At 35.2% G+C, this 60,948-nt stretch overlaps 2 protein-coding genes across 2 annotated transcripts; one reads left to right on the forward strand and one right to left on the reverse strand.

The window, feature by feature from the left end:
- Nucleotides 1-12,953: 12,953 nt before the first annotated feature.
- LOC144443102 (uncharacterized) lies at nt 12,954-24,423 on the reverse strand. The gene is made up of 13 exons (XM_078132475.1): nt 24,354-24,423; nt 23,074-23,133; nt 21,658-22,403; nt 20,901-20,963; nt 20,016-20,257; nt 19,478-19,559; nt 18,879-19,082; nt 18,027-18,121; nt 17,179-17,395; nt 16,726-16,797; nt 16,106-16,204; nt 15,357-15,666; nt 12,954-14,122 (listed from the first exon to the last, which is right to left on the reverse strand). Exons 1-13 carry the CDS (start codon nt 24,421-24,423, stop codon nt 12,954-12,956), a joined length of 3,429 nt encoding a protein of 1,142 aa, XP_077988601.1.
- A 179-nt stretch (nt 24,424-24,602) lies between these two features.
- Nucleotides 24,603-58,322, forward strand: LOC144443733 (endophilin-A3-like). The gene is made up of 10 exons (XM_078133274.1): nt 24,603-24,804; nt 36,297-36,365; nt 38,596-38,668; nt 39,500-39,643; nt 41,141-41,274; nt 42,219-42,285; nt 52,147-52,247; nt 52,906-53,009; nt 53,541-53,656; nt 54,199-58,322. The coding sequence occupies exons 1-10, from the start codon at nt 24,760-24,762 to the stop codon at nt 54,393-54,395; spliced, it is 1,050 nt and encodes a 349-aa protein (XP_077989400.1). The 5' UTR covers nt 24,603-24,759; the 3' UTR covers nt 54,396-58,322.
- The last annotated feature ends 2,626 nt before the right edge of the window (nt 58,323-60,948 follow it).

Genomic DNA, 60,948 nt, shown 5'->3' on the forward strand with positions numbered 1-60,948 from the left:
GCTATCAGACTGATGACAACTCACAACTGATATTATAATATAGATCCCAATTAGATCAGGCAAAGTTTTATGGCATCTACATGTATGTTTACACTCTAGTCAATGACTATTTACTTACTTTGTACTGCTAACATTGTCTACACTCTAGTCAATGACTATATACTTACTTTGTACTGCTAACATTGTTTACACTCTAGTCAATGACTATTTACTTACTTTGCACTGCTAACATTGTTTACATTGTAGTCAATCACTATTTACTTACTTTGTACTGCTAACATTGTTTACACTCTAGTCAATGACTATTTACTTACTTTGCACTGCTAACATTGTTTACACTCTAGTCAATGACTATATACTTACTTTGTACTGCTAACATTGTTTACACTCTAGTCAATGACTATTTACTTACTTTGCACTGCTGACATTGTTTACACTCTAGTCAATGACTATTTACTTACTTTGCACTGCTAACATTGTTTACACTCGAGTCAATGGCTATTTACTTACTTTGCACTGCTAACATTGTTTACACTCTAGTCGATGACTATTTATTTACTTTGCACTGCTAACATTGTTTACACTCTAGTCAATGACTATTTACTTCACTTTGTACTGCTAACATTGTTTACACTCTAGTCAATGACTATTTATTTACTTTGTACTGCTAACATTGTTTACACTCTAGTCAATGACTATTTATTTACTTTGTACTGCTAACATTGTTTACACTCTAGTCAATGGCTATTTACTTACTTTGCACTGCTAACATTATTTACACTCTAGTCAATGACTATTTATTTACTTTGCACTGCTAACATTGTTTACACTCTAGTCAATGACTATTTACTTCACTTTGCACTGCTAACATTGTTTACACTCTAGTCAATGACTATTTACTTCACTTTGTACTGCTAACAGTCTTTACACTCTAGTCAATGACTATTTACTTACTTTGCACTGCTAACATTGTTCACACTCAATGGCTATTTACTTACTTTGCACTGCTAGCATTGTTTACACTCTAGTCAATGGCTGTTTACTTACTTTACACTGAAAAGATTGTGTACACTCCAGTCATTGACTATTTACTTACTTTGCACTGCATTGCTTACAGATTGATCACGTTAATACTGGGCTGATGATTACAGTTAATGAAACAATATAGTTTTACACCTGATATGGATGCTGTGAATGATTTTGTCAAATCACCCAAACGTTTTACTTGAATATTATGGGTTGCATCATCAGGGTTGCATAGCGGTCAACCCATCCAACTCTATCCCCATCCTAAAAAAATAAAGTGCATGATCAACATACCCTTCTTTTGCTTCCAACTTGAAGTTCGTTCGCTCAAGGTCACGTTTAACGACGACATGTTTACGTTCAGCCTGTAGAGGATGATATTGTACTGTTAAAAGCACTGACAGGAAACAAGACATGCTACTTGACATGTAAATAACCATGGCACACCTAGACCTACTATGTAGTAAACATCTAAGCCCACTATGTAGTGACCACCTAGGCCTACTATGTAGTAAACATCTAGGCCTACCATGTAGTAGACATCTAGGCCTACTATGTAGTAGACATCTAGGCCTACTATGTAGTAGACATCTAGGCCTACTATGTAGTGGACACCTAGGCCTACTATGTAGTAGACATCTAGGCCTACCATGTAGTAGACATCTAGGCCTACCATGTAGTAGACATCTAGGCCTTCTATGTAGTAGACATCTAGGCCTACTATGTAGTAGACATCTAGGCCTACTATGTAGTAGACATCTAGCCCTACTATGTAGTAGACACCTAGGCCTACTATGTAGTAGACACCTAGGCCTACTATGTAGTGAACACCTAGGCCTACTATGTAGTAGACACCTAGCCCTACTATGTAGTAGACACCTAGGCCTACTATGTAGTAGACATCTAGGCCTACTATGTAGTAAACACCTAGGCCTACTATGTAGTGGACACCTAGGCCTACTATGTAGTGGACACCTAGGCCTACGATGTAGTAGACATCTAGGCCTACCATGTAGTAGACATCTAGGCCTACTATGTAGTAGACACCTAGGCCTACTATGTAGTGAACACCTAGCCCTACTATGTAGTAGACATCTAGGCCTACTATGTAGTAGACATCTAGGCCTACTATGTAGTAGACATCTAGTCCTACTATGTAGTAGACATCTAGGCCTACTATGTAGTGGACACCTAGGCCTACGATGTAGTAGACATCTAGGCCTACCATGTAGTAGACATCTAGGCCTACTATGTAGTAGACATCTAGGCCTACCATGTAGTGCACACCTAGCCCTACTATGTAGTAGACACCTAGGCCTACTATGTAGTAGACACCTAGGCCTACTATGTAGTGAACACCTAGCCCTACTATGTAGTAGACATCTAGGCCTACTATGTAGTAGACATCTAGGCCTACTATGTAGTAGACATCTAGTCCTACTATGTAGTAGACACCTAGGCCTACTATGTAGTAGACACCTAGGCCTACTATGTAGTAAACACCTAGGCCTACTATGTAGTAGACATCTAGGCCTACTATGTAGTAGACATCTAGGCCTACTATGTAGTAGACATCTAGCCCTACCATGTAGTGAACACCTAGGCCTACTATGTAGTAGACATCTAGGCCTACCATGTAGTAAACACCTAGGCCTACTATGTAGTAAACATCTAGGCCTACCATGTAGTAGACACCTAGGCCTACTATGTAGTAAACATCTAGGCCTACTATGTAGTGGACATCTAGGCCTACTATGTAGTAGACATCTAGGCCTACTATGTAGTAAGTAACAATTTCGTGTAATTCAATTCAAATTTGTTCTAATTGTTATCATTATGACAAACAGAACATAGCTGATGATGGTCAACTATAGTTGCCTAGTTGGCTAGACGCTACTAATCTTAGCATTTACAAAATATAGGAATGGTGTATTTGAGTTCACATTAAACAATGACTATGTTTAAATACAGTATGCCTATGATTAAAACGTCCTTGCTATTTAGCAGTTGTTCTATATTATTACATTTTGTTTCAGAACGAGTTTGCTGCCAAGTGTAGACAATGAAGTTCAATGTGAAATGTGCCTCGAAAATAAACTGTTGACGTTTTTGCTGTAACTTTGTTCAAGAAAATTATTTCTCAGTGAAAATCAAGAACAGAAATCAAAAGGTCAACATACATATTTCAAATGTTATCAAATGAAGCCATTTTAGAATCCAATATGGCTGCCGAATACAATATGGCCACCGAATACAGTGTTAACATTATGGGAGAATAAATGATTGACGATTTTCTTTTTAAATGAGACAAGAAGCTCTTTTTTTAAATATAATGTTTAAAGGACCAGAAGCGCTAAAAGCTAGCTTTTATAGTAGAGAGATTTAAGAACTTCGATTTTCATTGACATTCGATTTCGTTCCCGAGGCACATTCTATCATAAACGTTCATTTTTACATAAAATAAAATAGAATGTGGTATCTTATTTATCATACTTCTGTCAACTTCGTTTGTGTCTCGTCCAGATGCCGCTTGGCTTCCTTCACATGTTCTTCGAGCTCTGCCAACTAGAAAACAATAATGTGAAAAATTCCAAAAATATGACAATGAAAAAACTGTACTTCGTAAAGTAGTCTGCTATCAAAAAGATAGGGAGATGGGAGAGGAAGAGAGGAGAGGGGAGGACAAGACAAGACAAGTCAAGTCAAGTCAGAAGAAGAAGGGAAGAAAATTGAGGTGAAGACCGGAGAGGAATCGAGAAGAAAAGACAGGGGAAAAGATAAGACCGTAATAATGTCACAGATGACATATTCATTATTTTAGTATCAATATTTTAACTCCATCGCATGTCCCACTTTGACTGAAAGGTCAACAGACTCTCTCAAGGATATCGGATTCAGACCACAAGATTCCAAGCGCACTCGAGTACATGACAAGACAGTCTGCATTTCATAAATAACTAGGATTCATAGTGATCATTTATCAATGTTTTGAGAATAGTCTTTAGGGCATGGTAACACCTCTTGAAGACTTTAATGATATGGTTTGCATTAATTATTTGGCCATACACATGCGTTATGTAAATTTAGACTTTAATGACCTTAAAGACACACTTGGAACTAGCAGGCAGGCACTTCACCTTCGGGGGAGTCAATGAACGGGGCATATGCGAAGTGCTTGCCATGGTTCTCGTGTAGACTTTCGGCTTGAACATAAACTGTGTGCGGTCTGGACTAAATCCCTAAAGTTCAAGTAGTGATCCCGGTACAGAAGTTGAGTCGGTACATACGACGTAAGATGTGAGAGTGATTCGAGTGTAGTTACTTGGTCTGTCAGCTGAGTGCGAAGATCAAAAAAGTAACAATAAAGCAATACTAGCGATGCAGATATATACTGTTATGGAAAATTGTGACATAGACTGTTTGTGTTAACTCACCCTTTCATCACCTGCAGTTTCAGATTCTTCAAGTTGTCGTCTCTTGCTGAAAGACGCAAAATGCAGTAGTCAGAATTCTATCAGAAACTATCGATATGCTATCATAACTGCAATAGTCGGTCTTATTTGGTATGTGACGACAAATACAACGTAACATGTACACAATGTCACAAAGTAAATATTCATTTTCTTGTTACCAAATCAATAACTCGTTTGCTGACAAAATCTGCATTACTTACTGACCTGTATATTTGATTGAGAGTAAATAAAGAGAACATCAAAAGAAACAATGTAATTACTAACGTTTCGATACTAGAATCAGTATCTCCGACTTCTGTAAGCTTCGTCTCTATATTGTCTATTCTTTGGTTGACACCATGTAGGTCAAGTTGGAGGAGTTTTATCCGTCTTTCGATTGACGACTGTTCACTTTCAGCCTAGAATGTAACAGTAAAATTTTACCGTAACAATTTTTTTCAAAATCACATTGGGATAAACTGTCAAATATCATATGTTAACCAGAGTCCGAGCAGAATTCGCGAAGGGTTGGGGGAGAGCAAATGAGGTGGATGGACAAATTTCAAGACAGGGGTCTTGGAAATTGCAATGTTGGGGGGGGGGGGGGGCGCTAGAATTTTTTTGGCTCTTGATTTGTGACGCGCTGAACCAAATTAAACCGCTGGTATGGTCTGTTCCTATACCATGTACATTTGTGAAATGTCTTACGGCTTAGCTGTAATGATGAAAATTTCATTCTAGACATTTAAGTAGCAGGTGACAGCAATGTGGATGTGTGTTTGTTTCTGTGGGTGTTAAAATGAAAACAAGCGCCACATCCATGATTTTATAGAGGTATTGTTTTACTCTGTTTTTTTTTAAATTTTAGCTAGAGTCATGACATTGTATATTTTTTATATGAGTCTTTGATCGCATGTTTAAATGTTGGCACTGGCGCTATAAAACTAAAACGTTATGATTTTTTTTATTCTTTATATATTTCATAGTTTGACGTTTGGGTCAAGTTTTCTGTTTGTACAGTTTCGAGTGTCCTGCTGTGTTATATTAGTTTGGCGCCATCGTATGTAAACCATGTGATCAAGTGGCCATATGAGTACTAGTGAGAGTTAGGTATTTATTTTGGATATTTATTTGACAAAACAAATCTACTGCATATTCAACAATATATTACACCTACAGCCCAATGCCCAATACTACTACCTCCACAGGTGTCAAAATGAAATAAACATCCGATACTACCTCCATGGGTATCAACACGAAATGTACATTCGTTACTACCTCCACCGGTATCAACACGAAATGTACATCCGTTACTACCTCCATGGGTATCAACACGAAATGTACATCCATTACTACCCCGGCCCCACGGGTATCAACAAGAAATGTACATTCGTTACTACCCCCACGGGTATCAACACGAAATGTACATTCGTTACTACCTCCACGGGTATCAACACGAAATGTACATTCGTTACTACCCCCACGGGTATCAACAAGAAATGTACATTCGTTACTACCCCCACGGGTATCAACACGAAATGTACATTCGTTACTACCCCCACCGGTATCAACACGAAAACTACACCCGTTACTACCTTCACGGGTATCAACAAGAAATGTACATTCGTTACTACCTCCACCGGTATCAACACGAAATGTACATCCATTACTACCCCCACGGGTATCAACAAGAAATGTACATTCGTTACTAACTTCACGGGTATCAACAAGAAATGTACATCCGTTACTACCTCCACGGGTATCAACACGAAATGTACATTCGTTACTACCCCCACCGGTATCAACACGAAATGTACATCCGTTACTACCTCCACGGGTATCAACACGAAATGTACATTCGTTACTACCCCCACCGGTATCAACACGAAATGTACACCCGTTACTACCTCCACGGGTATCAACGCGAAATGTACATTCGTTACTACCTCCACGGGTATCAACAAGAAATGTACACTCGTTACTACCTTCGCGGGTATCAACAAGAAATGTACATTCGTTACTACCTTCACGGGTATCAACACGAAATGTACATCCGTTACTACCTCCACCGGTATCAACACGTCGAAATGTACATCCATTACTACCCCCACGGGTATCAACAAGAAATGTACATTCGTTACTACCTTCACGGGTATCAACAAGAAATGCACATTCGTTACTACCCCCACGGGTATCAACACGAAATGTACATTCGTTACTACCCCCACGGGTATCAACAAGAAATGTACATCCGTTACTACCTCCACCGGTATCAACACGAAACGTACATTCGTTACTACCTCCACGGGTATCAACACGATACTACCTCCACCGGTATCAACACGAAATGTACATTCGTTACTACCTCCACGGGTATCAACACGATACTACCTCCACCGGTATCAACACGAAATGTACATCCGTTACTACCTCCATGGGTATCAACACGAAATGTACATTCGTTACTACCCCCACCGGTATCAACACGAAATGTACATCCGTTACTACCTCCACCGGTATCAACATGGAATAAACATCAGTTACTACCTCCACACAAAATGTACATCCGTTAAGTACTATACCTCCACCGGTATCAACATGGAACATCAGTTACTACCCCCACCGGTATCAACACGCAAGGTATATCCGTTACTACCTCCACGGGTATCAACACGCAAAGTATATCCGTTACTATCTCCACACAAAATGTACATCCGTCAAGTACTACATGTACCTCCACAGGTATCAACATGAAATGTTAACCCATTTCTATTTATGTTCACGTATCCCCCTCCACAGTAGATTTTTTTTTTTTTTTTTACAAATTACAGTTGTTCAGGAGTCATTTCATGGAGCATAAATAAAAATTATCTTGTTATTTTCCAATGTACCCCCCCCCCCCACTTCAAGTGGTGTTTTCCAAAATGCCCCCCTCCTCCAAAAACACCACCTCCATTGTTTGTTTGTTTCTCACTACAAGATTACCAATAATTCGTACCACACCATAGTATGTAGTCTCGGTTACCCAAACTCTCACCACTGGAGGCGCTTCTACGCGACAACCCAGACGAGAATGTATCCACGCCTGTATTGAGCTTATCTACCTCTATGTTCATTTTGGGGTATGTAGAAAATGACTACGAATTTGTATCTTTGGGATTCCTCAAAATCAACACGACACGACGTATATTTGACATTATTATACACGGCTCTTGGAATTTCAATCCTAACTTAAAAGTTTTTAAAAAGACGAACAAATCAAAGATGGGTTTACCAAAAAAATGTATACACATACACAGATTAAATGATTGCATTTTGTATCAAACCGAACTTCGTTCAGAAGCTTAGCAGCAAAATCACGTATTTTATGTTAATTGGAAACGAAAGCATTTCACACTAGAAATGAAAATTAGGGGGAGAGTCACATTTTACAGTGACTTATTTTCTAACTTTACATTATTTTGTGATTTTTGCATGATCCCACCACTGCCACCAGTTCAAATCCTACTGCTACCACATCGCACCATTGCCACCAACTGTTAGTTGTGGTGTGAGGAGAAGAGGGTCTCACAGTATAGTAGTAAAGGGGAACAGCGTGGTAAGATATTGGGGATAACCAGGTGGAGTGGAGATGTTGACCTCGGTCCTGGGATTGTCAGCTGTGAGCTCCAGAACAGCCAATTAGATCCCAACACAGGCTAAATAAACCCAGGCCTTTACTAGCACTCCGTTTGTTGACTTTAAAGTCAGTCACATCTCAGACCACTATAAAAATAATTACTCAGCCAGGTCAGTTGTGCTAAAAAAATCGACAACTTACTTTTTCAGTTCTGCTTATCGCTTCTCTCAGGTTGATCTTGGCATCCTGTTCTCGCTCGTCCGCCTGATCTATTTGTTCTGATAAAGCAGCCAGCTTTGATTTAAGTTTACCGAGTTTAGCCATGCTGTAAAAATCTATAGAGAAATTAAGTCTACTGTAAAAGTACCAGTCTTCTCAAGGGTGATGGAAGCAATGGACGCCCACACTGTGTGTATGTATTGTAGCATATGCCTGAATGTTATCTAACAAGTCATTGACCAAAAACACAATAAAGACAAAGAAAACAAGCGAAATGGACCTATTAGAATTTTAAATTCAAAAGTGTGAAATGCTTTCGTTTCCAATTAACATAACAATACGTGATTTTGCTGCGAAGCTTCTGAACGAAGTTCTGTTTGATACAAAATGCAATCATTTAATCTGTGTATGTGTTTACATTTTTTTTGATAAACCCATCTTTGATTTGTTCGTCTTTTTAAAAACTTTTAAGTTAGGATTGAAATTCCAAAAGCCGTGTATGATACTGTCAAATATACGTCGTGTCGTGTTGATTTTGTTTGATTCTGTATTGTCATGTGTATTTGGTGTCTGTATATTTCATCCGATTTTATAGCTCTTTTTTGTACCGCTGCAAAGGTGAAATAAATAAACACAAGAAACACTCTGCCCTCACCGGCCTGCTTTATGACAGGGATTGACTGGCATACATGGCTCTAAACTATAATCAAATCAAGAAATTGCTGATGCATTAAACGAGTTCTTTGTGTCAGTTTTTACTGTTGAGGACGTGTCACAAATTCCCAAACCAGTATCCTTCTTTAATGGTCCAGAGCTAGATAAACTACACTCCATAAACATTACTGAGGAAATGGTCTACAAAAAAACTATCGCAACTGTCACCAGCTAAAGCTGCCGGCCCTGACAGATTATCCCCCAAAATTCTACGTACAGCTGCAAAACAACTAGCTAAACCATTGACTCTAATTTTTATAGAATCTCTCAAGTCTAGCAACGTTCCTGATGATTGGAGGAAAGCCAATGTTACCCCAGTCTTTAAAAAGGGCAGCAAGTCTTAACCTGGCAGCTATAGACCAATCAGTCTTACAGCAGTTTGTGGTAAACTTCTCGAATCTGTCATCAGAGACAATATTGTACACCATTTAGATAAATTTGATATAATTCAAGGATCACAACATGGCTTTCGACATGGGAAATCATGCCTTACTAATCTGCTTGAGTTCATAGATGATATAACCCCATGTATACCGACGATGGAGTTCCCGTGGACGTTATCTACCTAGACTTTGCAAAAGCATTTGATAAAGTTCCTCATGTCAGACTTATAAACAAAATGGAAAAGCATGGAATAACGGGTTCAGTTCTTCGCTGGGTCCAGGCATGCATGGTTATCCAATCGTCAGCAACGGGTAGTAATAAATGGTTCATCATCAACGTGGAAACCGGTCACCAGTAGAGTACCTCAAGGGTCTGTGCTTGGTCCCGTGCTATTCCTGATATATATAAATGATATTGATTGTGGAATGCTGTCTAAAGTTAAGAAATTTGCTGATAACACCAAACTATATCGCCCAGTTTATGATGGAAATGACACCAACACATTACAAACAGATTTGGACAAATTGTACAAGTGGTCACAAGATTGGCAAATGAGTTTTAATATCAAGAAATGTAAATCAATGCATATTGGGACAAATAACCCATCAAACGTCTATCAGATGAACAGCATACCACAACAACATACTGAAGAAGAGAACGATCTTGGTGTAATACTCCACTCAAATCTGAAACCTTCTACTCCTTGCATCCAGTCAGCGAAAAAAGCAAACAACATGTTGGGAATTATCAAAAGAACTATAACACACAAATCAAAAGACATCACCTGTACAAGCAATTAGTGAGACCTAGACTAGAATACTGTATACATGCATGGTCACCATGGCTACAAAAAGATATTGCCACATTGGAAAAGGTACAACGACGGGCGACCCGACTTGTTCCGAAGCTAAGAAAATTGCCATATAACCAGAGACTTCATCATTTTGGTTTAACAACACTAGAGCAAAGAAGGACTCGCGGTGATATATGATCCAGACATACAAGTTTCTAAATGGTCTGGATTCCTGCAATGTCTCATTTCAAATGTCATCAACGTCTACACGAGGTCATAACTTAAAGCTTGCAAAGCCATTCGTCAGACTAAATACAGGGAAATGTTTCTTCACTCCCAGGATCATAGACAAATGGAACAGTCTACCATCACATGTGGTGAATGCAACATCAGTCAACGTTTTCAAAAATCTGCTCTGCCTTAGTATTATCCATGGTATTATTCTTGAACAAAAGGGATTTCTATTATCCATCTTGGGTACCTTATCCCTGAACTGAACTGAACTGAACTGACTGGTGTGTGGGGGGCACTCTGTCACAGCATATCTTACAGGCGAAGTAATAATACTGGCAATTAACACCTCTAACGTTAATGTTAATATTACCAACAACATGCAGGCAAAGTTCACTTCTGTTAACCATAGACCCTCCATTGCTTGAAATATCCATTCACTGTTTCTACTTATGTAAAATGCTCCAATGAGAGTGGTTACATAAGCTGATTCACAACAGGATCTTTCACACTACATCCCTCATGAATCCGAACATGTAGATACAAGTCACTACTGTAAGGGGTTTATTTGCATCTTTATTTCATACATTTGGTTTGTACTTGATAGTTGATGATTTTACAGACCAAAAGGAGACATTTGTACAAGAAAGAGACTATGTTAATGAACAATCACAGTGGACGTTCCACTACTATTATCACAAGAGAACCCAGGAACTTTGTTACAACCAACCAACCAACCAACCAACCAAATAAAGAAAACATACACAAACAAAATATGCATGAGCAAATAACAATGTCATTTTATATGCATGACTGTACATGTATCTACAGATCTGTATACCATTAAAACAATCAACTGTTTCTGTAGATATTGTCATAGTGGTACTTTTGAGTATATACAGAAACATAGTACAAAGGCCTGTATATACATGTATAGCATATATACATAAAGGTATGCATATATTCATGTGCTTAAAATGGTACCCATGCATATTGTGTTTGTGTGTTTCTTTTAATTTGTTTGTACCAAGGTTCCTGGGCTCCCAGTGATATTTCTGATTCTGGGAGACACGTCAAATGTGGCTATAGAAGCACATATTACTGGGTTATATAACATGGGTTTGTTTAAAATGTGGATCTTTATGGCTATGGTTTATCTTTTTACAATTATGGATTGTACTGAACTACTAGAATGTCTGCAGTTATTAACAAAACCATAAATTGACTATGTAACTATACATCACACCGATTTAAACAGTGCTGGATTACTGTCCCTCTAAATCATTCATCATTTGTACATACACCTGGACTAACAACTCATCTAGCTATACTGTCTATAAATAAAAACACACCTAGACAGACACAAAAACCTATTCTATGTACTGTGTATATAATTTTTTCTTAAAACTAAAACCCCAAAGTAATCAAATCATTTTTCTGTATATTGTATTTATAGAGAAAATACTATAAGTAATAATAAGTTCATAAAGTTTGCTTTTGATAATGTACAGAAGGAAAAAAGGGGAATGTTGAAATCTGACTGAGGGTTTCATGCAGTTCAATCGATTCCATTTTTGTAATAATCTCTGACCGGGGTTTTATACTTTGCTGTAGTCAAATTTCATTTGTATGGGCAGATGGCCTGAAATAAAGATAATAATATTATTAAAATCACTGATATGAGTTTTAATCTTTTATGCCATCAATAATTGCATGTCATTTTCATCATCGGTTCTTAACAAAAACATAGTGACTATGGCCAAATATGTCTTTTTTTTTAATGTCTAAATGAGATTTCATATCTCATGTAAGGATAGTTTCCCAGAAACACTCAGTATTCAACATAAATTTAGCTGACTGGACAAGTTTTTTTTTTTTTCAATATCTGGACTTTAGGAGCTGTGAGCACAATAGATTTCAGAAAGGAATTCAATAACAATTCAAAGCAAAAAACAGAGAAACCACTCCTACTCTTTCTCAAAACACCTTTGCTATAATCAATAACATAAAAGTTATATCTAAACTATTTCCTATGGAATTTCCACATTTTGTGTTCTTTAAACCTATACCTAATATAAATAAATTGTAATTTTTTACCAGGCAGATAGAAAAGATAAGACCATGGTGGCAATATGCAATATTGGTCAATTTAAGTTAACATTTGGTTTTAGCCTAAAAACTGTCAGTACACAAAGTACAAGTTTTTTAAGTATGGATATATTAGGGTAGTAGTTAGTAGTGTAAAAACCCAGGTGAATACACTATGTGATCGGCTGCATGAAACAAGTACTTCAAAAGTAAATACAATTCATCACGACTGCTATTGTTTCTATAGTACTAGTAAATATATCTAGTGCACAATGGGAGGTGTATTTGTAGTCATTTTTCTGTATTGTTCTGGTATTTGATAACTCATTATATAATGGTGGAAACTTGGTGTACCTGGCTTGTGCATTAGTTACTTAAAATCCATAAAGGGAAAGTATTATGTTACATTAGATTTATTATTTGTATTTCAGTCTGTTTGCATTGGTTGGATGTCTTCATCAAGGGTTATACTGATATGATCTGTAGCTTTGGATGATTCTCCTATACTTTCCTGTGTAGCTATGTGTATACTTGAAGTAGATACCGATTCAACAGTTGGTTTCGAAACTGGAGGTGATTTGACGGCAAACATGTTGTCACTAGGGGGTTTAATGGGTTTAACTGAGATCAAATTACCAGGTTTAAACATTGATAGTAATGTCTGTTGTCCATGTTGGCTCTTCATTGGAGTAGAATTCTCTTGTTTAGTTGATGATGGTGGAGACGTCGCCGTTTTATTTTCTTGTTTCGTTAAAGTTGGCGGAGGAGTTGCTGTTTTATCTGCTAGTTTGGTGTAGGAAGTTGGTGGAGGAGTTGCCGCGTTACTTTCTGTAGATGTCGGTAAAGTGTTTCCACATTCCATAATAACACAATCATCACTATCGCTATCACTATCAGCTGTGTATCCATCAACTTCAGTACTCTGTGGACCACAAACTTTAGATGGTGTCTTGATTGGGGCTGATTTTGGTGTCTGGTTTTGGAAAGCCGCTAAGATCGGTTTGACAGGAGTACATGTTGTTGTTACAATACTGTCAGTCTTCAAGGATTTGGCTTTCTCAAATAGGGCTGCTGGTGATACAGGTCTGGTGAACTGCGTAATACTGGGTGTCGCTCTTTCACTTATTTTTCCAACATCTGTATCTTTATTTGTGGCTTCACTCACAGTTTTTGTTGTTTTGGAAATATAAGCCCATTGATTTGGGACAGGGAGATCACTCATTTTGTATTCCTCTAGTATCTGTTGATGTACATACCAACAGGTTTTCTTGAATGCTGACCGTTTTTCTCTGACTGCAATGGCATTGATTTTGAGATCAACCTGTCGTTTTGAAATGACATATTCCCCACTATCTTCAATGAGAGGTGTAGTAGGTCTGCTACCAGTTACTGACGTATTTGATCTGTTGCCTGTACTGTTTTCTTGTAAGTCGCCTTGAGGTTCAGCTTTATTTGGACTATTACTTGTCTTTGTTGTATCAGTTTCTGCACCGACTGGCTTGTTCAATTTCTGTTTCCAGAATTCACGGAATTCTTTTATGAGTGTTTTGATTCCACTGATGTTACCATGGACTAAACGGATCAAATCCGGCAAGGCTATAAGTAAAAAACAACAACACATTTACAATTATTTGTTAAAGCGAATACTAAATACACTTGTTCTCAACTACTTTTGGAGCACATTCATTTTCTTTTGGCATGAATGTCTGTCTTTTTATCTATTGTAAAGAATATGGGGAGATGAAATATGGAAATCTTAAATAGTAAACTAATGCCCTATCATTTACATACTGCATGTATCAACATCTGTAATCACACAAAAGAATTAGGTACATTTTGTATTTACAGCAGTAGTTTGATGTTTCAATATAAGGTATTCTGGGTTAGTCTATAGTCAGTGAGGTTCCTCACACCAACCACACTCAAAATGCACGAGTTTCCCTATCGTCAAATTTAGAAATCCCTATTGCTTATGATGTTTTTTGTTTGAAATTGAGTGGTTTTGCACTTCTCCGTGCCTACTAATATGTGATTGGATAACGGTAGTCAAGCTCTTCCAACTATACCTTAGCGTATATTTAAAGGGGAATGCCACTCCAGGAGAGAAAGGTATTTTCATAAACTTTGGGTTTTGGAGTCATTTCATCATTAACATCACATAAATATCTTGCCATTGCCAAGAAACACCTTACTAACACATTTTTCTACCGTCATTGTTCTTGCAGTGGTCCAGTTTTACCTCATGGGTATCAACATACATTCATATGTATTAGGTGAACTATGAATATTCATGACTTATCTGAAGGTAATAAACGTTTATGTTCACTGTTCATCTGATACAAATGCTTGTGTCTGCTGATACCCATGAAACAACAATGGACCACTGCAAGAACAATGCATGCAAGTGTACTGAGTCCTGCTGGCTGCTCCGATTCACTGGTATGGGCACGTTGTTATGCACCTTTTACCCCTTTATGTTACCAGGGTTCCCCAACTTTAGCAAAAACACTGTGTATATAGATGGCATTTTTCAACCATGTGAGGTGAAAACCCAGATGGTAGATGGCAGGACAAACTAATGACAAGATTTGAAACGCTTGGCACCTTCTGTAGGAAAATTTGCAAAGCATCTTTGAGAGTACATGACAGTGATATTGCAAAGAAAAAGGAAACCAAGATACTGGAAAGGGGGAAATATGGCAAAGTATCATAGTTCTGGATACATTTTGATAGAAAGATTTGCATAGATTTTCCCTAAATTACCTCCCTAAGAAAAAACTGTCCACACAGTGAGAACAGATTCAGAAACTATTACTTCTGGCCAACTTACCTTCCAATGGCACAGGTTTCTTAATACTAGAATTACTTCTCTGTGGTATTGTGTCACCTGAGTTGCCATCTAGACAACCATCCTCTGGGTTTTTCACTGTAAAACTTGTTGCTATGGGAACCGATACAAAGGACATGACTCTGTATTTCTGCAAGGTTTTCATCATCACTGTCTGTTTGTCAGTAAGTTCATCACCAGCCCATACACATCCTAAGACTGATGGCTGCATGGGTTGACACTGACGTTTTAATTCAGCTTCCCAGGCCTGTGCTTTGGCAGATCTTTTAGCTTTGAAAGAATCTAAGTCCTCCTGTTGAAGGGAAAAGTGATTCACATCATAATTACTATCACATGAAATAACTTGGACTGATAAAGCTCATCTTTATATTTCACTTTGTAGAGGTGTGTCACTGTCCTGGGGCTAAATCTAACACTCCATTTTAGACAAATTTGAGTACAAAAATACATACTCCATTTTAGACTACTAATCTTGTGAGACCTGATCGCATTATGGGATGGATTTGCCATGAATACAAGAGATGATTGACTGGGGTCTGATGTGAAATAAAATACTCGAATATATTGTTTAAAATTTTTGGGTAGGATTGGTACCATTTTAGATCATGGCTAGATGAACCAATTCTAGACCAACACCACTGTTGGTCATACACTATGTCATGGTATAACTTTGACTATGAAGTTCAATGTCAGTAATACACTATGTAATGGCTTTGACTATGAGTACATACTTCTTGTTCACATCCCTCATCTTCTGATAAATATCCATGTGGAACAAAGAATCCATCTTCATCACTATCTGAGTCAGACTCATTATTCTCATCCTCACCCTGCAAATAAAACATCATAAAAAAAAAAAATCACAATTTTTGACATGACACGTCACACGTTTAAAAAATTCGAAAATGAAATCTGGAGCTCTTTCCACCATGAACTGATTTTCAAGTTTTTTGTTTTGTTTTTTATTATTGAAAACCATCTATTCTGAGTTTTACAGCTAGTTTAGAATTGCATTCTCAGCAACTAGTTCAAATAGTTTCTTCTGCTAGTTTGTGTTTGATGATGAAATACTTAGGAAGTCTCAAAATTCTTTAAACACGTGTTATCAACTTTATCATATACAACAATCGCCATTTATGTAGCATTTTTAGCTACCCTTTGATCTATTCTGGGGTGCCCCTTGAATGATGTGTCCTCTGAAAATGGCTGTAAAATAGGTAATTAGAAAGTTGCTTTTTTTGGGTTCCACTGTAGTTACTAATTTCTGGAGTGTGTCTACCAGATGATGAGTTAGCTGAGAATGGTTGTTATGTTGATTGACTATAATTTAAAAAGATAAAGATGTCTATACCTCAGAGTTAGATAAACTCTCTCCTGGTTCTTCCCATTCTTCATCGCTATCAAACTCATAATCTACCATATCCTGTTGAAAAAAAAATGTATTGTGTATTATAGATATCGATTTTAAGCTGCTCATGTGGCAACAGGAACATTTTTTTTGAAACTATGTGTTTAGATATGACATATTGAAAAAAAATCAAAACCAAATTACTGAGCGAACGGATATCGATGAGTGCACCACTTGCCATATTTGGGCAAAGTCTACCAGGGCGTGATACAGAAAATTATTGTGTGGGTTCAATACTTGTGCTCTCCATTTAATTAGATAGCAGAGATATTGGGTGTATGATAATTATAAGTTACAATCTAGGTCATAGCCTCATCGAAGTCAGTTTCATTGGTATTGTTTTTCTGTCAATATCACATCAATTTCATAATTTCAAATATTGTTTTGTAATCTCACCTCATCTTTGCGATATGGGTTCCTTGCGTTGACCTTGAGTGATTTCTTCATACATGTCCCCCAATAAGCTGGTCTGTAATTTTCATGGAATTGTAGAAGTTTGGCTCTCCCTTTGAAGTCATTCTCATTTGATTTCTTACTCTTCTTTGGTGCTGGTACGTCAGATTCTTCTTCCAAGATTTCTATGTCATTTGCTTGCATACATTCTGCATTGTCACTGTAATAGTATCAAAATAAGAATGGTACATATATAACATTCAAAACTAGAATTTTATTTTATGTTTCATCCACTTTGTCTTTTCTCTATTCCTCTATTTTTTCTGTTACATTGTAAGTAGTGTCCTTGACACACATTTGTATTCAAGCTAGGGAGTTGGGGTTAGGCTTACTTGGGGTAGGAATAGGACTAGACCCCCTAACATAAGACTGATTTGTATTATGTCATAAGTGGCCATTGTGGTATACTTGCTCACTTACAATTGTAAAATATTGTAAATAAAATCTTGCTCTTTTGCTTACAACAGTGAGGAATGGTAGGCACACTCGCTTTGTTGATTGTCAAAATTGCAATAAGGGGCAGGGGATGTTTTTTGAGCCTGAACAAAGTAATTATGTTTGCAACAGATCAATATAGCATGATTTTACGCTCTGCTTACAGATAACAAGTGTAAAATTCCGGCATGGCAAGTCATCAACACATAACTGCCATATCACTAAAACCAAAGAGTGTACAGATCAAAAATAAAGATGTGAACATTCAAATAATGCATTTTATATTCATTCATGACTTCTTTTCAAATTCATCTTCAAGATCATCATCTGAAGAGCAGCAATATATGACAACTCACCTTGATTGTTTTTCAGGTTGCATGGTAGTTTTACCAGTTTTGCCTGGTTGAATCTTTCCACTGCGTAGCTCTGTGATGTACAATGTCTTTGCATCCTGAAAGTAAAAACAAAATAAAGAATCAGTACTTTAGATTACACACAACTTTCTAACTCAGTGGTGTTCTCCAACAATTGCCTTTCATGTCAATTCTGCATGACATGAATGTAATGATACCTACCCACTATGCACATGACCCAAAATGTTCATTATCTTGGTTGATCAAATGACTTACATACCATGATACGTAATAACAAGCAGTTCAAAATTTTTAGCACTGAGCTTTCTATCTGTCTTAATGATCCTCATCAGAATGACAAATTCCATAACTACAGCTGACCATTAGGTGACGTTATTGTTATTACACTATGCACAAGTTTGACCTAATGCCAAATCTGCTTGTCATTCTGAGTATTCTCTCTTTCTATAATGAAAATCTAGCTCCAAAAACTTCATTTTATGCAAAATGGTATAAAATTGGCCATAAAATTGAAGAGCGTCCCTTCCTGGTTTCTAAGTGGCAACTACAGGTGTTACTAGTCTGACTTTGAGTCCTCTTGTGAGGAAATTCTTAGATGAGCAGTACTAACTGGTACTATTAGTAATGAACTCAAAGACATGCTACAAACTATCAGTCACAGTATGGACCTAAAAGTGTGCAATTTAAAAAGGCCTCTGCAGACATCCACAGAGGAAACAGCTTCACCCTTTTAAGCACTTATTCATACACCAATCAAACTATCAAGCCCTACTTGTAGTACAGCAGGTAAAACAAGACACAAATTTTGATTTTGTTGTGGTGGACCCTGATTACCTGAGTGTCGAGGTATTGATCCAGGTTGTATATTAATTCATCTATGGACTTCTCTACACGGTATTTGGGAGCTAACACCATGTCTTGCTGGATCTGAAATGGCATAAATGGACCCCTAATTGTTTCTTCCTTTCCTTTGCCATTTGATTCCACTTTCTTGAAGAACCCCTTGAACACATTCTGCTGCTTCTCTTGTTTCTTTTGCTAAAGAAAATACACCAACAAAAAGAAGAAAAAGATATTGAGCTCCCTGCGTAGTTTATCCATCCCTGTAGCAAAGCATTGTTTTAAACTTGTTTTGATTACATTTCGAAGCCAATTAATTAGCTAGGTTAAAATGGAAGGTTGTGGCCCAGACTCCACAGGAAGAAGACACCACGTCTTGCTAACAGTAATGAAAATTTATGTATGAGAGATATTTAGAGCCAAATCTATCCAATTTAGCATTCTTCCTCCTACCAAGAGAAATGGATGACATGCAGGCATTTGTCAAGAATATTTTCTGGTTGACTACAGGAAAATATTGTGCAAGTATATGTAAAGGAACATAACTCTTTGTCATATTTAAGTAGAGTATTCAGTATTCTCTCTCATCTTACCTTCTCTTCTTCAACTTTCCGTTTTTCATCTTCAAGTTTCTTTTTCTCCTCATCCTTCTTTTTTTTCTCTTCATTCTTTGCTCTGAAATAAAAGAAAAGTTTACAGACTTCTGACAAACCCAATCTTTTAAATAAATAGCCTTCCCTAAGTAGCTTCAATCAACACAAGTAGTACCAGAATTCACTCAGATGATGATGCAATGCCCAACATGTCCAGTTCTGTTGTGAAACATTGGGCAATATGACACTATCCCATCCCTTGCTTGTACTTAGTATACAATGACTCTGACCACACCCAGGCACTTTAGCACGTTGCTTCTCTTGAATGAACTGCACTCCCTTCGATAAGGAAAGCTATCAATATCTTTCAATTGTGCTGGAATAGTTGGGTGGCAGTCAAGCTCTCTCAAAACACAGCTAACTATTCAAGTGTGAGTCAGGGACCTGACTACATGCAAGTTAGAAGTGAAAGACATCTATTCTTTTGCCACATAAAAAATTAATCAGCAGCTAATAAAATAGATGAAACCTTCCTTACTCTATCAGCTCCATCTTCTGTTTCTTTTCCTCCTCTTTTAGTCGTAACTTTTCCAGTCTCTCCTTCTCTTCCTTTTCTTTCTTCTCTCTTTTTTCTTGTTCTTTCTTTTGCTTCTCTTCTTCTTTCTGCTTTCTTTGCTCCTCACGCTCCTTTTCCTTCTCGGCCTTTGCTTCCTCTTTTTGACGCAGTTTTTCAGCTTTTTCCTTCTCTTTCTGTGTTTGTTTTTCTCGTTTTTCTTTTTCCTAAGATGACAAAACAGTGGAGATATTTTTTGTGTCAATGTAGTAAATACAGCTATTACAATATCAAGTTCTCCATTTACAAAGGATATTACAATCAGTTTGTGTACCTGCTTGTTTTGTGAAGATATAACAACACAAGTAACATGACTCATGGCACAAAATGATGTCTATGTAACACATGACACAAGGCACAAAATGATGACGTACTGTGTAACACATGACACGACACAAAACGACGTCTATGTAACACATGACACACGACACAAAACGAAGTCTCGTTCTTGTAAGCTCTGCTTCATATCTTTAATATGAAAATCAAACCAATAAATGAATCTTGCTAGGAACTTTTTATGTTGCAATGACACCAACTTTTTACAGCAATAGCAGTGTTCTCATTGTTTGAATTATTGAGGGAAACCCACTACACTGTACTGGCTTTAGGAGAAATCTGACTGGTGTATAACAAGGATGCGTAAGTTGTTGGCCATATGTTATACTCTTTCCTTTCCAAACACATTCAGATATCATCTACATGTACATGTTCCTCCATTTGTGTCTTGCCTTATATTTACAAAATGTTGCCTTTGCTGTTTCAAAAGATGAATGTATTAATCAACACATGTGGCTATCTTTACATACTTACCCTTTCTTCTCGTTTCTTTGCCCTCTCAGCTTCTTTTGCTAAGGTCTTAGCTGATTTGGGAGTCTGTCAGTTGCGAGTAATTGAATGAGAAAATTATTGTATAGTTGATATGAAATATTCACAAAATTAACAAGTCCAACAGCACAAGTTATCTAGTCCTCCAAGAATCAATTGCAGTAGCTCTGAATTTGACACCTGACAAGTTTTCACTGATTTTATGTTAAAAACTTGCAAACAAGTCAAAAGTTTTAGGTTACAATAGTGGAATTGAAGTTTATACAAATGAAAACTCCATAACCAGATCAAAATAATATCAATGTCCACATTATCTTGTCTTCGATAACATTTTTTCAGGGATAGTGAAGAACCAGTCCCCACAATCACAAATTATGTACCCTACCCTATGTCACCCATATTTTGGATAATAGCAAGGACCAACCTGCCAAGGAAGTAACGGACGGACAGGCCTTATCAAGTAGAACAACCTTCTTGATCATTGTTTGCTATGGTGCTACATGTAGGTAAGCATGTTATCCAATATTTCGTTTGCAGTACAGTTCAGAATTACAGATCAAGTAATACATTCTTTATTATCAGCTGACCGTTTTCAATAAATGGAAGATGATTACAATTAAAAACTAACGTGGAATACTTGATTTCTTGGGGAACAATTTTCACTGAAAACAAGTTAGCTTGAGAATAACACCTACAATGAATTTTGGAGCTCAAATATTGCAAAACAGACTTGTGTACTGACCTTTTTCAGCAAACCTGTCTTTTGGTTTGGTGTTACCACAGATGTACCCTGGTTTTCCTGACTTTTCTCTGGGCTTTGTGTTGTCTCTAATGACACTGAGCTGTCCTGATCTGAATTCTCTTCTGAATCTCCTTCAATGCTTGTGTCACCATCTTCATCCGAGTGTTGTCTTGCTCTCCTAACTACAGCCTCAATAGCATCATCATAGTTACTAGAGACAACGTCAACACTTTTAGCTTTCATTTTTTCATCACCAGACTTACTGATTAATTCCTGAGACTGTGGGAGACATTTTGCCATTCCTGTAGTACTGGCATTTGTCTTTGAACTAGTTTCAGAATTAGAGATTGCTGTGTTATTGCCATCATCTGTAAGATCAATCAAATCAGCTTCTGATGTGCTGACCAGAGGTTGCTGTGCCTTTTGTACAAAGTAATCTAGAGTAATCTTTTTTGACTTGTTAGTTATATTACAAGACAGTTCTGCTGCACTGAGTGCCCTATCAGTCTCTGAACTTGAAGACACTTCATTCTCACCATAATCTGCATCCTTCTGGTACTTGAAGGCTGCTAGTTTTGCATTAAAAGTACTTTTCTCTGCAACAATACAAACTGAGGAATCTTTACTGATCTTTGGAGTTTTTGGAGACTGACATATTTTTTCATTTTCTGACAGTTTTCTTTTCTTGCTTTGTTGATTTGTTGGCAAAGGAGAACTTGCATCTAGTGGTTTGAAAGGAAGGCGTGCTGAAAGAACGAGAATATGTCATGTCAGTTGGTAGTATTCAATTCAAACTTTTTTTACTATAATAATAGTATATTGGCAGGATACCTTTACGCCCTGACTAAATACCTTCTCATATGCCTCATCTTATTATTAGACAAGGTACATGCAATGCTTCATGCAATTACAATGTAGTTGCAGTAACGACAAGTCCACATCACCCATCGAAAATAATGACAGAAGTTTGATGTGCAGTAAATGCTGCACTTCTGCTGTGTTGAATCTTATTCAAAATAACAGCAATTCAATGCATGTCTTGTGCAGTTATGACAACCGCAAAAGTATGGCAGCAACGACCAGATTGTGCACATTTATCCTTAGTTCTGTGTATCTACAACAATGTTGTACAGTCCACCATATGATTTGACCCCTTGTCATATGCCAGTAGACCCCTGTAAGTTGTTCATTTTTGTATTAAGTTCGATAGATTACACTCAACGTCTATTCCGCATCTTATTTAATATTGTATGTGTCGACTTCACTGCAATAAGATTAAGCACATGAGAAGTTCAGTGTTCATTCTGGGCCTCAGCTGTGGAAAACCTTAATAATAAATTTGGAGGGAAAGCACTTTCAACAAGCAATGTCATTTTCATCATACATGTATTAGTTTTATTCCAGGATGCTCCTTACCTTGTTTCATTCTTTTCAGGGGAGGTGAACACAGTTTGTCAATAACACACTTTGTGTCATCTGAAAGCAAAAAAAAATGAGTTACGAGTTAGAATCCACTGGACTTGGAGATGTACATGATAGACCCCAAAACAACACATTACAAATATAATGTAGAATAGATAAAAGTGTTATCAGCAGAGATATCCTTGGACTAGGCAAGATGGAGATTTTATCTCTACCTTGTCGAATAATTTGGCTCCTGGCCAAAAACAAAGGTCTACATCACACAAAATTGATTGAAGTGGTAATTCCTGAGTGAAAGCACTTTATAATACGTTGTAAAAGTTGAACCTTGTTATCCTGATTTCATATTGTATCCCTCCATCTATTTTTCGTAAGATAGTTTTAAAAAACCCACAATATTGTAGGATAAGGAATAATTGGTAGTGAGGAATGGGTCAAGTTAAAGATGACATGCCACAGTGCATGAGTCTATGACATACAATCTTTGGATTCTGAGGCCCATTACTTAAGAATGCTAACATTTTCCCTCGCTTTTCTTTAGAATCACACAGGTACATTGACCTTGGACAATTCTAATAATAGTAATGTTTGCAATTATTTAGGAGTATTAACGTAGTACATAAATATTATGACTCGTTAGAACACCTAGCAAATGAAATCGCAGGAAATACTGCTAAAAGTTCCAACTATTACGCGGAAAATGTGACTTTAAATGAAAGTAGAATTTGTGAAAGACGAGAATATTGACACAAGCTGTGCTTCATTCAACTATGTTAGTATGTATGTAAATGATGCCTACACATCGACATTGCCACATTTTCTAATCTTGTAAAGTCTTTTCATAAAATCAAACAGCATATTTCGGTTAGATAGGGTCTGTGTAAAGTACGATTTTTGTTCACTTACATTTCTTCGGTTGTCCCTCCCGAATGACGCGTTACTCTAAGAAATCATTTTGACTACAGAACAGACACATGATGTGGAAAACACTCGTGTTTACAATAAAAATTGAGTGGATCCAAATGACAAAAATGAATATGTGAGCCAATTGCGCCACTACTGAGAAGTATAATCGAATTGCAACAAATATAGTGTGAATGATGGTAGAGTAGGTGTTGCTAATTCGGAACAAATCATCATACACGCAACCTGCTTATCCCATGTCACCGGTATCCATTTAGTACGGGTGTACAACCTTTCTGGATCGGGACTGTGGACGTAAGTTTGGGTCACAAGCACGTACGTACATTTTCGTAAGAAACATAAGTACATACCCATGGAAATCGGTCCACTGGCTATATTTGTAACGTCCATCTTATCATCTTCAACTATATCCCCGAGCATCGTTGAGAGTTAAGGCAAACGAAGTAAAAGTAAGAAAGAAATCAGAACTGATAGAAGACAGGCTACAGACAAATACCGCAATTTCGAAGTCGGCGGGAAAGCCTCTTTACAATACTTGTGATTGGTCAACCAATTCACATGACATTATGGTAATTTTCCTATTCCCGTTTCTCTCGGAAATCTCGCAACCAGCGATATGTTAGTTACGTCACAGATTGTGTGGATCTATGTGATTCAGGGACATTTGACGACAAATTTGTAGGGTTCGGGTGCAACGAACACATTAGAAAATATTTGTACATTGATATTGGTAATTATTTACTACACGCCAACAAGATGTCGTTCGCAGGGTTGAAGAAGCAGATAAATAAAGCGAATCAGGTGAGTTTTCTACAACATATCGGGACGCCGGATGCACTGTTGATTGAGAACTACACACACACACCACGGGAAGTGTCCGCCCTTCGAGAAACCCATAACCATGTACTCTTCTGGAGTGCCAAATTCACACCTCATGTGTAAAACGTTTGTTTATCACATCCCCGTGTTTTGTTTTAACATCATTCATTGTCACCTCGACCGTTAAAACGCCTACACAATGATGGACAACGTTACACATGCCTTCCCTGTAAATTTGTGACGGTTGATGTAGGAAGTGGTAATGACCGGTGTTTAGTGGGTTTTGTTGTTTGTTTTTTTACTACAAAATACATTTTGATTTCCATTTTAGACTTTAGAGCTCAGTTGATTTCGAATCTAAGATAAATTGTAAAGTGTGTTTCCCACGATTCAGGAAGTTTCTACTTCTTTGCAGTCCCCTCTCCCCATGTCACCAAAACAGATATCACGACGTACAACGACATGTGTAGTCTAGAACGTCGCAATTTCTAACACGTGAGATTTCACTTCTATACTACAGTTAGATCTGTGATTTTCACGAGTTTGACTTTGTAAAGATTTTAAGACACACCATTGATGTGATATTTTGATGGTAGAGTCAAGGACCTCGTATTTATTCATTGAAAAAAAGGATGTCATACGTCACACCATGGCCATTGTAGTATCACGACCAGGTTGTGTACGTGATTACAAGTTAGGAATAATTCATTTCCCCCTATAACTTGATAACTTAAGAATGAAGGAAGGGAGAAAAGTGTGTTAAATATTGGATGAAAAATATACAAGGCATTGTAATAGAATATGTGTACACCATATAATATTAATAATGAAGAAATACATGAATATATCAAATTTATAGATAACCAGACTGGCAATGTACATAGCATATCCTGTGGGCATGACCTCAGGATGAAGAAGAAATAGGAAATACCCACGGAAAGCACTTTTACCATCAACAGATATTTATCATAAAAGAACTTACAGGTGGATATTCTTGAAAGAAACAACATTGTGTTTACAGTTTGTAAATTCATGAACAACATAACTGTCCAGTTCAGGAAGATACATGTGAGACCATTTAGAAACTTCGACATGAATAAAACAAATGCATGACATGAATATTTTGGTCTAGACTACAGCTAAACTAACATTGTGTAATTACAACAATATCCAGTCATTTGCTTGGCTTGTTGATGCTGACCCTGACCCACATAAAAGTTTGTGAGTTTGTCCACTTGTAAGCAAATTATTTTGTTGTTGTATAAAGTATGAGTCATTGGTGGTTTTAACCACTGCCATCGCCAAAGCAATCCTATGGTTCTATAAAATGTGGTCATCACTGGGAAATCATTCTAACAAATCAAACATTATTATAAACAACAAGGCAATGTTTCTACTTAAATTTTCTGCCTGTTTAGGTGTACAGGCTTTGTCAAACTTTCTGTCCCATGATGTACTGTCTACCTATTGTTGTAACTCTCTAAGTACAACTGTTACATGTAAGTTAACAAGAAGACAGATAGAATGAATGTATGACCAAAAAGAACATTGACATGTGACAGATGCAACCCTTGACAAATGCTGGTACTGTCAAACAGTTTAAAACAAATACCTATAGACCGAGAAAAACATTGTGTAAAAATAGACCACTCTTTTCATAGAGGATTGTATCTTGGATAATGCTTCTAATTATGTGATTATACTTGACAATGTGCCTTTGAATATTTCAATGAGTCTATGTTTGTGCACAACAGAGGGACATGTAGGTTAGGGAGTATGTGTTTCAGTATGTTTCTGTATTCACATCAACAACTTCTCTTTCTGCACATGCCTGGTTGTTTTTGCCATTGTCAAATTACTTGTGTTGGCAGAGATTCAGAGAAACAATGGTTTATGTCATCCACTGTACTCTGATAGGACTAAAAAAACACCCCCTCAAACAATGTAATACTCAAATGTGATATTTGATTCCTGTCACCTCATACCGAGTACAGTTGTGTTGAAAATTTATATTATAAACTGGACATGTGTCAAAGATATAGAGTCAAACCATGGCAGCATACACATGATACAGTGTCTACATGTTTGTAATTAGATGCTGTTTCAGAGTTGGGAATGTCAAATAAAAGTGTACAGATTCTTTATGGTTTTTTGACCATAAATTGGAGGGGATTCCCCTATTAAACAACCCTTGGTTCAAGTTTTGTTGATGACAACTCAATTTGAGTTTGAATTGATAGTGCAGTTTATAGTTGATGAGAATACAATTACAATTATGTGTAAATTAGCTGGTAAAGAATTAGTGTTTAGATCCCAAACATCTCTTATCTATAACATTTATTTAGAATGGGAACATCCTATATTGTCATACACATACTCAAGTTCTGGTTGTAGTAATGTGTACATATTAATATATTACTTCAATATTTGTCATTCTAGAGTTCACCATAGGAACCATATGTAATCGTATCCTAGTCTATGCCACCAACAAAGGGTCCCTGCAATGTTCACACACAGACATTACAGAAAATAAATTCTGTACTTGAACTCTTATGTTGTAAAAAGATGCATTTAAAAAAAAAAATTGACACGTTGTGTAGGCAGTGTATGGACCATGTTTAAATTTAAAATATAGGTTACATGTATCAATATTAGAGCATTGTCAAGAAATGATGATGTATGCATACTTGTGTCACTAAAACTATGCACTTTGTTTGCAATTGTTTTGGAGTGTCTGTCTATTTTACATGTGTGTAAATGATCAAAAGGGTAAAACATAATCAGTGTTCATCTGTAACCTGTTAGAATGACAAAGCCTAAAGCTAGTACACCTGTCATAACCTGCTGAAAGTCTGTACCAACCATTCAGCAACATATCACTGTCAAAATTCTTGTCAGCATTACATTTTATTCTATAATGTTGTCTTTCTGCTGGAATACCGTGCGACATTTATTAATATCATTGCCAGCTGGTGACCTTCATGTGACCTTTCACAATCAATAAGCTGATCATGTGATTGGCTATCATGACTTCTATTTATATACAGGCAAGGAATTCATTCATGACTTTCAGTTGGAAACACCATGTGGTATATAGAAACTAATTATAGGTATTTACTACTACTATTTTAATAAATGTTATTATGGTCAACAAAATCAGGTACTTTAAGATATTTTTAGTATACATGTACATTGTAATCAGAGTGTTCAGAGTACATATTTAGATATCTGCATATATTTTATCACCATACATATGTCCTCTGTACATACAGTATTATATATATATATATATATATATATATATATATATATATATATATATATATATATATATATATATATATATATATATATATATATATATATATTATGTCTGTGTCTCACCCTTGATACACTGACAAGCTGTTGTGTGTATTACTATAAGCAAGTTGTATATTCCTTTAAAGTTGTAAAAAACTACAGAGTGACATAAACATATGCAATGCACATGTAGATATTTTGTATGCCAAGTCATAGCATATATCTTGTATTGAAAGCAACAGAATGAACATGGGGTGCAATGAGAGGTCATGAAACCATAGGAAGTATTTGTAGGGGTTACACATTTGACACTATTATTTATGGTATCGTTGAAATATTTGAGTAAACTGTTTAAAAACATAAAAAGGAACCAATATTCAAAATGTGGTATTGTACACAAAACACATGCATCTGATTTGTTAGAAACAGACAGTAGGGTTATGACTCCATCATCGTTTCTGTCAGCTAGCAATCAGCACAGGTGCCATAGAAGATGAAAGATCACTCATGTTATTCCTTAATGTGTTCTCCAAGTGCTTGAAAGAGAGACAGGTCAGGTTTGGTGACTTGGAAATGGTACCCTAAGGAGACACACATGCACAGGCATGTAATTGACCCAAATTTGTGGTTTAGTTCCTTAATCCTAGATTAGGTAATATTTTTTGAGGTTTTTAGGGTCTCAGAGTGTAAAAAAATGTAGTAGTTATAGATACTTGAAAGTAAGAGAAACACAGTATGAAAGTGAAGCTCCTGTAAGTATGGACTCAGGATGGTGACTTCAGACTGTGGTTGTAAAAGAATAACAAAACACAGTTGAAACGATAATGAATTCTGATAGTGTAATTATGATTATGAATAAGATATTTATGGAAATTACAAATATTATATATATTAGTGTAGATCACCTCAAGTAGAATCAAATGCTTTGAATTCATTGTTAATTAAACAAGAGTTACATGTACTTCAAATTTGTACTTATACATGGGCTTTCTTAAATTTATTCAGTGTTTTATTTAAGGGCGGTAAGTAGGTAAAATCTACCGGGGTTCCCACATCATTTTACCGGGGTTCCCCACCTAAACTATGATACATTGCAAGGGAAGCACTACCAGTTTTACCTCTTTCCCCCTTTCTGTTACCGGGGTTCCCAAACCTTAGCAAAAACACTGTTATTTCATGATATATACCGGTATGTGAATTTCATTATTTATCAACAATTTATAATTAATCAGCATTGTTGCCTTTCATTTCAAATATGCAATTAATGTGTAAACAACATCCAATGTATTAAAAGAAGTGTTGGATGTATCTTTTGAAAAGGACCCATAAATAATTTGTCTGTTTACAAAATGTATGTAATGTTATTGTGGTCTTGTGAATTAATGAAATAGATATCAGCTCCAGTACAATGGCTGCCTATCTTAATTCTTATTATGGCAGTGAATTCATATTATACAGTAAATGTCCTGGTTCCACGAGGTTAGACATTCATCTTTAAAAGACTGTGTTTTGTGTTTGTCTAATATTATAGTAATATGTGGCCAATAATAAGAGTTGCTATAATTTAGTGTTTAAACATGGAAATTAACAGTGTTGATTTGGAGACATGTAAAACAACAGAAACACCACAACAAACACCATACACTGAACTGTAAAAGTTACTGGTACATTTAGTGTCACAATAAGGGCATGGCAAACAGCACAGTTACAGTAATAAATACTACACACTCTACTCATACATGTAGCGAACTAAATGCATATGATGATAACACTATCTTCCTTTTTGGACATACAGATTAATCTAACACACAGATCTACCATCAGTATCCAATTTCATGTGTAACTTCATTTATGTTGTCAGTTTCAATAGCATTTCACCCTTTGAGATTCAAGGAAATACATTGTAAATTTGAAATGACATGTACATTAAACTTTGTATCCAAGAAATGCTACTTAGTGAGTGTACATGTACTTGTACTTGTACTACCATTTACAAATTACAGGCTGTGTTTAGGGTATCTTCCAGATATTGTGGGTAATGTTTTTCGTCATTTGATACCCACCCTTATGTATCTGATAGCCAAGTAGGAAGTTACAGTGTTGCCATTTCTTATCATGTGACATTTGGAAGGCACATTAAGGGTGATGTGTTAGTAATCTATGAATTAATTTGTATCTAATGTGTGACTATCAAATTGTGTAAAATTTGTAAATTGAAATCATTAATTTTTAAAAAATTGAAAAATTAAATACATTTTTACATGTAAATTGTAATACTATTGTGCAATTTTATTTGAAACTCTGAAAGGAAAAAAATACTGTAACCTTATTATCCATGCAGTGCATTTGAAATGAACATACAATACATGAATATACATGTATTTGAAAGATACGTATGGCTTAGGCTTACTCAACCATACATATACTTTAGTCAGCCATACTTCTATTCTTTGTAGTTTGGTGCGTTATTGTTATTTTTTGATTAATTTAAAACAGGGCGTATATAAGAGAGGTCCAGATGATTTGAGAGGTTACGGGCTAAGATTAGGATCAGGTTGGGGGAATGGGATACAAAATGAACTGAAAATAATGAGAACACGTGTACAAAGAAAGATGATACATGTGGGGAAAGTTGTCTGATAATAATGTATTTAAAGATTAATAGCTCAGTTCTTGTAGTTAAATTTATAGTAGCCTGATAAAACTATGAATATGTCGTATGTTAGATGATACCAAGGTACAAGTAGAGTGAAAGTGGTCACATTACATATAACAGCACCTGCACATTGCAAGATAATTTGTGGTTCTATCTTGTTGAAAGTGGTCAGTTATGACTACTGGTACATGTACAATGTAAGATAATGGCAAAGGTCTTTCAGTAGTAGCCACATTACAATTTCAGAGGAAGGAAGAAAGTTGATGAGCATGACCTTTGACCTTCAGATCCTCCCTTTCCCATTCCCTATACAGTGGGCGTGTGTGAGACAATATCCAAACCAAGACACTTTAAGTCCAATTTTCAGGATAGCATACATGTAGATAGACACCAAGTGACATTCCTTTTTGTCAGCAATGCACGCAGTGACAATCTGTAGTTCCATGAGATATATAGTTCTATGAGATATATAATATAGACTGGATGTTGGAACATACATGTAGACTGGATGTTGGAACAGTGGAAATATGAGCCCTGACCCCAACCTGAAGTGACTGATTCAGACTGACTTGATTCAATTAAGTCTGTTCAAAATCGGTTTCTTTTTCTGTGAGATAACTAAGCAATGGATTTGAATAAATTGAACCGGTTCTGAACTGATTTACAATCGATTTAATATGTGGACAGGGCTATTAACAAATATGTAGATTTATAATAGAAATTGAAGTCATAAAACTAATGTTAAAAGACTTTTTGTGATCGTTATCACTTGTGTGGTGTAATATCCAAACAAACTTTCTGCATTGTCATAATGCATACTACTTACAGTATTCCCCAATATTTTTCTTCCTTCAGCCAAGAAAAATACAATTAACATTAGGGGCCTTGTGACTACAAGTTGCTAGTTATTTAGTATGAGTATTTTCCAGCTAAATGAAGAAAAGTGTTGGGGAATTTCAATACTTCAAAAGTGATTTATGAAAAATGGGCAAAACTGGGGATTTGGAACATTTTTACTCATTATTGGAACACCACAGAACCGATGATGTCAACAAGGGATGTTGTGACAAAGAATGACCAGGGTATATAACCCATTTTTCTGTTTAAAGTCAATATCTTAGCTTGTGCATGGTATAATATACCATATTTACATGTATCTTAGAGAAACCGAATCTGAAAGTCAGATGGCAGGCACTATTTAAACAGTGGTGTCAATAAAAGTAGAAATATTGGTATCCATTCTGTGGCTCAAAACATGTAAACAGAGGCATGCATGGAAATATGGGGAAATTTTGCAATCTTGTTTGTTTCCAACTCTAGTACATACATGTACTACTAGTCTGTGTCTATGTCTATGTCTGTGTCTGTCTTTGTCAGTGTCTATGTCTGTGTCTGTGTCTGTGTCTGTGGACTGAGTCACAGTGTGTATATGTATGTAGGTATGGTTGTTTCTGGTAGATTTTGTCTATACTACACAATGTACTTGGTCAAAAAGGGAAGTGAAATTTCAAGTCATAGAATCATGTAAATTAACAATTTATGTTAGATTACATTGTAATTTGTATATAAATTTATCTACATATCACAAATTGGACCATATATAACTATACAATAGCGCTCACCTTTATCAGGAATATCTATTCTAAAATCATCACTTACATTTTAGCTGTCAATCATCAGATGTGAGGTCAAAGGTCATTAGGTCATCACCTTAATCAAAACTGACTTTTAAGAAAGATCCTGGCAGGAAGCTATTCTATAATTATCAACTAATGTGTGGGAGTGTGGGATTATCAGGGTGATTTTGAGTTCAACAGTGAGAAAAATTGAAATGAATTATATATATATATTTGGCTGGCATTATTGGTGATGAAATTTATAGTCTCGGTTTGTATGGTTGTAGAAATCTGTGGCCCGATTCCAAACATCACAGTCTCTTTATCAATGATGAACACGCAAAGAATAGGACAATGAAAAACCAGCCAAATAAGAATGACTAAGGTGTATTGCATTGGTCTCATAGTAGGTGACATACATAGAGGGCAATTCTACTATGATGATAGCCAGTGCATTGTTTATCCAGACAATGGTGTTGGGCTTTGGATCCCCTGTATGACTAGAAGAGCCGACAAACATTTCATAAGTACATTTACTTGAAATGGAGTCTGGTTTACACAGGGATCAGTGTCACGATATGATGTCAACCTGTATGATTTGGTTCTTGTGTACGACTAGAGGGGCCTTAGCACATTTAGAAACACAGTTAATAATATGAGGCTGGTTTTCACTTTGAGTCTCAAAATATTGTGTGTCAACCACAGTGGTTTCAAATTCTGTACCCGTGTATGACTGGAGGGTCTAGGTACATTTAGAAGTACTGTTACTTGACTGGTTGACACAGACAGAAATGATGATATTGTCAAACAAAATCACTTGTGTAGCAAGAGGGGCCTACATGTAGATATACTGACGGATGTAGAAACACAGTAAATAATTGAATGCAAGGCTGGTTGACACAGAATCACATTGTCAGGCTGTATTGTCGACAAGAGTGATTTTGATCGTTTGTATGACTTGAAGGGCCTAGATGCATTCCATGTACACTTGAGGTCTTAAGATAATATTGTCAACCAGAATCGTTTGGCTGACTTGTGACCAGAGGGTCCAACATACATTTAGGCACTTGATTACATACATTGGGGGCTACATGTAGTTGATACGTGGAAGTCTAAATCTGTGTGTTATATGATAACTGTTATTTCAGTTACATGAATATATTACTTTCATTTGTATTTAAGTACAATGCTTGTAATTCTGGTTTATTACAGCTGTCAATGCTCTATTTCATAAATATTATTTAGTGGAACAGTATTGAATAAATGATATTTTAGTAATAAAAATTGACTATAAATTATAATGGAAGTATAACATTAATCGGGATTACATTTTTTGATAAATTGTAAAAAAAATCTGATGAACAAATCACAAAATACATATTAATCTATTGCAATTTTTGACAAATGGTGGAATTTAATCTGGGAAATTAAAGTATTGAGTGTTGAAAGAATGATGTTATATTTCATAGAACAGTGTAAGGTTAAAGGTGATATAATAAATCATAGTGCTTAGTGTGTGGGCATTAATATGATATGATTATTACAGTTAGGAAAACGTAACAATTATTCAGTGTTTTGTTGAATACTACACATACATGGATATAATCTGCTATGAATGCACTTTGATCAACATGTGTGTCATATGATGACTATATTTTACATAACATTTTATGTTTGCTGGACTGATTTAGGCATGATGGAATGTATAAAAATGTTATATAATGGCTATTTATTGTGTTTCTTGTACTGTTGAAATTATTGAAAGCTTTAAATATAGCTAACACAGTGATAATTAGTCTATTACATGTAGATATATGTTGGGGTACCCTATCAAGCCACCTGTAAGAGGAGTGGCCAATGGGGCACCACAACACAACTTATTATACAGTCTCATTTATCATATGTATGTATGTATGTATGTATGTATGTATGTATGTATGTATGTATGTATGTATGTATGTATGTATGTATGTATGTATGTATGTATGTATGTGTGTGTGTGTGTGTGTGTATGTGTGTATGTGTGTGTATGTGTGTGTGTGTGTGTGTGTGTGTATGTATGTATGTACATGTAATTTACTCTTTACTACAAATGTATAAAGTTTATTCTGACGTTAAAATGATTGATTTCCTTACAAACAGAAACTTATTGCGTTCCCTGGTATTTACCTGGGTTCCTCTCCCAAATGTAAAGTTACTGCATGCATGGAAATCTATGAAAGACCAAATTTTATCCTTTGCTTTTTTTGCTGCTAGTAGACTTTACCTCCTCCGCCTAAAAAAATAATTGTTTGGTTCCGGTTACCCGACCCCACCTAGCTTTTCACTTCTGACCCGGCTAAGCTTTTTTTTTAAGCATTCGAGAAAAAATAATCAATAAAATCACAAAAATTGTGAAGTCTCACGAGAAATAGTGGATGTAGAAACTGACATCAACTTAAAAAGACAAAATAAAACTGTTCTTCCAATCTGTAATGGCTGTACACCTGGGAGGAAGAAATAAACAATACAGAGACCATTTGGAAAACCGGAAAACCTGAACTAGACACTCACACAGAAAAAAAAGAAATAAAATAAAAAATCTACTTACCCCACCTGTGACCTATTCTAAAATTGAGTTTAATCAGAACCACACAATTTTTTATCAGGCCTCATCAAAAATAACTATTAAACATACTGCTTGTTGGTGTAAGCATTTCCATTATGTTGTGTAATTAACAGTAACAGCTTCTCCTGTTAACAAATTACAAATAACGCTAGCTTTAAGAATACTTCTTGTTGTCTTTGACATAATCACCCTTGCCATATGATTCAGTCTCATGAATCGTAAATGTACTCAAGCCTGTGCAATAAAACTGCAGTGGCTGCCAGACAGTTTTAGAGACTGCTTTCACAAGACTATCCAATTGATTAAAACACAGTGTTTGAAATTGACTATCTATTTCCAATGCTGAAATTAGGATGGAATTGAAATCTAATAAGACAGTGTTGAAATTAAAAAGTCATTATTGGTTATTATTCTACTTAGTCATAATTGCCTGTCAAAGTAAAGTGTGTGATTAGTGTGATGACTAGTGAGTGTGAATGAAATAGCCATGTCAAAGTAACCATAGAAACAACCTGTTTCTTTCCTGATACAGATAGCTTTTACTAATGTCTCAAATCAGAATGACATAGAGAATAGTTTCAGATTAAGAATGAACATGATAAGAAGGTATGGCATGGACTGACATGAGATGGTTGCATGGGTGGAGTGGGGTGGGGGTGGGGGTGGGGATGGGGTGTGGGGATGGGGATAAGTTACAGACAGACTGGGAAGTGTCTAATCAGAATGGCATAGAGAATAGTCTAAGAATGAACATAATAAGAAAATATAGCATTGACTGATATGAGACAGGGATATGTGAGTGGGAAGGTTGGATGGGGACAAGTTACAGACTGGGAAGTGTCTCAAATCAGGATGACTTGGAGAATAATAGCAGAATAAACATAACACGAAAATATGGCATGAAGTGACATGAGAAGGGGAAATTTTCACCAAAGACTTATTTTTGCTTATTTCACTGGCCAACTAAAATCTCAAAAATAAGCAGCAACTAAAATGCTTTCTTGCAAATGAACACAATGTACATGTACATGTGCCAGTTTGGTAATGAGTGAAAATTACTCTTTGAGAACTAGCTGAAAAAGTTGGGAAAACACAAAATTTTCTAGTACTAGTAGCAAAATTATCTAGGTTTACAGTATCTTCTCTGTTAACCTCACTGTACAAAACAGTTGTAATATTGAACTGTTAGGTCATATACTAAATGAAATTTAAAAAATCCGTTGTCATTTGCAGACTATTTGTATACATACTTTCTCTGACAAAAGTATGGTATTACTTTTATCTGTTTATATAGTACATGAGTGAGAAGATAGGAGGTGCTGAACATACCAAGCTGGATGAAGACTTTCTTGAACTGGAAAGGGTGAGTTTACATTTATCCACAAAGTGATCTTTTACACAGAAAAGAAAACAACCAAATACTATAAACACCACTTATATTATTTCCTTTTAAGTTTATAAACAGGAGTCCGTTTTGATTAATTTCTTCTGAAACTTCTCCAAGGAGTGTTTACATTTTAATTAATGGAAGATATAGTAAAGCCAGCAGTTTTGAGAGTGAAATAAAGTTCAAATGTGTTGTGAAATATCACGCAATGCAGGGTTGGATCTCTGCCAACTTTGTCGTCCATAAATATTATGGGGAAACAGAATGAATAGTTTATAGCATCTGTCTTACAATAGATGTGAATCTGAAGATGTACAAAGGAAGAATTGGAGAGTTTCAAACAGGAAATTGATTTTTTTTTTTATTATTAGACTTCCAAGCTCCAGACAGAATGAAGGAGTTTAATCGTGGTTCTATTTCAATAATTACATATTCAAAGATACATTTAAGATGTAACCTGCCTATTTGATCCAATCCAGTATAATTTGTAAAATGAATAAAATAACTTGATACTATGAACTGCGTAAATAACATTTGAGTAATTCATTTTCAATTCATATTCCGTCGACACTGAGTTTCCATATGGTGACCGTGAACTTGGTTGATATTACAGAACTTGTCCCATGGCACCTCCTGTCAATCATTTGTATTGAATTGAGTTCACCTTTCCTTGAATGTCATGATTGTTTTGACCCACTTTGATGACATTATTTGTCATTCACCTGGTGTGTTCCTTCAGTTCTGTTATCAAAGTGTATTCAATTTGTTTTCTTTTTATACTTATTTGGACCTGAATTTCAAATCCACTTAGGTATTTGTAACTCAAAGCTGATATTCAAGTATGCAACACATGAATTACCAACCATAGATTAATTTTCATTTGATGATATTCAAATGCTATTCTCTATAAATTGAACTTTTGTGAACCTGAACTTAAAGGGCTATGTTTCAATCCCAGGTCATCGCATAGTGTAATCATGTTATGGATTACATGGCATCATTCTTATGTTCTTGGCCAACCTTTTCTGTATCTCTTTCAAACAACTGTATTTATGTCTCTATTTTAATCCTAATCTAGAGTAAGCCTTTAAAAGGCAAAGAGACATTAATTTGTAAATCAAAACAAATTTCTACTCGACTTTCTACTTATTTGAACCTAAACGTACAATGTAAAAGCTACTGAAGTACCCCTAAAGATGTCTTTATTTTTTCTGAATACTATCTGGTACTTACATTATTGTGATAATTAAGGTAAAATGTGGATGATTACAATTGAGTTGATGTTAGTGTATCAAAAAGGATGTCCGTTTCAGTACAGTTTTCAAAACAGTAGTTAGACTCTTAGAGGCCATAGTGTTGGGTTATCATGTGACATTTGACACGATCACATTTCATCATTGTCAAATGTCATGTGATTAGAGATCAAATCAACCGTACATGTAGAGAGATTTTTCAAAATACATTATTTCAATGTTGAACCTAATATTGATACTATGGTAACCATATATTTTGAAATCTCAGAAAATAATTTGGAATTTATCATAGTATAGTCCAAAATCTTTTATGTCAAGAAAAAAGTAGAAATGTTATGAAAAATAAGATATTTACAATAATACTTGATTATAGTCATTAGTATTCAGTGATATGATGTAGGTGAGTTTAAATAAAGTCACATACAACTGTACTGTATGAAGACTATTGTAAACCTGGATATTTTTTCGAAAAACTTATTTCACTTATTTTGCTCGAAAACAAAGACACAACTAGTGACTAAACTGCCATCATGTACATTAACGCAACATACCAATCATTAGGCCTGAGATCTAACTTGAAAACTCTAAAATTGCAAAATTTTCTAGTAGCAGAAATTTGTAGATTTACAGTAATTTTGTAAAAACCATGAACAACATTTCTAACTTAACAAGAAAATTAGAATTGTAATAAACAGGAACAGGAAGTGTGAAAATTCTGATATGAATAACACCTCTTTAAGCCTTGCAAATACATATTCATGCTGTCTTACAAATAAGCCATTTTCAGTTTGTCCCATGAGTTATTAGTATCGAAGCAATCACACAGTCAATAGTATTGATTTATTTTCAGGTCAAGTAATGTTGTGGAAATAATAATTATCCTTTATTTCTTTAAAAATATAATGCCTTATTAATTATAGTATATTTCTTCTTCTTCTTCTTCTTCTTTTTAGAAAACAGATGTGACAAAAACAGCAGTTGAAGACATAATAAATAAAACCACTGAATATCTACAACCTAATCCAGGTGCTTACTTCCCATTATACCCTATACTGCTTTATTAGTACTTGTAAGGAGAGAAAAAAAAATGTAGTGATCATGTCTACAGAGTTTAAATTTAGCAGTGGACTATATTGAGTCCAGTAACCGTCCACAGTCCGGTGACCACTGAATTTTGATTTTTCAACACCTCCCCTCCCCCATTCAATGCCACAGGACCAATTATTGGTTTCAAAGTGCAATCATTAGATAAAGTATAAAGTATTATTGGTTTATGGTCACAATGTAAACATTAATTGATGATATGTGTACAATAATTATATTCATCAAATTTTATATTGCAGTGACAACCAGTTTTTAGTTAAACGATTTCAGAGGTACATGTACTACAAAACATGCATGAAGACAAAAATGATGGACAAACTGCAGATGAAATGATGACTCTAGTAATGATTGACTGAATCTAATAAACTAAATAAATAAATTGACTGAATTCTAATAATAACTGATGAAATGGTGAAGCTAATAATAATTGCCCATTTAAATCTTATTGTTGAACACTAAATCTAAAACAGGTGGTCCACACAGTCCACTTACAAAAAAAGTAAATTCAAACCATATGTCTTCTGTGTGCCCATCTGTCTGTATACATGATATCTCATATGATCTTATAGAAATTTGGTACACATATTTGATCCTGTAACCACAAAAACTGATTAGTGTTAGGGGTAAAATCCATATGTGCTAATTAGCATAATTAGCATATTTAATGTTATTGTGTCCATCAAATACATAAAATACAGTTTTGTGTGACTTTGTCTGTACAGATTAGAATGAATTTATTTCTTTGACTCACAGCATCAAGAGCCAAAGTAGCAGCCCAACATACATACTCTAAGATGAGAGGTCAGGCAAAGAACTCAAGATATCCCCAAGTTGAAAGTGTTCTTGGTGATTGTTTCCTTAAGTATGGAAAAGAGCTAGGGGATGATTCAGATTTTGGTAAGTGATAGCTAAGATACAACCCATAGCACCAAAGTAAAGTGTTTTCTGTATGTACCCCAATTGTTTATAGCATCCATATCAAGTGTAAAAGTATGCTGTTTCATTTGCTAATTGACAACATTAGAAAGGCCACATGCTGGGCTTGTAAACCAGTATAATTTTACACTTGATATGTATGAATGCTATAAACAAGTGTAGCACATATAGAAAGTGTTGTACGTCAATGTTACTCATTGTAATATCAATGCTATAAATGAGTGTAGCACATACAGAAAGTGCTTTACTTCAGTGTTACTTATTGTAATATGAATGCTATACACAACGTCACAAGTGTAGCACATACAGGAAGTGCTTTACTTCAGTGTTACTCATTGTAATATGAATGCTATACACAATGTCACAAGTGTAGCACATAGAGAAAGTGCTTTACTTCAGTGTTACTTATTGTAATGTGAATGCTATACACAACGTCACAAGTGTAGCACATACAGGAAGTGCTTTACTTCAGTGTTACTGGTTGTATAATGCCTTGATTTAATTTTAGACAGCAATTTGTATATAGATCAAAATGTACTGGAAACTATGCCAGGTTTACCATATCATATCCCTTTCATGTAACTGGGGTACCCAAATCATATCATATCCCTTTCATGTAACTGGGGTACCCAAATCATATCATATCCCTTTATGTAACTGGGTACCCAAATCATATCATATCTCTTTATGTAACTGGGTACCCAAATCATATCATATCCCGTTATGTAACTAGGTACCCAGATCATATCATATCCCTTTATGTAACTGGGGTACCCAAATCATATCATATCCCGTTATGTAACCGGGGTACCCAAATCATATCGTATCCCTTTATGTAACCGGGGTACCCAAATCATATCATATCCCTTTATGTAACTGGGTACCCAAATCATATCATATCCCGTTATGTAACAGGGGTACCCAAACCATATCGTATCCCTTTATGTAACTGGGGTACCCAAATCATATCATATCCCTTTATGTAACTGGGTACCCAAATCATATCATATCCCGTTATGTAACCGGGGTACCCAAACCATATCGTATCCCTTTATGTAACCGGGGTACCCAAATCATATCATATCCCTTTATGTAACTGGGTACCCAAATCATATCATATCCCTTTATGTAACTGGGTACCCAAATCATATCATATCCCTTTATGTAACTAGGTACCCAAATCATATCATATCCCTTTATGTAACTGGGTACCCAAATCATATCATATCCCTTTATGTAACTGGATACCCAAATCATATATCCCTTTATGTAACCGGGTACCCAAACCATATTAATTATGCCTTTATGTAACCAGGTTTACCCAAATCCTGGCAAAAACATTAAAGTGTAAGATAACAATAAACCATTGATGGAATCACAGGGCTTATGTCCAACCAAAATCAGAGTAAGACCAATGAATGAGGAGTATATTTGAATCAATAATATATTTATGTACAGGTGCTGCTTTATTGGATTCTGGTGAGACTATGAAGCAACTGTCAGAAGTTAAAGATTCCATGGATTACAATATCAAGCAAAATTTCCTTGATCCCATGGAACACCTCAAAACAAAAGAAATTAAAGAAATTTTGGTAAGTACATTTAATAATAGTCAGTTGGATTTGACAGATATAGTAGTCATGTTATAGCAAACTAGTTGGAAGATTTCAGGTGTGTCATAGGCCTTTATAGACAAAGAATAGTGGGTTCCCACCTGTCATTTTTATAAAACGACCAAAATATTCTTTTGTCAATCAAATATATATGTAACAGCTCTATCAATAATTACTGTGGAAAACATATGAATGGCTCATAATTAAAGTAATGTTTGTTGATACACAGCCAAGTTACTTTTTTCATGTCTGTGTTTCAGCGAAGGGGTGGGGGAGGTTCGGGAGGTGGGGATGTGGGTGGTGGGAGAATGTTTCATAGTTTTGTTGCATGTATGTTATTTTGTAATTATGTACTATTCATTGTGAAATGTACAGCCTCGGGAGGGTAGACTGTAAGATACATAATGTCACTCTGCCCTCCGTGGCCTACCACTGTAAGGGGTTGACTGATGTATGAGTGCACCCTGGCATGGTGTATCTTGCAGACTAAGGGGAAGGGAGGGGAGGGGAGGGGTGCATGCATATTTTAAGTGACATGTATGAAGAGTTGATGAAAACAGGGAATATCAATATTATTTGAGGTGAAATGGTGAATGAATAATATAATATAAAATCATGTCATTTACCCTTACTTACCACCTGAGGGATGAGGTTGCTATAAATGGCTAGATTTGACCTGATGAAGACCTCCTGTGTGAGGTTGAAACATTGGTAATGAAATAATAAAGACATGATGAAGACCTCCTGTGTGAGGTTGAAACATTGGAAATTAAATAATAAAGACATGATGAAGACCTCCTGTGTGAGGTTGAAAACATTGGTAATGAAATAAATACTTTAATTGTAGACAATCGGATTTATTCTTATATCAAACTTGAATAGTATGTACTAGAATCATTGTTTGTATTCATTGCATATTACAGCACCATAGAAAGAAGGTTGAATCAAGACGTCTAGATTATGACTGTAAGAAGAGGAAACAAACCAAGGGTATGTTGCTAATCAATCCACTTATTGCCTTGACTATATTGTGTATGCCATTTTTTGTAGCATATATATATACCTATTGATGCATGGAAGAAAAAACTGGTAGTGAAGTTGATTTTTTCCCATTTAGGTCTAAAGTGATTTCATTCATATGTAGGAATAAGCTGTAGATTTCTGTGACCGTATTGTTAATGGACCCTAAAGTAGTCACTCTTTCTGTAGATGTATAACTAATTTCCAAACAATAATATTGATGTCAAGTCTGTGTGCTGCAGTGTCAATCAAAATTTTGTGATGCCAGACTGCATGAGAAATAACAGAAATGCTTTCAGTGTTTTCAAGCAATTGTAATTTTGTTGTTATAATTATGAAATAATATGATGCTCCTTTGCAGCAGTTATTAATTTTCTGTTAAATTTCTTGACAACTAGCTGGTGATGGGTAAAATTTTTCATCTACTAACATTCAAATTGAATCATTAAAACGCCAAGACTTTCAGAAAATTGCACATAATACGTCGTGATGTTTGGGACAGTGTGTGAAAACTGACTATGATACATGTACATGATTCTTCTACTTCTCTTTTTTTCCATGACAACCACTTACACCATTCACCATATTGTAAACAATAAAAAGGACCTACTACTACTACTACTACTACTTCAGCTGCTGGTAATTAAAAAATCAAATTTTCATCAGCCCAAACATTCATTTCACACTCTGTAGTGAGTTGTGGGTGATTCACGTGGTATCAGTAATTGCATGGTTTAACATTGACTAACTAGATTTAATTATAGCAAGCCAGTTATGCATGTGGTTAAGGGAGCTGTTATCATTGTCCTGTATTGCTGTCTTCAACCCATATATATCCCATAGTGTTCTCCCTGAGTTAGTAACAGGGGTCTTAGGCCCTCATGTAATTTCAAAGTTCCTGTTTGATCGTGTGTGAAAATACTTTCCGAGTACTCAAATGTATCAAAATTTGAAAACTGTGATAGGGCTGAAGGATTAATAAATTTAGTTTATAAGCACCAAACTACCACATTGAGTAGGAATTATATTCACTCCACTCAAATATTAAAGTGGAAAATAAATAGACTTCAGTCATCATATGAAATAAACGTATTTAAAGAGAATAACAAATAAAAAAATAAAAATATTAGGGAGAACATTGTACCCTATAGAGTAACAGCTAGGTAAAGTTGCTAACTAGATGTCAGCTGTTTGTAGCGATAGTTAGAGAATCCAAATACTTGCATAATGACGATGAGGGAGAAAGTAGATGAAGGTTTTAATGACAAAAATATAGAAGGTTGAAGTCAGCCAGGGGGATTTGCTGAAAGGAAGTGATTGGGTTGAGAGATTAATCTGGAAAACTAGTGGTAAGGGTTGAGATAGAGGAATCCAAGGATATAACTTTGTAGTGAGACAAGACAAGAAACGAAAATGAGAGAGAGAGAGAGAGAGAGAGAGAGAGAGAGAGAGAGAGAGAGAGAGAGAGAGAGAGAGAGAGAGAGAGAGAGAGAGAGAGAGAGAGAGAGAGAGAGAGAGAGAGAGAGAGAGAGAGAGAGAGAGAGAGAGAGAGAGAGAGAGAGAGAGAGAGACAGAGACAGAGAGACAGAGAGACAGAGAGAGACAGAGAGAGAGACAGAGGCAGACAGACAGACAGCTACAGACAGACAGACAGCTACAGACAGAGACAGGGCCATAGACTCATCGAGAGGAAGAACATTTTTTTAATGATGAATTCCTTCTTTTGAAATCTTATGAAGTATTCACTGAATTAAAAAACTCAGCAATATCTCATTTCAATAGATTATAAAATAACTTATATAAAATAGGAAGCTAAATGAGTATCTGACTAAATTCTGAAGGGAAAAAAGATGCACCATAGAGACATTCCCTAGTTTGGCTATGTGATTATAATCAGGACTCTCCACAAATAGTTTAAGTCCATGCTTACCATAGAAAAGATTTCAAAACAAAGCTGTTAGACTCATCTTGTAGATATGTGTTATAGTAAATCCAAGCTTAGTTATGACATACACTTTGTAACATGGTCATTGTAGAGAAGACAGTGCTGTGTGTTTACATTACTACAGTGCAGCAACTGAACATACCTTGTATAGATATGCTCAATATTTTCCAAAATTTGATATAAACTTGGTCTGCTCAAGGTATGTTATTTTCTGATAGTTTTCACCATTTCACAACACAATTGGAGTAACAGCAATAGTTATCACACCTCTTTAATTATGCATTTTTCAGTACTGAGAAAAATGCTTCGGAATGATTTCTCTGTATCTGCAATATTGATAGACTCCAGTTCATCTTTGGATAGTGTTGGATGTTTCACATTAAAATCTGGTTTCCTCTCAAATACTTCTGTCTATGGCATCATTTGTTGTCGTAGGATAGGTGAACTATACCAATAGATTCTTCCATGGCATGGCCGTCCAGTCATATTCTATCTGAAAAATCTTTTCATAAAAAACTTGGCATGTGTTTGATTGCTGATGATACAAAGAATCATTACTGCTAATTGCCCGAAATTAACTTATTCTCAAAGTTTGTAACTCAATCTAAGACTTTCTTATGCTTAGCATTTTTTAAGGGTAATACTAATGATATGACTTTTTTTTCCTTTGTAAGTATTAACTAGATGATATCACCTGGCTATTCAAACCGGTAACAGTTCTCCTACAACTACCCAAAACAAGACTGTGCCCCCTCAACATACTACTTCCACAATTACTGTCAATTAGTGGTGTCCCAAACACTCCTATTAATTCTGACTTGTTTTCTTTCTTTCCATGACATTTATCTCTCAACTTGTACACAGGAGGTAATTTACAACTTTGTGATCCTACACAACATCTACATCTACAAGTCTCAGGGCTCAGGATAAAACAGTTTTAACAGTACAACAAACATTCAAAAAAAATGAATGAAACATACAAAATATTATGATAAAAAAGTGTGGATATAACAGTTTTACCAGTGCAAGAAACATAAAGAATAAGTGAAACGTATAAAATATTGCTATGAAATAAAGTTTGGTTGTCACTTGTTTAGATCTGCTTACACAGATTGCGCTTGTGAGACTTGTAAGTTGTAGATCATAACATTGGTTGAAGACTTGTCAGAAATATTAATGGTGACATAATGAGTTTAAGTTGTATATTTAGTCACAGTCAATTGGGCTTTAAAAGTGTTTCAGTGTTATTTTGGTATTGTATGGAACATCTTTGAACTGGAAGCTCAGGTTGTTTGTTTTTGAGGCAGAAAGGATTGTATTAGAGCAAAATATAAATTTTTTACAAATAAGATGTTGCAAATAAATAAGTGTGTGTGTGTATGTGTGTGTGTGTGTGTGTGTGTGTGTGTGTGTGTGTGTGTGTGCGTGTGTGCATGTGTGTGTGTGTGCATACAATGTAAGTGTATACATGCATGAATGTCTGTGTGTAAGAAAGAACTTGTTTGTGAGACCAAATATAGACGATGTGAATACAATACCAAAATAAGCTGGTATGCTGATGTGAACTCAACACATTTTATTGTGTCTTGTATCTAAATATACCAAATGTAGTCAACTTTCTAAACAAAGTGCATGTACGTACAGTAAATATCTGGGTATAGATATATGATGATATTGGTATTGAACCTAGGCACGCATATTGCTTGTAGTCGGCTTGCAGGCTGCTATTGGCACTTTAGATGATACACTTGTTGTATGGAGACATGGAAGATAAGTCTGCTTGGGATAGCCCTAGTAGCATGTTTTATCTGAACATTGGTTAATGGTTGTCACAAACTATCATTTGGGGATAGCATGGAATCCAGTTGTGTGGCAATTATTGACTCTTGCCTTTCCACCACCACGCCTTGCATTTCACTAGCAGCCATTTATTCAAACCTAAAATTAGATAGTGATTTCCTGTAGCAATTGAATATGGTAATTATGTGTACATTGAATAGCTTATTCCTCTGAGTTGTCTAGTGACACTACTGACGCAAAATTAAAAACTTAGTGCCTTCTTTCTGGTTGAACATTCATATAATTTTAAATGGCCACTAGTGAAATGCCAGGCATGGCAAGCGAAAAGGTGAGAAGAAAAAATCCCCACATGGCAGGATTCTAAGCTAAGGGATCGATTACATCAACAAATTGGGAATGTCACCCAAACATGTGATTTCATATTGATTATGGACAAACATCATTGAAATGTGAATAATTCAATGTGTTACTTAGATGGTGGCTATATAAATGTTATATAATGGTGATTTTAAAGCTGCTATCTTTAGAACACTACATTCTATGGCATTAAAGGTTGTTCACATCTGTGATTCTTTAGTGATATTGTATTCAGTGTCATCCATTGCTAGGGTTCACTTAAAGTTCAGGAAATCATATGTTTGAGTGAGCTCCTAAAGCTGATCAATTATTACTGTGGTGAGATTATGTTTGACAAGCTAAGACAGAAACAAATCAAAACTGTGTGACATGCTGACATTATTCCGTTAATGGATGTTGATATGATTACATTCAAGTATAGAGGCTATTCGTGACTTCCAATCTCTTCTCATGATTTCTTGTTGAGCAAGATGGGGTGGAGAAAGATCTTGAGTTTCAAAGCCATGGATAGCCTGGAGACTACATTCAAAGTAGAATGGGAATTCAGACATTGGTCTGCAAGATGTGTTGGGGTGTCCTCATACTTACTAACTTAGTCTAGTTTAGTTAGAGACCATGTTAGCCTCCAGACACCTCATACTTTGGTCATCATGAAGGAGGAAATAGTGAGGGTGGAACATTACAACTGATAGAATATATCCTACAGTTTATGAAGACCCATGCAGTATTTTATTTGTGTGTACATTTTCATTGCCTAGTTTTGTTGACTTCTAATGGCCATACTGGCATACACAAGCAGCCCATTTATATGTATGTAACCTATCACATGTCAGAAAGCAACTAAAACAGGGTGTGTTTGCCAGAACAGTACTGTACATAACATAACATGGGTAATTTGGTCAGTTAAGATTAGTTTTACTCACTAGATATGAGCACTTTTATTGCTGAACAGAGCAGGCTTGTGATTTAAGAGAGGGTTTTGTGTAAGTCCATTGCTTTTGAAACTTCCCTCAATAACAATCATGCTGTGTTCAGCAGTAAAAGTACAAGTAAAAGTTGTTATCTATCAAGTAACCTATTAAAAATTGCAAAATGAGCAACTTTGACTCTAAATGTATATGTTACATGTAGTCTTCTGGTGAACACTGTCGGTTTTAGCTGTCACAGTTTTGTTTTGTGACTTTTGGAGTATGTTGAAAACTGAGAGTACCACAGTCATAATTGTCAGCTATCATTGATTTGTTGTGGTCATCCTGGCATGTATTATACATTCCATAAAAGTGGCATTGAGGTGATTGTAGTTGTGCGGTAATCTAGAAGCAATGCACATGGCTTGCACATGGTATTTAGAGTAGCAGCACAGGGTATAATTTGGTTTTGTTTTCTTTTAATTATACAGCTGCATAATGTAACTTTTTAAAAAATATTTCTTTGACAAATTAAATAAATTGTCATGTTATTGTACTTGTGTTGAGTTATCATAAATACATGGCATAACAACTTAAACAAGTTGTTCAAAAAAATAACAAATAATTATACAGATCAAGTGATACTAGTCTTATTGATTTATCCATATACCAAAATATTCATCAATATTCAAGTTGATGATGATTCAAGGTCCCACCATGCACATTGTACAGTATTTTGTTGATGTGTTATATGGGGGTGGGGGGGGTAAATGTTAGCTTTGATAGGAAACCCAAGTAAAAATGTGTGAGGACTTTGGGTAGCCTTTACTCACATACCACTCTGAGCAAAGTCATTATAGTATAGTTACTTGATTATTATTATTAGCAGAAGCTCTTGTTTTTCTGAAGTTCAAGTACAATACCATGTCAAATTATTTAAATGTAATACACATGTTTCAAAATTTTGATGTACATGTAATCAAATAATACAGCAAAGATTAAATGTAAGTGCACCTACCAAGTGTACCCTTATACAAAACTGTACATACAAGAAAGTGGAAAGAATGTCTGTATGTATGAAATTATCCTTGCACAGTTTCAGTTTGAAAAGTGAGATATCAGCTTTGAGAAGTTGATTCCAGTCTTATTGGTGATGTAATGTTCATGCTTTATCTTTGGTGACTTACAGTTACACAAATTTTGAAACATGTCAAAAGATAACAATTTGTAAACGGCTACATTTATCCATGCTTGGTAGTTTTATGAACAGACTAAGAGTTGAGATGGTGTAGTTTTGTTTGTAACACTTGACTTGAAATTTATGTTTGTGGTGTTAAGAAGTAGAAGTACTGTGACAAGTATTAGTCTAGAGTCAAGACTTGTAGTGGATTTGGACTATTACCCACAACAACAACACCTAGAATGCTGCTAATTGGTCAAACTGAAAAGTAGATTACAATTTCAAATAGCAACAGCTCAACCTACACTAAGATGCATCACAGACAAGGAAGTTTGTGGATACGTCCAAATCCATCATGAAAACTATCCCTTTGTTAGGGACTTATTTAAATCCTGATAGGAATTCGTGCCTGTTTTCTGACTGATACTTCTGATCATTAAAACATAAAAGCATTATTCTAGGTGTAACTGTAGGTAATACCCCAAGTTAACTACAATCCTAGACTGTTGACTAGTATAGATTATTGTACTTTGCATCTGTTATTAACCAACAATTGATTGTTTTCTCTTTTCTTTTCACATGCTGTGTGACTTCTTATTCTTCTTCACTTCAACTCTAAAAGCAGGAGGTAAATCTGTCAACTCTGTTATGATATCTACAAGTCTTCTCACTCAGTGTCACCGATATTGACTTTAGATCGTCTAAAAATTGATGATATTGCAAAGTTTTCAGTATTAATTAGTAGTGTTGGAAGATATAGCCTGGAATCCATGTGAATGAGGTTCTGAATTTGTTATTTTCCCCCATCATCATCAAATTCAAAATTTCCATATTCCTGGATTCTAGGCTAGGGAAGATATTTGTAATAAACTAGGTAAAATAATACTTCAGGTACACTGATGAAAGATGTATGGTTTAGTAAAACTGTAAATGAAATCGGGAATTCATACTAGGAAGAAAATTATTGATTCAGAAAAGGTGCTATACAACATAATTAAGGTCCTGTTTACATCAAGATGTTTCAAATGAATATGATAAGTATGTTTCAGATGATATGCAAAAATCAGTCTTTTAATGTTCTTTTTGTGTAAATGGCTGAATATGTATGAAAATGACAAAGTTATGTGTACATACAAATACATGTATGTCACAGTAGGTCACAAGTGGTCAATTTTGTTTTCATATCTATCCATTTAATTTGTTTACATGGATTTGTTTTCTAAATGAAAATGCATAGTTTTGAAAACGATTCACTTGTGGTGGTGGTTCAAATCCACCTGTTTCAATGTTCATTTACATAATTTTATTCAAATGGTACATACTTCTATGAACACTATAGAATTATTGTATTTCAATTTGATAACACCTCTATCTAAACAAGGCCTAAATTCATTGTTGTATGGCATTGAATACTTGTAGATACATCAGTGTTTACAATAAGTTAATAAATTTGGTGTATAAATGGTGTTGATGTCTGTAACTTAGATCTTGTTTCTGTTCGTCTCTATGTCTATCTCAGCTTTTGTTCTGTCTCGTGCAGTCTGCAGTTGTTATGTTCACTGTGTAATGTCAGGTTACTGTCTTGTCATGTAAATCCAATAAAAAGTTATGACATGTAATAAGATGTAGAGTATAAAGGATGGCTATGGCTTTGGAGCAATCTATTTGAGATTCAGGGGGTTTGGAACAATCTATTTCAGATTCAGGGTATGAAGCATATATTAGTGTTTCCTCTTCAATATTCAACTCACATGTATGTTTGTCATACTTGGATTGCAACAAATACAATGACATCAGAGGGGCTTTTCATATATATATAACATTCATTGCTATATTATAGTATCTTATTGGTAGGGTTTTATCTAGCTACTATACAACCATCCATGATTCAGGGAGGGTGGGATCTAATTCAGTAGAGTACTGTTGAAAGCATTTGATGAAATGATGAAAAATGGAAGAATTTGAGAGTTGTGTTGATAGCCTACTGACCCTATACAGTACTTTAGTGGAGTGTGTATTACATATGGAGTGAATCAACTGCATCCAGGCAATACATGTATATAGTTGCATGGGTAGCCTTGCATTCATCTCCTAATGAAAATTATCATCATGTCAAGTACAAACTAAGTAAAGTTGTCAGACAAACATCCTTTCCTTATACTATACAGTTGTAGTATGTGTTAATCTATGTATAGGGATACCAATAGCTCTGTAACATTAGTACTATTACAAGGGCCAGCAATGACCCGACCAGCTACCAAATTTTTCGTTATCTCAGAAATGCAATAGATTATTGAAAACTAGGGCATGACCCTTTGCCCTGTATATGCTGATAATCTGAGCGATTTCAGTCACCAAAGTTCCATTTATTGCTCTAGTTGCTTATTTCAAGCCTCAAGCATAAGTTATTCTAAAATGCAGTGTGAAATCAAATATTGGGTGTTAGCATAAATGACATACAAATCTATGCAGATATAAACATAGTCTCTCTGTAAAAGATGTGATGTTATTGTCCATTGTCATGTTGGCATTAATTTGCTATGATATAATGTTGTGTATGTGTTCAGTGTCATAAACTAAGATATTATACCTCAAAAGTTGTCCTGCTTTTGTCAAAACTATCTCAAATTATCAAATAAACTCAGAAAGTGAAAGTGGGGTGACGTTTTAATTCAGTTCAATCATGAGAATCATCTTGGCATTCTTTTCTCTCTTTTTCCCCCGAGAATGGAGTGATAATCACAGATAGTTTGTAAGTTGACAAAAACCAGAATGACGACGTGTCTATATTATCTATCTTAACATTCATTGAAGCAAATATTATCTAGTTAATTGCATGATGCATGTACATAGATAGATAGATCACTGTATGTATATGACATCTATAATACAGGTATAGATAGATGTCTTCATGTGCACAGTACGTTACATGTTCTGAAGGTGAAGGCAGCTAAGTGTGCATACTATATTTGATATATATGCCAGTATATTGTCTTTGGTGAATACTGACATGAAATTTAGGGAAGTACTACCAAAATTAAGAGAGTATAGAGTTTCAATAAGACAGCACAATGTGGCGTTATTATGATTTTGTATACATAAATATAATACAGACATTGATAGTGTGCATGCATATAAATTGATACATTTTATCTGATTGAACACAAGAAAACATCACTGTGAAATGAGAGACTAGGAAGATTGAAACACAAAACTTTAGTTGAATGTGTTCACAGTGAGACAAACTATCATTTTGTATGCATGCACACAATCAGTGTCTGTAATATGTTTGTGTAATTCGTAACAAAATCAACAAAACAGTATTGGCACATTGAAACTCTAAACTCTTTTAATTTTTCTAGTAAGTATTATTAAACATATACTGTGATATTTCTAATATAGCATGTACCATATATTCTACCCTTCAGCCTTCAGAAAGCAAAAATGTACTGTGGTTTATGTTGTGAGTGTAGAGATTTAGATGGTAAAATATCATGCATGTTATGTAATTTATGTTGTGATTGCAGAGACTAAAAGGGTAAACTATTATGATGATGTATATGGTAGCAGTCTGTTTAGATGTAGTTTTAGTTTAGAACCATTGCAACTAGAATAAATCTCATTTTATTTAACATTCTCAGGGTCAAACATTACTGAAGAAGAAATCCAACAAGCAGCTGATAAATTTGATGAGTCTAAAGAATTAGCTTTTACTGGTATGGTCAATCTGTTGGACAGTGATGTAAGTCTGTCTTTTATTAGAACTGACCAGATGGTAGATAGACATTTTATCACAGTATCTATACATATATTGATATGCTTGAATGATTCATGACATGATGTCATTCAATAGAGCCTTATTAGAGGATCTCCTACCTGCAGTAGCATTTTACCACATGCGAGAGGGTCAAAATAAAACAAGAAGGTTAACTTTTTCAAATACACACCAGGCCTGTAGTTTAGTGTGAAAGGTCCAATTATTAGTCTACTTATGTGACCACTCACTACCCACAGTGAGTGCATTATGTAAGTGGAAGGAACTGGATTTTTCAGGCTAACCTGTAGTTATGTATGTGTAGTGTTGGGAGTGGAGGTCATGGTGTCAACCAAGGGGTAATAATCACTATTTGTATGACACACCTTAGAAGGTGGTAAAATTCCACTTCAGATCCTGAGAATCTAGAATCTAGGGTCAGTCAAGGTCAACTTAATCGTAAATTGTAACATCACAAATATACCTATCAACAACCACCACCATGACATCTACCTTGACAGTAAACACCAAGAATGGAAAAGCGTTTAGCAGAAGATGTGATGTTTACAAATCACAAGACATTGTTTGTTTTCTTCTGGTTGCTAATGCACAAAATCTCTAAGTCTTACTTTCACTTTGATTTCAGGTTGAACAAGTGTGTCAATTGTTAACCTTTACTGAAGCACAAATTGAGTTCCACAAACAGTCCACCGAAATTTTACAGAACTTGGCTGATCAACTTCAAGACAGGTGAAACTTCAACTTGTGTATACTGATATTAATACAGTAAAAACCCCAGTACAGATATACTTTTCCTGCCAGTAAAAAAAGACCCAAAATTTCACAATTCATTGTTCAGTCTTACCAAATACTGTTTCACCAGTCAAGAATATTATACACATAATCATGTTAAATAAGCACAAAAAATGTTACTACCAAACCAGAAACAATAGAGTTTCGATTAAGCAGCATGACAATTTTTACATCTCCCACAGATTTGTGTTGTTGTTAGGAATTACACAATTAAAGTACAGGCACTTATAACATGCATACACATGAAATGTTACAGTTTATCTACACATGTACTAACTGTACAGTCACTCTGGTTTGGTAGTAGTGTAGTACATCCTGGGAAGTGTGCAGTCAAATATAGAGTCAACAAGATCAGGTTGTTCAAAAAGTGAAAAAACCAAATATATGTGGTATTGTCTTGTGTTGCTTGCTAGACAGTAATAAATAGTTGTAGCATTCTATGAACATTTTCACTTATTTCTTCCTTAGAATAAGTGAAGCTAATAGTCGTCCAAAGAGGGAACGCAAAACAGTAAAAGCTACTGAGACTGTGTATGATAATTTTGATAATGCAGACAGTGGATATACTACCACCCCTTCACCAGGTTAGTTTTAATACTTACTGATATGGTCTTTAAGTAGACTCAAAAGATTGATTTGTTCATTGTTGGCACTCCAGTGAACCATAAACTAAAGTTTATATAACGTGTGATTAAAGGGGAATGCCGTGACTCCAGTATATAGATGAATTGTCATAAACTTTCGTATCAAGTGTAAAAGTATACTGTTTCAATTGGTTAATTTACAAGCCAAGCATGTGACCTTTCTAATGTGGTCAATTAGCAAATGAAACGGTATACTTTTACGCTTGATATGGATGCTATAAACGATTGTGGTACATACAGAAAATGCTTTACTTTCGTGTTCTGGGTTGCACTTGATATGGATGCTATAAATGATTGTGGTATATACAGAAAATGCTTTACTTTGGTGTTCTAGGTTGTACTTGATATGGATGCTATAAACAGTTGTGGTACATACAGAAAACACTTTACTTTGGTGTTCTGAGTTGTACTTTTCACACCTGAATTTTAAGCCTAATCTAAACTAAACCGTTGACTGTATGTCATATTGTTTTGTTTTAAAGGTACTGGTGGTGGGAAGGAGCCAAGTGCCAGAGCCTTGTATGACTTTGAACCTGAAAATGAAGGAGAACTTGCATTCCAGGAAGGTGATATTATAACTCTTACAAGCAGAATTGATGATAACTGGCTGGAAGGAACTGTCCGTGGAAAGAGTGGTTATTTTCCTACAAATTACGTTGACATTATCGTAGATGTCTAAATCACAGTCTTCAGAAACATTTCAAAAAATGGCACAGCATTCTGATGGTGTGCTCTCACACAAATAGATGGTGTTTAAGTTTACAGGAGAATTGTATTTACTGTAATACCAACAATATTATAAGTACTTAAATTGGTTTTGGCACTAAAATTGACACTGTGTTGTGTATTCACAAATAGTGTTGATAGCTAGTTTATAGAAAATGAAAGGTGGATCGAATCATTTTGTAAGATGACATGCTGATATATAATTGTATTGAAATCTTTCAGAGTCATCCATGTCAAACTGATGACACATGATAGCATGAAAATGGAATTATAGGTACTGTACCTCCATCAATTTTCCTTGATTCTTCTATGGAGTGACAGTGTAGGGCTGAAATTATGTCTGCCTCCTGAGAGAACAGAGTCAGCACCCAACTTCTCAAAACTTTGAGTTATCCTTGTCAACTCAAACACCATCCCCTTTGCTCCAGCTTACAATCTGATCACACATATAATATATTTTGTAGAATTTCTAGCTTGCAAATTTTCTGTGTACCTAGTTAGCATCTAGTAGTAAGTAATGTAATTTGAAATAAATATTGTAGATTACTTTGACCTTAGTTATATTTACAGCAGACTTTGTGCTTTCCTGACAATTTACTATCGGTGCAGTTTATGCCACTTCAATTCATGATGTCAAATTTAAATTGTAAACCTTGGAGTACAACTTCTGTGGCATGCTATTTTTTCAGAACTTTATATGTGCTAATGTGTATGTGTGTGTGTGGCAGTCACTGTGTTAGCTGCTTCCCACATGTGCATCTGTGTTGTAGTAAAGGTTGCAATACTGATATCAATACTGTCCTCACAGAATTCCAAGTCAAGATTTTTTAGAATTCAGGTGCCTACACTTCAACCCTTTTCTACAGGGTGTATGTACAAACTACAGTGTATCTATGTGATATATTGCCCTAAAAGTGTAGTATTCCCAGTGTATATTTTGTCATTACTTGTGCACGCAATATTGCAAAAGACAGACACTGTCTTGTTTTGGTTCGCACCCACATGACACCAGTGCAATAAGAACACATTATGAGTCCACTTTCAGTGTTCAAATGTCACCTATACTGAGACCCTCTCCCCCTTCACACACTTGAGATGACCCCACACAATAATCCATATGACCTATACCCTGACCTGCATACTAACCCACTCCCTTCCCCTATGTTTATTGATTTGTAATACAATGTATGTATCTAATCTGTCACATTACATACACAGTTATGATGCGCCCTCTACAGTTAAAACCAGAATATAGTGACTGAAGACAGACATTGTGTTGAATTATAGGACCACTTCACATAGTATACTCTCACTATGGTAGTGGGTTGTCTTCTACTGAAACGTCCTCATATATCAGATCTTTGTTCCAGCAGTGTTCACTCACATGTCCTGATAATTCAGTATTGTCAATATACATACAACATTACAGCATAGAATACTTAGGTCATACAGATTCTATTTTAGTAGATAAATAGATGTGATATAGTTTATGTAAGAAAAACAAAGTGATAAATATACCAGTACATAAAATATATTAAGTAAAGGTGTTTGTTATACTTCTCTGCAATAACAATAATTGCTGTTTTTTTGTGTTTCCCTGGCATTATTGTCAACTATTTAGCAAGGACTGCAGTTTTTGGTGTAACATTCATTTCTTAATACCAGATACTAATATACACATAATACTGCAACTTGCCAGCAAATTTGATCATTCCATTGCCTAGAGGATACATGTTACAATATTAAGTTTTGTAATTTTCTAAACTTTTAACTCGGCTTATTTTCAACACTTTTTGAGTCTGATGTTTTCCATATATAATATCACAATATTCTTGTATAAGTTTACACATTTAAGCAGAATATGTAAAACAATGTTAAATCGAAATGTCTTTTATTTGAACTTGAGAAAAAATCTGAATACAACCTTTGTAGTATATGCATGTTCTTTGACATGAAATAATTGGTTTATTTTTAGTTCTACATGTTTATGGTGTCAAGTTTTAAGAACTTACTGGCTTTCTTATTACACTTTCCATCAGAGGAGAATATTACGGATTACCTGAATTAAGCCACAATACAAATATGATGGTTAACTTTGATGGTACAGATATGAGACATAATGTGTGGGTCATTCTTTAATGATTTCTGTATTTAAAATATTTTGTCCAAATCAATTGATAAATCTGTTTGCAAAACCAAAATTCCATGCCATTTTGACAGAAGGTGTGTAGTTGGTATGTGGGGACAGATGACATTGTCATGTACAGCTGGACTCACAATATACACATGCAAATACATAAACCCCATTTTGTGATAGTGTAAAGGTTGAGATGTTGAGTTTCAGCTCTTTCATTGGCTTGATTTAGCATAAGATGTTACAACTATTTTGAACCGTAGAACTGTTGGTGGTGGTGAAATGTAAATAAATAAATTTTGGAGTATTATGATTTAAATATATAAACTTTGAAGGAGAAAACAAAACAAGTAGAGAATACTAGTAATCCTTAGTAGAAGAATATACTTATTATTTTAAATGGTTGCTTGGCCCCATCTATCCTAAACTTTTTATTGTATGAATAGTTTTATAATATTATGTTTTATTTTTTTTTCACATTAAGAGCACCACTAGCTGCCTTTATAGTATCTACATAAATGTGTTCAAAATCTCTAGCCAAGTCAAATTGGTGGAAATATTCAACTAAATAACTTTTCATAACTGTTCTAAGTTTGAAATAAAATTCACTTGCCTACATTGTGGTGTTTCTACAGGTCAGAGGAATGGATTGTTAAGATAGGATCATAGTTAGTTTATTTTGAAAAAAGAAATCTGTGGTGAGCCTACAAAGTCTAAGTTGGGTTAAAGGGGAACACTACTGATTTTCAAACAGTGACTCCTTGGTAACAATTTGGGCGAAGTGCAAGGTAGAGATTAAGTCAATAAAACAGAACATTTCAGCTTCATATTATTTCTTTATAATCTTAGATAACAAAAATGAAACAAACTTATCAAATCACTGTAAGATGTGTTTATTTCCCACAGTGGCATACTCCTTTAAGGGTACATCAATCTTTGGAGTCGGAAAATGAACTCTGAACACCATGAGGTGTGTGATATGGCATCTCTACATGTAATTATATCAGGATAGTTGAGATATTGAAGACAGACACTTTTAGTTCAAAGCAGATAGTTCAAAATTATTTGAAGGAGCCGGTTTCCTTTTGTCCAAAAATTTAATTATAATATATGTATGAGTAAACAATATATAACCATTATAGGTGGTCATAATATTTAAATAAAAACTTCAGTCAAAAAGAGGTGTGCTTTTACACCAGTCTAATGCACCTAGTGAGTTATCTGGGTTTTCACTTGTTTATTTTAGTAATTCAAGGAAGTTTTAAAACTTTCGGATTTAATGTTGTCGCTTAACTAATAATGTCAGTTTGAATGAATTAATGACTTGTACAATTAATGTGTACGTGTATTTTGGTTCGTAGTTTGGGAAAGTGCAACAAAAAGAGAGAGTTTACCACTTTACTTGATTCGTATATTTGCTTATGGCTTTGTCACGAGTTGGACAAGTTGAGATGATGTTGTCAAGTGACGTATATATTTGTATAGATTTGGAAGTTTCACTTAATGCATTGTGTCTGCTGCCCTCTTTAGCCCAGCTTATGAAAGTACACTCAGTGAAGCGATCACTGTATGCTGCCCACATCAACTTAGTTGTGAGAGTGTTTGATTTTAAGTTTGTTTCTGTGCATTACAAATTTTCTAGGCATGCATGATGATAACATTTTGTAGCTTACTTTCTCAGTTTGATGTAACTGCAGTATACCTGTGTGCATCATATTTGATTTGTATACAATAAAGAAAGCAAGTCAGGCATATAGATTTTGTGTGTTCTTCAAACTTGGACCTCAAATACTTATATGTTGAGGTGTAATGGTGTGATTTAATAGTATCTACAAATAGAGAGAAACTTGTGCTGTTCTAACAAAGCTATAGCATTAAGCTTTGTAAACACCACAGTTGAGTTGCTGATCTCGCATATCTATTTTGCCCCACCCACTTCAACTGTATTTATTTCTTGCCGCTGAGGGCGCTATCACCTTTCCCACTATCATTGAAAGAAACTTCCATGAGAAATGACCGAAAATTCAATTGGTAATTTCCTTGTAAGTTCTCAGAGCTGGAGTACATTGACATCTTTATAAGCTGTAAGAGAACAATGGCATAGAAACAAGTTGTAAAGCCGGTCTGTTGATGTCATACATCGGTGCACTGTCAAATTGTCATGGGCAATATTGAGTACTATAGTCATTTTGTGAGTTGATCAATATAATTAGATATGAAAGTATGGAGAACACCATATACATGGCATGTCAACCTGTCACATATTGATTTATCCTTCTAATATAAAGGTTGGCATTGACCTGAAATGCCATTCTTTACTGGTATATCTGTCTTGGCAAACACAAGGCCTGAGTTTCTTGAAAATTTTCTCTCTCTATGTTCTCATATAAACAACATGTACTATTCATACAGTAGCATTTACTATCAACAGACGTATAACAAATTTAGAGATATATTTACAAACGTCATAAAAACAAAACACTGAACTTTCATTCATTCATTCATTCACAAATAATTGATATAGAATATAACAACTTTTGAAAAAACATTTGATGTACCAGCAGGTTATAAAATACAGCACCTTTCCACACACATCGAAGATGAGTATACCCACTCTTAATTTGTCCAGTATATGAGCAACTTAGAAATCAGATTATCTTTTCACCCACAAACTACACACACACACACACTCACACACACATATACATACACATATACATACATATATACACATACATACATACATATACATATATACACACATATACATATATACACATATACACACATACATACATACACACACACATACACACACAAACTACACAGACACGAAAACACGCGCGCGTATGTGTAAACACAACATATAGATGTACGCTACAATCACATATTATAATTACTGATTGTAATTGTCATATTTGCAAGACCACTAAGATGAGATGTAGAACACATATATCATGTGTACCAGTCATTACTTGAATCGATATGCATGCATACTAGTGGTATTTGCACTGCAATGTAATACCAAAAACATTATATTGCATACAGCTATGCACATGAGGATGTCATCATTTTTTTCTAGATGAAATCACCTGATCACACAGTATGATTTCTATGGAATATTATAATAAAAATCTTTTTAATGTCTTTTTTATCTTATTTTATTTTCCATTTTATCTTCTATTATTTCTATTTTACTTCCTCACTATACCTATACAATTCATCACTTCACACACAGTCAATTTTCCAAAGCAAACACATTTGACACATTTTTCAGATCAGTTCATAAATTTTAGTCATTCTAAAAATATATACACTTAAGTTCTTGGTGTAGATTAGCAATTTTTATTCAGTTTATGTTACATTCAGTTTCATTGCTACAAAATGCTACTACATCCATGCACTCTCTGCTGTAGTTCAAAACCATGCAGTATACTGTGTGTGTGTGTTGTCTCCTTGGCAGCTAAGTCCCCTGTGTGCAATAAGTCACTGATGACAAATGAAAACCTTATTAATGAATGAATGAGTGTTTGTATTCGCACATATGTAGCTGTTGGAATTGGCGGTGTAATCATGCGCACAAACAAATTAATTTGGCAGAAAGGATAAAGAGAATGGAGGTTCCACTTAGAGAATAATGAGAGACAGAACCAATAAATAACTTACATGTATAAACCATCAATCAACTTGGACAAAATTTTAATTTTAGAATGTTTTATTTTCAGTGGAGTATATGTGTGGGTATATGAGTGCTTATATGTGGATGTGTGTGTGCATGCATACATGTGTGCTTGTATATTCTAGCAAGAATGAATGTTCTCTGGGTTCATAGTTGGAAATTTATACGCATGAAATTCAGAATTCCTTTGGAAAATGAATCCAAAATGTTTGCTAAAGTTTTGTCAGCAAATACAGAGGTATACTATAATAGGCTGGTATCACAATTGTCTCTCATTTGAGTCATATGAAACAAGTTAATTGCATTGCATTTGTATATATGTTTTGTATTCAGTTACATACAGAATATCTCTAATTCTGTATAACATGGCCAATTGAGTATTTACATTTTTATGCCATCAAATTGATTATATCTCTGTAAAATATATTTCAAATGTATCTTATTACATTTTTACTTTCTTAAAAGTTATGTTATTGCTTTTGTGTGTGTGTGTGTGTGTGTGTGTGTGTGTCTGTCTGTCTGTCTGTCTGTCTGTCTGCCTGCCTGTCTGTCTCTCTGTCTGTCTGTCTGTGAACACAATATCTCAATAACAGTAAGTTAACATCTAATGAACCGTCTACACCTTTTTTTTTGGTAATGGCAAAAACTGAGTAGGTTTAGTTTAAAATCCTATGAATAGTAATATATGATTTG

This window comes from Glandiceps talaboti, chromosome 12 (assembly GCF_964340395.1).
Source record: "Glandiceps talaboti chromosome 12, keGlaTala1.1, whole genome shotgun sequence".
Taxonomy (NCBI): domain Eukaryota; kingdom Metazoa; phylum Hemichordata; class Enteropneusta; family Spengelidae; genus Glandiceps; species Glandiceps talaboti.

Coding starts and splice junctions, on each gene's coding strand:
- LOC144443102 (XM_078132475.1), bottom strand. CDS start 24,423: ATGCTCGGGGATATAGTTGAAGATGATAAGATGGACGTTACAAATATA. Junction 15,667..16,105: donor ATGAGGGATGTGAACAAGAA/GTATGTACTCAT, acceptor TCCCTTCAACAG/GAGGACTTAGATTCTTTCAA. Junction 14,123..15,356: donor GAAACCTGTGCCATTGGAAG/GTAAGTTGGCCA, acceptor TTTTACTTATAG/CCTTGCCGGATTTGATCCGT.
- LOC144443733 (XM_078133274.1), top strand. CDS start 24,760: ATGTCGTTCGCAGGGTTGAAGAAGCAGATAAATAAAGCGAATCAG. Junction 24,805..36,296: donor AGATAAATAAAGCGAATCAG/GTGAGTTTTCTA, acceptor CTGTTTATATAG/TACATGAGTGAGAAGATAGG. Junction 42,286..52,146: donor GAAGAGGAAACAAACCAAGG/GTATGTTGCTAA, acceptor TAACATTCTCAG/GGTCAAACATTACTGAAGAA.